The sequence below is a fragment of the Pinus tabuliformis genome, chromosome 6, assembly GCF_031772625.1.
Source record: "Pinus tabuliformis cultivar Carrire ecotype Pingquan chromosome 6, CPIR1, whole genome shotgun sequence".
In the NCBI taxonomy this organism is placed as follows: Eukaryota; Viridiplantae; Streptophyta; class Pinopsida; order Pinales; family Pinaceae; genus Pinus; species Pinus tabuliformis.
Genome location: NC_142292.1, coordinates 484,007,670 through 484,079,758, shown reverse-complemented (window position 1 = coordinate 484,079,758; position 72,089 = coordinate 484,007,670).

Sequence of the window (72,089 nt, the reverse complement as noted above, 5' to 3'; positions counted from 1 at the left end):
ACAGCGAAATCAATCGAAAATAAATTTTTTTTTTCAATCAAATGAACGATAGTCGGTCAACTGTTCGAACAGAAAAATCAAAATAAAAACAAAATGTGATGTTCAATCAATTGAACGGCAGGCGTTCAATGGTCGAAACAATGAAAAACAATAAGGAAATGATGTTGTTCAATCAATTGAACGACAATCGTTCAATTGTTTAGGTAGCAAAAATAAATAAGAAAAAAATGCAATGTTCAATCAATTGAATTACAGTCATTCAATAGTTTGAATAGTGAAAACAAATAAGAAAAATTGCACTATTCACTCAATTGAACGGTAATCGTTCAATAGTTTAAACAATGAAAACAAATAAGAAAATTTTCACTGTTCAGTCAATTGAAAAACAGTCGTTGAATAGTTTGAACAATGAAAAACAAATGAAAGGAAAATGTGTTGTTCAATCAATTGAACGACAAATGTTCACTTGTTTGAACAACAAATAACAAAAAGGAACATGTGTTGTTCAATCAATTGAACGGAAAATGTTCAATTGTTTGAACAATGTAAAACAAAAAATGTGCTTGTTCAATCAATTGAATGGAAAATGTTCAATTGTTTGAACAACGAAAAACAACAAAGGAAAATGTGTTGTTCAATCAATTGAATGACAAACGTTCAATTGTTTGAACAACAAATTACAAAAAGAAAAATGTGTTGTTTAATCAATTGAACGACAAATGTTCAATTGTTTAAACAACGAAAAACAAAAAAGAAAAACAAAAATGTGTTGTTCAGTCAATGGAATGTCAAACATTCCATTGTCTGAACATCAGAATGCGACAAAACAAAACTACGTTGTTCAATCAATTGAACAAAAAACGTTCAATTGTTTGAACAACAAAAACAAAGAAGAAAAAAAATGAAATTTAAAAAAAAATTCATATTTACCTGGTAATGCCTACAAAGGTATGTACATTATTTACAATTTCTCAAGAAATTTCATTTTTTTCAAGAAAAAGTTGTTGGATTATCATTCCCTACAACTAAAATTTGCATGGAGGGTTCCTCGTTTACCTTCTCACAGAAAGACTCCTTGGTAAGTGTTGTTGATAGAGGTGCACCCGATGTCTATTTACCTTAAAGGAATGGCTGGATCTGTCTATGGTAGTCAAGGTAAGAGTACCATTGTTATGTACTTCTTGAATCTCATAAGGGCCGAGCCATCTTGTTTGCAACTTGCTCAGGAAGTCCTGGAATCTGGAATCGTATAGAAGTGCCCAATCCCCTTTTTGAAATGTTTTCTTCTTGATAAGGCTATCATGGCATTTTGCCCTTTGTTGCTGTATTATTGCAGTTCATTGCAAAGCAAGAAATTGAGCCTTGTCTAGTTTTTTAATCTGCTAAAGATGCTTGTCTTCAGATTCTGTTAAATCTAGACCCACTTCCTAGGCTGTCCTTAGAGTCTTTATTTCTAATTTGATTGGAAAAATTGGTTCTTTACCGAACACAAGCTGGTAGAAGGAGTATCCAGTAGTATTCCCCCAAGTCGTACTATAGGCCCACAAGGCTTCTGGAAGTCTAGCAGCCCAATCTCACCGGTGTGTTGATACTGTCTTGGTCAGAATTGCTTTTATAACCTTGTTGGTGCTTTTGACCTACCCGTTCACCTGCGGGTGATACAGAGAAGTGATCCTATGCGTGATATGATGGTTTCTGAGAGTGGCAGTAATTTTGTGCCTTGTGAATTGATTTTCTCCATCTGTGATCACCTCTCGTGGTAATCCATACCACACAAATAGCCCAAAAAGGAATTTAATCACTGCTTCCTCTGTGGCTCTTGGTAAATCTATTATTTCCACCCATTTTGTCATATAATCCGTGGCTACCAATATGTAGGCCTTTTGATTGGATGGCGGATGGAATGGACCTACAAAGTCTAATGCCCAATGTTCGAAGGGTTTTATGATAAATTGTGGTTGCAGAGGCATTTCATCAGATTGGCTAGGTCATCCCATCCTTTGGCAACTGTCATAGGCGTGGCCATATTTTTTAGCATCCTTAAAAATAGTGGGCCAATAATAGCCCATTTGTAATACCTTATGTCCTGTCCTTTAGTCAGCGAAATTTCCACCACAGGGTTTGTCATCACAAGCCTTCAAAATGTCGTGGATCTCATCCTCATAGACACATCTACGTATACACATGTCGGCCCCTGTATGAAAAAGAGATCTGCATATCTAAGAGAATCGCGCGCTGCGCTGAACAATCAATTTTATTTCTCTTGTCGTTAAATGTTTAGGTAGCTTCCCTACTACCAGATAATTTGCTACATCTACGTACCATGGCGCCTTAACTGCCACGACAAATAGGTGTTCATCTGAGAGTTGGTCATCTACCGCCACTGGATCATTAACCTTCAGGATTTGAGATAGAAAATCAGCAACTGGATTTTCCTTTCCTGGATGATCTTTGATAGTAATGTCAAACTCTTGCAAAAGCAATAGCTACCATGTTACTCGACCATTTGCGATTGGTTTAGTAGCTAGATATTGAATGGAAGAGTGATTAGTGTACACAAAGACTTGGTAGTCGGTTATATAGTGTCTAAATTTGTTTACTGCATAAATAAAAGCTAAGAATTATTTTTCTGTCACCGTGTAATTGAGTTTTGCAGGAGTGATATTTTTGCTAATATAATATATAGCATAATGTTTCTTATCCTCCTCTTGGTCAAGGACAATGCCTAAAGCTACATCTAATGCATCCGTGGAGATGTGGAAAGGCATCTCCCAGTTTGGTCCATGTAATATTGGTGTTGTTGAGACTAGTTTCTTTAAGCTTGCAAAAGCCATGTCACACTTGTCAGACCAATTGAAATCCACATTTACAGTTAGAGTGTATAAGGGTGCCGCAATATGTGAAAAATTCTTGATAAACCTGCGATAACAACATGCATATCCTAGGAAACTACGTACCTTCTTTTGGGTGTAGGGGGTAGGCAATAAAAGAATTACCTATATTTTTGTTGGATCTACCTATATTCCTGTTGTAGAGATGTAATGTCCCAAGATCACGCCCTCGGTCATCATCATGTGACACTTGACATTGCTTAAACGTAACCTGGTAGCGATGCATCATTCTAAGACCTTTTCTAGCGTTTGCAATGCTTGATCAAAATCATCCCCATATGGAGTAAAGTCATCCATATATACCTCTAGTACTTCATTTATTAGATCAGCAAAGATGCTTAGTATAGCTCTATGAAACATGGCTAGGGCATTGCACAAGCCAAATGGTAATACCATGTATGCGAATGTGCCCCAGGGACAGGTGAAGGTTGTTTTGTCTTAGTCTTCAGGGGCAATCTGAATTTGATTGTAACCACTAAAGCCATCTAAAAAGGAGAAGAACTACTTCCCTTCCAAGGATAATTTTAGGGGCGAATGTTCGCCCTTTGGCGAAATTAAGGGGTTTTAAATTTTTAGTGGGCGAATATTTTGTATCATAGTACATTTTTACAAATCACTTCAAATAGCCCACCTTATTTTAAGGGAGAGGGTAAAAAAGGTAAATTTAGCCCTTGAAATTAGGACTTACAACCTTCCATTCGCCCATTTTCAAGAATAGGTTTTATTTAAGTGAATCCATTCGCCCATTTTCAAGAATAGGTTTTATTTAAGTGAATTCAATGGGCCAAATACCATATTTATAAAAGAGGTATGGTAAATTAATAAAAATATAAATAAATAAAACATTTTTTATATTTACTCCATAAGTCACCTTATATACATGTAAGGGTAAACAAATAAAAATATAAGTAAAATGGAGGTATGGTAAATAAATAAAACGTCTTTTTATACTTACTCAAAAGGCATGGTAAATAAATAAAAATATAAATAAACTAGAGGTATCGTAAATAAATAAAACCTCTTTTTATATTTAGTCCATAACCCTCGTTCTATTTATGAAGGCTCAAGAAAGAGGTTTTATTTAAGTGAATCCTATGGGCCAAATACCATATTTGTAAAAGAGGTATGGTAAATTAATAAAAATATAAATTGTTAGGTAAACTTGACTTGAGATAGAGTCAAAGTTGACCAGGTTAAATAGTGATGGTTTTGGGGCACATGGTATTGTGCACCCATGGTATTCTGCCCGTGGTATTATATGTAATGGAGCTTATAAAAAGCTGGAAGGACTTCATTGTAAGGAAAGGCCTGGAGGTGAGTGGTGAAGGCTCACTTGGTCAGATTGGCCAGGGTTTTGGCCACTGCTAATGAGATCTTATTAGGTTGGGTTTTTCCCTGGATTTGGGGTTTTCCCACATGCGTGTTTATGTGTTTATGGTTGTTGCTGTTTTTTTCTTATATTTATTCCTCTCAGTAATTATTTATGTCATGCAGTAAATTTCTTAACAACTGGTATCGGACCCAGATATTGGCTTCAAAGGGATTCTTTGATGCCAGGGGTTTATAGTGGCTGATGAGATCAATGCAGCCATTTTATAGATCTAGGTCTAGAAAATAATGGTGGAACAATCGTATGCGGAAGAACCTCGAGGAGAATTTGCAATATTTACTGGTTTGGAACATGCTCACGAATTGTTCGGGCTTCATGCGGCTATTTAAGGAAGGTTGAGAAATACCTTTGGTAATATTAAAATTCAAGGCTGATTTTGTTGGGAGCTTTTTCGTAGAGAATCGATAAGGGATATTCCCTATGTGTTCTATGTTGTGTTGAAAGATGGAGTAGGCGTGGGCTGCATGCAGGTCATCAGAAGAAAATTGTTCACGCAACTTCGAAAATTGTTCGTTTTCTGCTACATGAGGCGCCACCAGTGCTGGAATCTATGAGGTTCTCCCAGTTGGAGTGGTTTGATAGAATTTTTTGAGCAAATCAAATTGAAAGAGGATGGATCGCAGCATCAATAAACAAAAAAAAAAAAAAATTAATGAAGTCAAAATTATTGCATGTAAATGGGCATACTAATGTAAGACCTGATAAGGCATGTGTACCCCTCGGTGATCACCGGTAAAGTCTAGGTTAAACCTAGGTGATAGAGGGTATGTCGAGTTAACAATACCCCAGGTAAAAACTCTGAGGGGGGTAAGAGCTAGAGTGAGCGGGATTGTCTCACTTAGCAGGTTTGGCTGGAGTTATTCAAGGAACCCCAAGTCAAGTTTAAGAGGGGAATATTGTTAGGTAAACTTGACTCAGGATAGAGTCAAAGTTGATCAGGTTAAACAGTGATGGTTTTGGGGCACATGGTATTGTGCACCCATGGAGTTAGTCAAGGAACCCCAAGTCAAGTTTAAGGGGGGAATATTGTTAGGTAAACTTGACTCAGGATAGAGTCAAAGTTGACCAAGTTAAACAGTGATGGTTTTGGGGCACATGGTATTGTGCACCCATGGTATTTTGCCCATGATATTATATGTAATGGAGCTTATAAAAGGCTGGAAGGACTTCATTGTAATGCAAGACCTGGAGGTGAGTGGTGTAGGTTCGTTTTGGCCAATGCTAATGAAATCTTATTAGGTTGGATTTTACCCCGGATTTGGGGTTTTCCTGGATAAACATGTGTATTTATGTGTTTATGGTTATTGCTGGTTAATTTTATATTTATTCCTCTCAATATTTATTTATGTTATGCAGTAAATTTCTTAAGGTAAACAAATAAAACATTTTTTTATATTTACTCCATAAGTCACCTTATATTTACGAACACTCAAAAAATGGGTTATATTGAGGTGAAACCTATGGCCAAAATACTATGGGACAAATACCATGGACTATCTTGTTATTAATACCATGCAAAAAACCATTATTAACCCTAATATTAGAATTAATAAAAATAAAAATGGCACATGGTATTGACCCATGGTATTCACCAAAATGGCACACGGTATTGACCCATGGTATTCACCTGGAATGTAGGCTATTTAAATGGGGGAATTAAACCAACATGTAGCCTATGCTAAGATTCACTAGGACTTTACAAAGTTTTATTATTTAGTGAAGGACTCGCCAAGATCTTAGAAGATTTTATAATGGAGTAAAATATTCGCCATGCCTGGTGAGAGATTCGCCAAAAAATTATATATACATATTATATTATTGATAAAATCGCCTTTCATTTTTCCTATATACCATGGAGATTCGCCCATTTATTATATTTATAAATTTAGGGGGGGTTCTTAAAATTTTCCCTGTTCCCTTCCAATGTATCGAGGACTTGATCAGTGAATGGGAGGGGGAAGTGATCTTGCTGTGTTGCCTTTTTTAGCTCTCGATAGTCTACAGAAATACACCACTTCCCATTTTTCTTAGGGACAACCACCAATGGAGAGACCCATTTAATGTCTGAGATAGGATAAATAAAGTTTACATCTAGTAGCTTCTACAATTACTCTTTCACAATATCCTTGAGGTGTTGGTTCAACCTTCTCTGAGGCTACCAAATGGGTTGCGCATCCTTCTCTATATAAATGTGGAGTGTACATAGTTGTGGGTATCCATTTCATATCAGGATAATCCCAGGCAAAAGCCCCTTTATTTTTCTGCAATACTTGGATAAGATTTTTCTGCTGTATGCTATCAAAATTAGCATTGATATTTAGAACTTTTCCTAGTTCCATCTCAACTAGTTTGTTGTTATGAACAACAGTCGTCTGAATGTGCTAATCATCTGTATCCTTCATGGGATCTTCCATGGCTTCATTATCAAGGATTGCTTTCAACATCTGACACTGTACATTACTCACATTAGCTAGCTGATTTATAAAATTGTTGATAACATCATCTTAAGTCTGATCTTTAAATTCCAATTCTTTCGCTACTATGAGTGGTGAACGGATGCTCTCTTCCAGGTACGCTGGTGGCCTCTTACATATTTTTAGAATGGGAAAAATTGGCCTAGCAGGAGGATATAACACCAGATTTTTTACAACATCTCCCTTTGTAATAGTCATGTTGCCTCCTCGACAGACAATATATGCATAAGCTATTGCTAACCAAGGTCGACCTAGAATCAAAGGATGCCCATCCAACCTACTCGGGTTTATAACTAGGAAATCTACTGGATATTCCCATAAGTCAACAGAAATTGTGATATCTTGTAAGGTCCCTTATGGTCTTACCACCGATCGGTTAACATGTTCTAATAAAGTGGTGGTTTGTTCTAAGGCTATAAGACCAAGTGCTTGACAAGTTTTCGTTGTTAATATGTTACTGGCAACTCATAAGTCAACTAGTGTATTTGGAAAAGAGCGGCCATATATCTGATATGTTACTATGGGGTTTCGAGGATCTTCGTACTTTATTGGAGTTTCCTCTCCCAAGAGTAGATAGGATAAGGTTCCTACAACATGGATAGTGGGTGAGGTTTTTACCTTCCTCATAGGCTTCCTTACACACAATTCTTTGATTGTTTTGGCATAGATGGGAATGTCTTGAATAGCCTGGAGGAGAGGAATCTTAATACACAAAGTTTTTAGTTCCCCTGTAAGGTTTGAATTAGGGTACGCAATTGGTTTAGGTATCGTTAGCCTTTCGAGGAATGGAGGAGAAGTGACTATAAGTTTTTTAGGGTCATCACGCTGATCTATTTCTTCCCCTTGCTTTGATTTAGTATTATTTACAAGTGGTGGAACATGTACAGGTGGAGTTACATTTTCAATTGAAGGTTGGTCCCTATTTTCCTTAGGGGTAATGACACGTCCTGACCTCAATCTGAGCTCATTACATTCTTTCTACTCAATCTCATACTCTCGGTTTTCAATAATATGTACTAACTACACTGTTCTGTTATTAGGATTCGGGTTTGGTTGAGATGGTAACTGTGGTCACAGAAGAGGTTGAGAAATCTGTTGTAATGTATAAGGAGCTAATAGTGTGGGTTGAGGCTGAGAGCCTATCCCCATAGGTACATTAGATATCTCCAGAGGTTTCTACTAGTTTGTAGACCAATTCGGATTTTGAGAGGTGGAGGCAGGCCACTAGGATTGATAGGGATTGCCTTGCCAAACGAGAGTAAAAGGTGAATTCGGCCAGCCATTTCATAAAAAAGATTGTACTGGCCAGGATGTCATAAGGAATGGTAGGATTTTCCAATTTGGGGAGGGTGATTGGCCTTGCCAGGGTGCCCCAAGGTTCTACTGTTCATTAAACTATGAGGAAGGAAAGAATTGGGATGTGTCTTGTAACATACTTGTAGGTTTATCTTAGCATTGTCGACACGGGTTCATTAAATATACCGGTTTTGTTTCTTCCTCTGCTTCTTTGAATATTGATTTCAGCCCGGGTAATGAAGGACATCATTTAGTGTCGTGGTCTTTAGTACAGATGGTGCATGTTTGAACCATGTCTAATGAGCATTCTCATTGGCTATGCTTCTTTCAACAACGCAGGCAGAAGATGGCCAAATTTTGTTCTGCTAATGCCTATTTTTGTTTAGCCTGTAGGATGTCCAGCTGTGTTGTAAGAGTGCCCAGGATGTTCATCTCAAAATCTTCCAGGAGGTTGTCGATCTCCATCCACGTTACACCTCCACTATGTGGTTTACTTCCTCTTCTCATTGGATCTCGACTAGCTGCTCCTGTACGTGTGATTCGCTGCAAACACTTGATACACAAACAAATAATTTCATCATAATATTCTTGAGAAATATCTCCTTTTCCCATTAAGTTTAGAGTTTCTACCCATTCCTCTTTCATTCCTTTAATCAAGATAGCTCTTAGGACTTCTTTTGGTAGGGCAGTGTGTGGAGACCTCTACAAATTATAATTAAATCATTCTACATATTCTTCTAGTGTTTCATTATCTTTTGCAGTCATCTTAAAAATCTCATCTTTCAGTTCCCTAGTTTTACAAAAGTCTTGGTATCTTTTAAGGAAGGAGGTTTTCATTTCATCCCAAGAATTGATGGTTCACCCACATAGACCCATAAAACAACTCAAAGCTGCCCCTTTCAGAGTGGAAGGGAACAATTTCAACTTTTGGGGGTTGGTGGTATAGTCATACCCTTTACAGAGGACAACAAACTCAAACAGGAAAGCATCAGGATCCTCTGTGATCATCCCATGGAAGGTTGGGATGCTCTGCAAAGGAATAGCCTTCATAGGGGCATTGGCCACCTAGTCGACTACAGGGTACTCTAATGTTGAGGTTTGACCTTGGGGTGGCTAATATGCCATTTGATCGAAGATATTCCAATGGTGCTTCTGGAGTAAGCGGAGAGTTAGCAACCTGTGCTGGCTTTACATCACTTCATGGGTTTGGAATCTCAAGAGATCCTTGTTCAGATAGATGTGGTTCTTCTTTAGCATCCCCACTAGTTTCTCCTTTTCCTTCTCTTAAGTTATAGGATTTTTCCTCTTATGGAGGATCAGAGTGTAAGCTTATTGTAGCTTGAAAACTTTGTTCCGATCCTCCTACTTGGCATTGAATCTCAACATGAGTTACAGATGGTGAGCTTGTTGCTTGAGGGATAGTAGTATAACTTTTTTCAGTTATAGCCTAGAATCATACTTATGCTTGAGACTCTACTCTTTTTATGATTTCGTTTATAAAGGTCGTTCTCCCAAGGTTCACCAATCCTTTGGGTTTTGTGGGTTTTGGTGGAGGATTCTGCTCTTTTTCTACCCTTTTATTTCTAGTCATTCATAAAAACAAATTCCTATTTAACCTCTAAGGTTTTCCTATAAAGCGGGAAGGTAAGCAAGCTGTTGGGTCCCTATAATACTAGTGATTACCCCATTAATATTGTAGTTATACCCCTTATTTATATTGATGTACCCATGTAGTGCCCATATTGTTACTATTGTGCCACATAGAAGCCCACTATTGTTATTGTTGTGCCCTACAATATTATTGTTATGTAGGCTTTGATTGTATTGGGACCACTTAGACTCCTATATATAGAAAGGAGGTATTTTCATTTGTATCATCCAAGAATTGTTCATTTATGTAATGTAAAGGAGGTTGCCCCCTCGAAGAGGCTGAATTCTAAGGCGTGGATCTCTCTTTTCTATCTTTTTGTGAGCTGGTTTCATAACATTTGGTATCAGAGCTTTGGATTCTAGGCTTTCGCTGCTCCAAACAGGTCATCGTGGAATTTTCACTATAAAATTTTTTCTGTGACGTTTCAGAAGTCCCAAAAAAAACCCATTTGAGAAGAATTGGCGCTGAACCTTGAGTCCAAATTTCAGATCTTTTCGCACAACCTTTTCGGAGATATGATCTGCGGAAGTTGGTCTTTTTGCAGACTCCTGAATTACACTCAAAACAGGTGACCTGGGGAAAATCGTCATAACTTTCTTTCTGAGCATCGGATTGAAATTTCGTAAGAAGTTACAGAAAGAGGAAAAATTTTAGTTTTCGTTTATATATTTTTTAGAGTCAAGGGTTGAAACAGTGACACTTGGCGCTTCATACAAGTTCGCTCTACTGAAACAGTCTATAATCAGGTCACTGCGGGAGATTGTGCATAACTCTTTCTTGGAGAATCCAATTTGGTTCAGACTAGTGGCATTGGAAAGAGGACACAGAAAGATACTACAGATCACAATTTCAGAATTGGATGATTCGAAATTACAGAGGTACATCAGATTCAATATCAGGCTTCTACAAAGTAAAAAAAACGGTGTGTAGTTTTTATTTTTTATTTTTGCATAAGCTTGGTTTGAAGGAATTCAAAGGGCCTAGTAAAGCATTATTATCGGTAACTGATGCCCCGAGGAAAGAAAATGCAAACGCCTAGTAAGGAACCTGAAAGCTCTAGCATGACTCATGAAGAAGAGGAAGAAATGCTACATGATATATCAAAATTACAAGAACAAGTGCAACCAATGTCACGCTCACAAAAGCTAACAGATGCTAAGATAAAGGGCATGGAAGCTAAGATGGATGATTTGAAGACTGATTTGAAGACAGATTTGAAGAAAGACATGGCAAGTTTGAAGACAGATTTGAAGACAGACATGGCAGATTTGAAGACAGATTTGACAAATTTTCTACAAGAGATACTTACTAATGGTGAAAAGGTTGTAAAGGAAACTCATGATGTGAACAAAAGTAATGTTAATCATGATTCCATGGATTCTAATGTTGGATCGAAGACCCACCATATTCCAAAAATCGATATGAGGAAGTTTGATGGGAAGGATCCCGCCACATGAATATTACAGATGGAGCAGTTCTTTGATCTCAATAATGTGCAAAACACACAAAAGGTACGTATGGCAACTTTATATTTGGAACCAAATCAATTTGTATGGTATCAATGGCTTTGCTCTCGTAAACAATTTATCACTTGGGCAATTTTTACGGAAGAATTGATAGCACATTATGAGGATACAAAAAACAACACTTTTTTTAGCCAATTGATAAGTCTCAAACAAAAGGGTTCAATAATGGAGCACATTGAAGAGTTCCAAAAATTGAACATAAGGGTAAAAGATATTCCAGAGCAGCATAGGATTGATGTGTTCATAGGGTCTTTAAAGGATAATATCCAACATGATTTTCACCTTTGGGAACCTGATTCATTAGAGAAGGCATTCAGGTTAGCAAGAAAAATGGAAAGCAAAATTATGGCAACTAGGAAGCATACCATTCACAACTATAAAGATGGAGGTGTTGTTGCCCATAGTCTTCCACAACCTACAAGGTTGACACCACAACAATTGGAAGAAAAAAGAGCAAAAGGGCTTTGTTACAATTGTGATAGCAAATACACAAAAGGTCATAAGTGTGGTGAGAAGAAATTATTCTACATAGATTGTGAAGAGGAAGAAGAAAAGGAGCAAGAAAGGTCAAAAGAAGAAGATATACTCCAGGAACAAAGCCTAGATGAAGAACAAATAAATCCAACCATATCTTGTAATGCATTGGCGGGAATTACCACTCCTCAAACCATCAAGATAGAAGGACAAATCAAGAAAAAAAGGTGATAGTGTTGATTGATTCAGGAAGCACCCACAATTTTATTCATTGTAGGGTAGCAAAAGAATTGAATTGCTTCCTATATCCAGCACCAGAGTGTCAAGTGATGATTGCAAATGGAGGAACAATAAATTGCTCTGGAAAGTGCCATAATATCAAGCTATCCATGGGAGAATATGTATTGACTAGCCCAATGCTTTCCATTCCAATGGGAGGTGCTGATGTTGTACTAGGAGTCCAATGGCTACAATCCTTGGGTACAATAGCTTTTAATTTTCAAGAACTTTTCATGAAATTTTCTGTGGAAGGAAAGGAAGTTGAATTAAGGGGTATTGCAGGGAAACCAGGAAAGATAATCAGCTCTAATGGTATGACAAAGCTTCTAAAAAAGGAGCAAAGGGGTGTAATTGCACAATTATGTTCGCTAGATGTTTCCACATTAGAATCATCTATTTCTCCAGATCTCCAAAAAGTCCTGGACAATCATTCCAAGGTATTTGAGACTCCCAAAGGTCTCCCACCTATGCGTGATCATGATCATGCTATTCATCTGATTCCAGGAAGTGTTCCTCCAAACATCAGGCCGTACAGATATCCCTATGTCCAAAAAAGTGAAATTGAACGTATGGTTGCAGAAATGCTAGAGGCGGGTATAATTCAACCGAGTCAAAGTTCTTTCTCTGCTCCAGTAGTATTGGTGCACAAGAAGGATGGATCATGGCGCATGTGTCCGGATTATAGGGAGCTCAACAAGCTCACTATTAAAGATAAGTTCCCCATTCCTATCATTGATGAATTACTGGATGAATTGCATGGATCAATTTACTTCACCAAGTTGGATCTTCGTTCAGGATATCATCAAATCAGAATGAAGATTGAAGACATTTCGAAAACAGCATTTAGAACTCATGAGGGTCATTATGAATTTTTGGTCATGCCTTTTGGCCTTACCAATGCACCTTCAACATTTCAAGGTTTGATGAATTCAATTTTCAAACCATTCCTTAGAAAATTTGTGTTAGTATTTTTTGATGATATACTTATCTACAGCAAGTCTTGGAAGGATCATGTTGAACATGTTGACAGGGTGCTACAACTATTGGAAGAGAAACAATTATATGCCAAAAGATCCAAATGTTTCTTTGGAGTCCAGGAGGTGGAATATTTGGGTCATATTGTATCTCATGAAGGAGTTAAGGTAGACCCTAGCAAAATTAAAGCCATTAAGGAATGGGAAATCCCCACATCCATAAAGCATTTGCGAGGATTTCTTGGGTTGACAGGGTATTATCGCAAGTTTGTTAAGAATTATGGGAGAATAGCAGCACCTCTAACAACATTATTGAAGAAAGATGCATTTTCATGGACTCTGGAAGCAACAAAGGCCTTTGAACATCTTAAAGAGGCAATGTGCCAAGCACCGGTCTTAGCTACACCGGACTTCACAAAAACCTTTATTGTGGAATGTGATGCTTCAGGAAATGGAATTGGTGCTGTTCTAATGCAAGATGAAAGACCCATTGCTTTTGAAAGTCGTCCAATCAAGGGAAAGTTTCTAAGCAAAGCTATTTATGAGAAGGAAATGTTGGCAATACTCCATGCACTTAAGAAATGGCGACCCTACCTAATGGGAAGACACTTCAAGGTAAAAACAGATCATGATAGCCTTAAATACTTTTTAGAACAAAGATTATCCTCTGAAGAGCAACAAAAGTGGGTCACAAAGATGTTGGGTTATGACTTTGAAATCATCTACAAAAAAGGGAAGCAAAATGTGGTGGCAGATGCACTCTCAAGGAAGGATGAGGATGTGGAAGCATTGTTGTGCGCTATTTCTATCATCCAACCAGATTGGATAAATGAAGCAAGGGAGGAATGGAAGAATGACGAAGAAGTGTGGGCACTTATTCGAAAGCTACAACAAGATTCCAGTACGTCTGATACATTTAGCTGGAAAAATGATTCGTTATGGTACAAAGATCGCTTATACCTCTGTAAGAATTCCCAGCTAAAACAAAAGATTCTTATGGAATTGCACACTTCTCCCTTAGGAGGGCACTCAGGATTTTTAAAAACTTACCACAGGGTTAAGAAGGAATTTTTTTGGGATGGCCTTAAATCAGATATTCAAAAGTTTGTGGCAGAATGTTTGGTTTGCCAACAAAATAAAGTTGAAACAATTAAGACACCGGGTCTATTACAACCTTTATCCATTCCAAGCCAACGTTGGGAGGAGGTATCAATGGATTTTATCACAGGTTTACCCAAGTCTGAGGGAAAGAGTGTCATCATGGTGGTAGTTGACAGACTTACCAAGTATGCACACTTTTGTGCATTATCACATCCATTTAAAGCCAGTACAGTTTCTACTGCATTTATGGAAACAATTCAAAAGCTACATGGAAACCCAAAGATTATTGTAAGTGACAGAGATCCCATTTTCACTGGAAATTTTTGGACAGAATTATTTTCTTGTCTTGGTACTCAGTTAGCTCATAGCTCATCTTATCATCCTCAATCTGATGGGCAAACTGAGATAGTAAACAAATGTTTGGAAGGATATCTTCGTTGCTTTGTATCTGATAAACAGACACAATGGGTCAAATGGTTGCCTCTGGCTGAATGGTGGTATAACACTTCCTTTCATACAGCAACAAAAATGACCCCATTTATGGCACTTTATGGGTATCAACCACCATCCATCACATCATATTTAAGAGAAAATTCTAAGGTTCAGGCAGTGGAACATCACATCGAACATCAACAACAAGTCCAACTCTTAAAGGATAACCTTGTGTTGGCACAGAATAGAATGAAACAACAGGCAGATCAACATCGTAGTGAAAGAAGTTTTGATGTAGGTGATTGGGTATTCCTACGGCTACAACCATATAAGCAAATGTCCCTCAAGCAAGCTAAGAAGGATAATAAATTATCACCAAAGTATTATGGTCCGTACAAGGTGTTGCAAAAGATTGGTACTATGGCATACAAATTGGAGCTTCCTGCAGCTTCTCGATTGCACCCAGTTTTCCATGTTTCATGTTTAAAGAAGGTTATAGGCGACAAGCTCCCAGTTCAAACAATATTGCCAGAACTTGACGAAGAAGGAAAAATTATATTGGAACCGGAAGCAGTTATAGAAACAAGAACTCGACAGCTACGAAATCGATCAATTTCAGAGTACCTTATCAAGTGGAAGAACTTATCCGCTGAAGATTCCACATGGGAGGATGAGAATTTTATGCAGAAGTATCCTGAACTACTCAAGCGTTGAGGACAACACTTTTTTGAAGGAGAGGGGCATGTTGGGTCCCTATAATACTAGTGATTACCCCATTACTATTGTAGTTATACCCCTTATTTATATTGATGTACCCATGTAGTGCCCATATTGTTACTATTGTGCCACATAGAAGCCCACTATTGTTATTGTTGTGCCCTACAATATTATTGTTATGTAGGCTTTGATTGTATTGGGACCACTTAGACTCCTATATATAGAAAGAAGGTATTTTCATTTGTATCATCCAAGAATTGTTCATTTATGTAATGTAAAGGAGGTTGCCCCCTCGAAGAGGCTGAATTCTAAGGCGTGGATCTCTCTTTTCTATCTTTTTGTGAGCTGGTTTCATAACACAAGCGCTTTACCTAATAGGTACGCAGGTTCTTACCTTCCATTTTTAAAACCCAATTCTCCTCCAGCAAAGAAATAAAAGCAATCACTTGAAGCACTCTCCCTGGAAATGAAGCCAAAATATTGGCTCACTAAGATGTCTTTTTACAGACAATCTTAATCCCTACATTAGTTGTCAACTCAAGGTAAGTCTTTTTATCTCAAGAGTGCCAACACAGTATGTGCAATGAATCTATAGGTTATCTAATGACGAATAGTTGCAATCACTAAAGGCTAGTTCTTCAATTCAATTCACACAATTTTGAAAAGAACTATTTATGGAAGAAATACTCTCAACACACTCTGCAATTCTTGCAACTTGTTTTGAAATCAATTGAAACTGAATGAAAATAAGAATTACACTTAGAAACGTTCAAATAAGCTTAAGACTAATTGCACTTAATCAAGTAAAGGAACTATAACCACTGAAAAACACTACCAATCTATAACAACCCAAATCAATCTGCGTTACTCAATTGAACAACAACAGTAAGTGAACAACAATAAAAAATCGGTAATTGAACAACAAATAGCGATAAAAGATTCCTAAATGGAAAATGTTCTATATTACAATTTGTATAATTTAATCAGTCTTGTCTTTCAAGATCTATGATAACATCTATTCAAATGAACAGAAATATGTTATCAACATGAATTCACTTATTCTAATCAAAGTGCTACTCAAGTATATCTCACGACTTCCCTCTGAATCTAATTGAATAACAATATAAATCAATATCACAAATCTTCATGATAAATGAAATAACTGAACATTAAATCGATTGCAAACACTGAATATACAACTATAACACAAAGGAGCAATGGAACTTCTTGTGACTAGGCCCAAAGTCGCCAGAAGCCTCTGCTTAATAAAAACTCAGAATAGGAAGATGTATCAAACGCAACCTTCTTTCATTAACTTCAAGTAGTAGTTGATAGAGTCACTTATATAACATCGTATATGTTTCAAAAATAATAATTACAAATTAAAAGTCTGAACTGTATCTAATTTCCTTTCAGCCCTATATATAACATAAAAGAGAAACTTGGATAAAAGCGAATCCTCGGGATCAGGGGATCCTGAGGATTTTGCAATATAAAATGTGATCATGTGATAAAATAGGAATGTTCAAACTGATCTTCTGCTTCCTTGTCTGCCCAAGACACCATGGAGTTTCCCTTTTATGGCCTCGTGTTGTTCTGCTAGTTGAACAACTTTTTCCCAATCCACATCTCTGCATACAAAGATAGCAAAGAATCAATTTTTCGTACTAGATTTGCATATTCTATCACCAAATAGTTTCATCTGACTTTAGCTGATATTTTCCTCATTTTGATTTATAATGGAGATAATCGTATAAGGATGAATGATAAATGAAGCAGTTTATGAAGAGAAATCATACCTTTTTCCTGTCCCAACACTTACCTCCACCAAAGATAGTAAGATAGCTTCGCACTATGGAAAAATATGCTCAGATTATCAAATTTTATCAAAGGATATGCTCAGATTACTGTGCCTATGGAAAAATTATTGAAGAGAGATCTCACTTTTCAATGGGATGAGGAATGTCAAAAGAGCCTTGACATATTGAAGGAAAAGATGGTAGTTACTCCTATACTAGTATTACCTGATTGGAATAAAGAATTTCATGTACATGTGGATGCTTCTTGTATAGCTTTGGGAGTGGTACTGGCACAACATGGTACTAGAGAAATTGATTATCATATAGCTTTTACAAGAAGGAAACTATCTAAAGTTGAGAAAAACTAAAAAAATACAAAAAGAGAAGGATTGTAAATGGTATATGCCTTGTAGAAATTTAGAATTATTTTCTAGGATTACATTTCAAGATGTTTACAGATCATTCTGCATTAAAGTATTCAGTTAATAAGGTTGTTTTAGGAGGGAAGATTTGCAGATGGTTATTGTTGTTCCAAGAATATGACTTTGAAAATTTTGTTAAGCCAAGAAGACTGGATGCAAGACCTGATCATTTGTCAAGATTGGAAACAGGTGAAGAACTAACTAGTATAAAATATTATCTCCCTAATGCGCAATTATTTGTAATCAGAATTGCAGATGATCATTTTGCAGACATTATTTAGTTTTTGAACAAAGGAATGGCTCCTTCAGAATATAATACGAAGCAAAAGGAGGAATTAGTGGCGAAGGCAGCTGATTTTTCATTGATAGCAGGACACTTATATAAGATGGGACTAGACGAGATATTGCATAGATATGTTCCTAAACATGAAAGGAAAATCATTCTAACAGAGAATCATGAGAGCACAACTGGTGGACATTATGCAAGAAAATCTATTGCGCAGAATATTTTGAGAGCAGGATTGTGGTGGCCTACACTACATAGAGATGCAAAGGAGTATAGTAGAGCTTGTGATATATGCCAAAGAATAGGAAAAACTTTAAGAAGGGATGGGATGCCATTGGTACCATAAGTTACATTAAAATATTTTGATAAATGGACTATTGATTTTGTTGGACCTATCAACCCATGTAGGAAGAGGATTGGTGCGAGGTACATAATTACTACAACTGATAATTTGACAATATGGGATGAAGCACAACTAGTAAGAGATTGCAACGCAAAGACTATTGCAAAGTTCATTTTTGAGTACATACTATCTAGATTTGGGTGTCCAAAGATGTTGATGAGTGACCAAGGTTCACATTTCCTGAACAAAACTATTGAAGAATTGACTGAGGAATTTCAAGTTTATCATAAAAAAAGCACTCCTTATCGCCCTTAGGCCAGTTGGCCTATGGAATCATTCAATAATATTTTGGAGAATGCACTAAGTAAGGTATGCAATGTAAACTGAGATGATTGGGACCTTAGGATTCCAACAGTATCACGGGCTTATAGAACTACATATAAGAAGTTGACAAGTCAGACACCCTTCAGATTAGTTTATGGGAAAGAAGTTGTGATTCCCATGGAATAAATTGTCCCTAGGTTAAGGATTCTAGCCTTTATGAATATGAGAAACCCTGACATAATGGATGAAAGAATGTCACAGTTGATTGCTTTAGAAGAAGACAAATTTATAGCAGGATTCAATCAGCAAGTACAAAAGGCAAGGGAAAAGGTCTGACATCATAGGCATGTTAAACAAAAGAAGTTCTAGGTAGGAGACCTTGTTCTCCTCTATGAAAATAAGTTTGTGAAGTTCCCAGGAAAATTCAAAATGCATTGGTTAGGCCCATATGTTATCAAGTATATTATTGATGGAGGCACAGTTCAGTTTGCTAAGTTAAATGGAGAAGTGATCCAGAGAAAAGTAAATGGAAACAGGTTCAAGTTGTATAGGGATAGTCTTGCCCCTACAACTTCGCTTTGAGGAAGAAAGGAGAAAAGTCTTAGTGCCACATGCAGTTGAAAATGGGCACTGGACTCTAAACTACGTTGCAGAGAGCTTCGATGTAGGAAGTTACTTCACTACAGTCCGGAGTATGTTGAAGTCTGCGGAAGATGAGATAGAAGATGGGATGTGCGCTACAGTGTGGAATGCGTCGAAGTTCACCGAAAAATAGAAATATGACCGTTAAAAGGGAAAAATTCATGGAAAGTTACATTTATATGGATAGATTGGCAAAATATAAGGATAGATATGAAAATAATGAGTAAAGCTAAACACAATCTAGACAAAATAAAATCTAATGATGGGGTTCAAAGTCAAAATTTTTATAAATAAGATTCCTCCCACCCAAATTAAGAAATTTTCTGAATTAAGAGCTTGAGTGTTCATAGTGCAAAGAAATTACAAATAATTTCCTCATGAATGTTCTGTCAACTAAAGAATTTGTGCATATATTTTATGAACGAGGCATAGAAGGAGTCATTGGAATCAGTTTCCAAAACAACTGTTAGTATGCATGCATCATCAACTCATATGCTTGCAGTAGCATCACCATCACTGCAGAAACAGAGGAGATCCCTGAGAAATAATTTGACTAGGGAAGTGAGAAGAAAGAAGAAACAAGATAAGAAACACATTAAACCTTACCAAAAAACTAAGCCAGTCAAAGAGAGTGACGAAGAAGTGGAGGAGATATAAGTGAGGGAAGGTGGCACAATATTTTTATCACCCCTACCACCCTACATCCCGCTAGAAAACCAAATTACAAACTTATAAAGGAATCAAAGGATGCAAAGTATGGCACATTTACACCCTTGTTGCCAGAAGAAATACCCATCAAAGGTGAAGTTTTAGGAAAAATTTTGTAGCTTGGGTTCACGAATTATGATTTTAATGACATGATGAAGTACCCTCAGTTCGCACTAGACTAATATTTCAAATAGGTGCCCTACCCGTACAATAGAGTGACAAGGTGAAAGCCACAACAATGGGCGAACAAATTGGTGCAGTTAGGACAGCTAAAAATGTTGAACATGCCCCACTTCGGTAGAAGTATGGCGAGCACAGCGTGTGTGAGGAAATTTCTTGTGCTAGTGCATGATGGAAAATTATGGTTGGGGAATAAGATCCCCATAGACCCTATGTTGATCTGGAGGATCATCAGATTTCCATACCAAGGATGGAACCCTGCGAAGGAGTTCTTTGGAAAGGACCAAGACCATGCTATAGCAGAAAATATGAAGAAAAATTCCAGGCTCGTCAAAGGAAAGAGGGCCTATGAAATAAATTCGATCAGTCACCAAGCAGTTCACTTCGCGGTGCACATATTGGCTGGCATATTATAAGGAAATGTTGCACGAATGAAGTTCCTGCATCACTGGTGTCATTAGCCACATAGTGTTCTAATATGGATCAATATAACTGGGCCTAATACCTATGCAAGGAGTTCCTGAACGACTACCATGAGGTCATGGAAAAAGGTACAACTTTCGACTATGCTTGGTTGATTTTGATTATTACTATGTTGGCGTGGAAAGAACCAGGGGAGGCACAATTCCCTCAAGTGTCTATAGATACTTGTGAAGTTTGGAGGTATGATTCAATGTGGTTTACCACCAAAAAGTCACACACAGAAGAGAACCGAATATTTTTTATAATGTACCACATGGATTTACACATGTTAGTAAACCAGCACCCCCGACTCTCGCCGAGCTTATACAAGCAATATAGCTCTGTGGTGAAGTTCAAAGAATATTTTCACAAGGTGTACATACAAGCATGCAGGGATGCAAAGAAGAAATGGAATTCCTTTCCATATATGGTAATTGAAGACGACCTTGCAACATAGATACAGGAATGGCCTAAAGAATGGATGACCCCATTGGAGGTAACAAGAGACAGTGAAACAGAAGGAGAAGAGGTGGACACTTCATAGCATGGTGAAGCCAGTGGAAAAGATAAGGAGCAGGATGAACATGAGTCATAGGAGGAAGAGAAACATGATGAAGGTCAACAGGATCCTCTTGAGGGAGATGAGAAGACCAAGGAGATAGAAAAGGGAGAAACACAAGAAATTAGCGAAGAGAAAAGGAAGGCAGAGAGAAAAGCTGCCTCAAAGAAAAGGAAGAATCATAAGGCTGATAAGATAGAGGATCTCATGGTCCTTACTAAAGAATAATTAGATCAAATCAAGGGAAGGATACAAGAAGAAAAAAAAAATTCTGGAATAGAGTCAAATATCACTACAGTGCACTTCTGACCACTGTTGCGGAACGCATCATAGAATTGAAGATATTGGCATAGACGGTTAGACAACCACACAGATAGAGGAAAGGGTTGAAGCAGAAAGGCAGATAGAGCCTATGCTTGTAGCGAGGCTAGCAAAGATACTTGTAGGAGCCTTACAGTTTGAATATGCCGAATTGTAACAACAGGCTAAAGAATGGAAGCACGTCGACATGAACATTGCAGCACTGACATTGCCAAGACTACACAAGCTGTACATAGGGATAATTGAATAAATGAAGCTACCAGAACAACATGCATTGCAACTGAATATACAGGTGGAAAAAGTGTGAGTTGCACTATGGTAGAAACTTAAGCAGGTGATGCAAGAAAAGGATCAAATAGTAGAGGAACGCCAGAAGATCAAGGAGGTGGTCGAAGCCACATGTAAAGAGATTACAAACCTTGATGTCCGAGAGGAAGAGCCAGGAGAAGAAAAGGTTGTTGAGTTCGACCTTGCAGTGAAGGGGTATAAGGAAAAAATTATCGAACTGCAATGCAAGTATGAAATGCAGATTAGTGAGTTGCAAATGAAGTTGTAGCCAACTACAACATAGGAAGTAAGGGATCAAAGGGGGATTGACCTAAATATTGTAATGGCGATCATCTCCACAGCATCGGAAGATTATGGTAAGTTTCTAGATGAAAGTTTGCAAGTTTGGAATTCACTGCAAGAAGATCCAAATGTACAGAAACTACAAGAAGAAATGCAGTAGAAGCAGCAACAGTTAGAAGAGATTCAGGCATCTGCGAAGACCTTACCAATATCATAGAGGCTCGTGAAAATTAATTAGATTAAGTCCCTCCAGAAGAAAATTGAGGAACTAAAGAAGGAGGAGCGTATTTTGATAGAGAGGGCTCAACCTTGGCAGGATGAGGCCCTCCATTTATCATAGGAAATGGATGAGAAGCTTTAGGAGCTTGAACAAAGGGAAAAAATGTTGGTTCAAAAAGTTGCAAAACATGTGATAGTGGCACTATCGAAGGAAGTATTTAGTGAGGACAAGAAGGTGACAGAAGCTATGAAATAGTTCAATCAGGCCTACAATAGCATTGCAACAAAAGTCATAGGAAAAGTAGCTGAGTGATTGGGGATGAGTCACATGTGAGTGTTGGGGGCTTGTTGGGCAGAACCCAACTTGGTTTAGATTTTGATGAAGACTCCACATTTTTTGGAGTGGAGTGCGAAGTAAAGGATGAAATGGAGCATGAAGTGGACCATGCAGTTGAGCACCAAAGTGAACCTCACAGTAGATATACTGCGTGGTATATGGGCTTCAAAGCAGGTTGAAACTCCTCCCTTTCTGTAAAAGAATACTATTTTGTATATGATGAATGTTTTTTGGACAATATTAGCTTGCATTAGGAGTGTCCATTGTATATAGACTGTGGTATTGCGATGATATATCCCCCGATGTAATAGTATATATAGGGATGAATAATAAAGACGAATACAACCTAGTCTTGAAGAATCCCATCATGTGTTGAATGGTTGTATCTTTTTGAATTGTGGTTTTGGGCAAGAAGGCGAGGCTCTATAGCTGAGTGTGCAAGCCAAGAACTATTTTTTTGTAAAAATTCTCTATTACAAGCAACAGCTCTTGTAGATGTAATCCCTCATTGGGATGAACCATGGTAAAATGTTTGTCTTCATGTGTATCTTTACTTATTATCTATTATAGCATAATAGTTTTATTATAGTTGCAGTTTATTATAGCACAGTGACGATTAAGGCTTTATATGATATTTTTAAGTAATAAATGAATATGGAAAAGTAATATATGAATGTGAAGTAATATATGCATGTTAAGTATAAGAAAATATAAGTATACCACATCGCATCATCCCTCAAGGCTGTAGAAACCTAGTTCTACATCCTCCCATAGTAACTTTAGGTGAGACTTTGATTTGCTTGCAGGTCGTTGCCAAAAGGGAAAGTGATTGGGGATTTTGTTGGTTCACAATAAAAGAATCGAACCTGGGTCAACCCAACCTAAAAAAAACATCTACATGATCTAAACCACTTTTATAAGTCGAAAATTTAAAATTTGAAATGGAAAGTGTTGACTCTCCAGACTCACAGTGCATTAGGCAGTTTCACAACAAAATGAAATATCTTCCATGCTCTGTATGCTTCTAGCCCCATTATGTCAAAATGAAGCAAATGGGTATGCTTCAAGTACTCTTGTGATGATGTTTAACCTCCTAAATAATATTCAAAATGGTTTCATACCTCCCTTTGACATGTTCCCCACTTCCACAACAACATTGTCTACTTTCGTAGTGCCTCCAAAAACCGAACATATAGTGAATCATTTTTAATATAAAGTGCTTGAGCCATCAAAGCAGATGTTGTAACCTTCATATAAATCTCACATCACAAAAAAACTTCCAACTTCACTATCCCAGCATTATCAAAATTTATATAAAAAGCGCAGCAAGTCTCTTGCTGCATTTTAGCAAGTTTCATCAAAATTTACCTTTTTTAAATCTCTTGAGTCAAAAACAAAGTTCTAGAGTTGAGTTGAGGTTTCCTAATAAATATTCACCTTTTTACTAGCCTCTACAAGTATGTCCAACCTACCCCTTTCCTCTTCCTTCCAACTTCCTTGACTTTAGTGAGCTTCCTCTTCACCAACCTAAGTCTTCTCTTTAGGACCAAGTCTTGTGTATATAGATTTTCTTCTTGCCTATGTAGAGTCAGGGTCCACTTCAATTTGTATTTTTCCTTGTCAAGGATAGGCTCAATAGCTTCCAACTACCTAAACACATACAATTTGTCCCTGTGATCCTTTTCTGCAATTTGATCCAACTGTTGTTGTTCTCCTTCAAGCTATTCTAGTAGCTTCTCAAATTCTTTCTGCTCATAAAAAAATTATTGTTTTTAGGTTCAAAAATATCCACTACTTTCATTTGTACCTTGGTGGTAGACCTATTTCTATGTCTCCTTTAATTCTCTACTGCCTTGTTCAACTCTTCCACATCAATAACCATTTTTCCTTTTCCTTTGTCAACATTTGCCACTGTTTACTTTGATGGCTCTTCTTCTCTAGGTTGAACAGTTTCTTGTGACACTTTATGCATAAGATCCCTATTTTGTTACTGTAAGTATGGTATTATCACATGGGCCTTGTCCAACTGATCTTGTAACTCTCCAATTTTGTGGTCCCTTTCATTAATTTCAACTTCCTTCTGTGTGCTATTTGATTCCATAACTTGAATGGGTGAAGATGGAGGACCCATAGGTCATATCTTGGTTGCAACTCTTGTTCTTTGCACCCTTACCACCTTTTTTACCTCAAGGGAGAAATGTAGCTTCTTAGCAATTTTATTATCAGCCAATTTTCTTTTAGTCAAAGGCTTCTTAACTGAGTTTGTTTCTACAGGTGAACCTTCTTTAATCAAAATTGAAGGAGTGCCTTTCTTAGTCTTCTGATTGTTTGAATATTGTGTTTCCCATCCTAAAGAAACCAAAACTCTTGCCATGACCACCCCTTTTTATTTATCCCCTTCATTACCAACAATTTATTTAATGAAAATTTGAACAAACTGGCTTCAACTTGACTTCTGTTGGTATGAACTCAGTCAACCATCTTACATAGACTCTTAAATATATACTAAGGAATATTCAAACATTTCTTACCAGTAAAATTCATTAAGAGTAATGTGATAGTGATAGACCTTACTAAATCTCCCTTCACATGTGAAGTATCTTTGGATGACCTCCAACATTTTTCTATGATGATCTTGTAAATAATTCCTTGGAACAAATAAACCGTACTCTTTCGAGTTTTTGGCTTGAGAAATTCCTTGAAATCAACCAAATAAAAATCGATTTGTTTGAACAATTCGTCACCCCCCAAGGTGATCTAAGTGAACTCAACTATTGATTGAGCTAAGGCTGGAAAATTCAAACTTCCCACCAATGCTTGCATACCATCAAAACTCCTAGCAAATTCCTTTGTCAACTGAAAATGATACCTTGAATTTTCTCACAGAATCTCATACACCCTACTTGTTCAAAATCCATTCTGATGGCTGGATCTGTATTGACGGCTATGATGTCCTGTGGTTCAAAATGTACAATAACTCCCCCTTTGTGTTTTTGGTCTTCTGGACTTGACATAGTTTCAGTTTTGTAACAATGAATAGTTTATGGTTATGAACAACTCGTTTGGGAAATAATGGAGGTGTTATGGTATTTGAATCATGTCACAATGACTTAAGATATACTCACAACAATTACATAAAAAATTACAAATGCAGGCTTTCTCAGCAAAGACCTATAGAACTTATAATTTTGTAACCATTGACAAGAAATTGAATTAGGGATAGTCATAATCCACAAGCCAAAAATGAAGCGCTAAAGAAATTTGACCTATAAAACACCTTTGGGCATAAATTTTAAGGGAAAAAGCCTTTTTAAAGTCTTAGGACCAAGGAACCAATTGCATGCAAGGTCTCACACATCAAAAAGGAAAATTTTCAGCAAGAAAAGAAGGAATGACCCACTGTGTGCAAGCGCAATGGGTTGGGATAAGAACGCAATGCAGAGGAAGAAAGACATAGAAAATTCGTGAAAAACAATGATGAAAATTTATTCTTTTTGCAGGATTTAAATGTTTTGTGCTAGATTCTAAATGCAATTTCAGAGTTCTTTCAAAGCTGAAGGATAAATATAAAACTAATTTTTTTCCTATGAGGTAATTTTGACCGTCGACATGCAAGAATTTGAACATTGTGTGAACTTGCAGTGCCCCTGCCTCCCTTTCGCAATGAATTTAACGAACAACCCAAGATATTTGATGCAGATGATGAAGAGCGGAGTGATAAGGGATAAAGAGGCAAGTTGAAATGATCATTTGGAATGGCCTAGAGTAGGAGTGAAAGTGTTGATCGTGATTTGGAAAGAACATCATCAATGCGCAGGAGTTTTCTAGAAACACAACACATTGTGAAAATAAAGGATTGTCCTTCTGACCGTTATTCTCTACTAAAATTATGAGTTTTCCTTTTGAAGTGACATTCAAACTGATACCAAAGAACCTCCAAATCTATGCCAAGATCATTTCATGATTTATTTTGATGCCGATTTAGAGGATGTTGGGTTGTGTTATATTGTTTCCACGACTAGCCCACGTAGTTAATCAGGGGTTAGAGGGGCCAAGGGGGGGGGGGGGGGGGGGGGGGGGGGGGTGGATCGTAGGGGTTTGAGGCATACCTGTACCCCACTTTATGGGGTCCGAGGTAGCGCCCCAGAAAATTTTGGTTTTGGACCCTATGTTAGGATGGGTGGACCCACCTATGGTTTTGTGCATGATTTTCGCACATGTTTTTGGACGTGGTGGTTTTCGGTCCATGGTATTGGATGCGATGGTTTTCGGTCCATGGTATTGGATGCTTTGGCATGTATAAATATGTATTATAACATTGAAAGGAATATAATGAAAAATCAAGTTGGTAGTCCCGGTTTTGGGAGTGTTATGCTCTCGAATTGTTTATTTTTCAGTGTTTTAGAATTTGTATGGAGGTAATTTCTGTACGGGGTTAAAACCTACAGATGACCTACTAACAATGACTTATATGGTAATTATCTTGCAATAACCAAGGATATGCATAATCATGATTTTGTAATGTTACCAAAGACTTTCCATGATTTCCATTTGTAAGTAAAAACATGATTTTTGACATTGGACTCTTAACAAAATAAAAATATTTACATGGTACTCAATCTAGACCTAGACCTCTTTGAATAATAATAACCAGGTGATTATGACTAATATTTACAACTTTGACCTTAGATACATAGTGAGACTAACAATACCAATATCCCTAGAAATATGACACTAACACACTAGAATTACAATGGTTAGCCCTAGCCTAGTACATGACATTGGGAGAACCAGTGTCCAACCTTACTCCCTCTTAACCTGAGAGGATAAATTCATGCTCATTCCCTCCCAAACAAGGAGAGTTCATCAACAACCCTTAGCTTGTGTTAGAAGTACTCATACTAAGCCAGTTCAAGGGTTACTAGGCTAGTGGCTTTACCGTGATCCACAGTCCAGTTCAGGGACCACTAGGCCATGTGTTTTTCAGTTTGGAGATCCACCCCACTCAGCTTCAAATCCATCCGTCCATCCCACATTACCCAAATATGAGAAACGTGTCTCATCAAAGCTATCATGAAATGGAAAGGCTAGGCTAAAGAACACTATCACATCTAGAAAAACCCATGCCATGATATAAACGAATCACATGAAATCCCATGCATGCTAGATCTAGGAAGTAAAATACACATTCAAGTTGATACCTACAATGAAGCCTATTGTAGCTGTTTGATCCTGCCTTTCCTTGCTTGATCCTTTCTTCCTCTTGCCTTATTTGCCTTTCTTTCTCCAGTGCCGAAGTGCTCCAAGTAACTCTAAGTGTCCAAGAGAGAGAGGTAGAGAGAGAATATAAGAGAGATAAAAAATGAATTGATCAAGCTTACCAATTGATCCTCAAAAGCCTTTTTATAAATGAGGCCTCTATTTTATTCAATTTCCATTATTTTCCTTCATTCTCCTCCTCACATCTAACCTGTGACCTTTCACCTTCCTTTACTCCCAATTTCCATTATTTTCATAAATAAATGTGCCAAAAATGCCATTTTTCCTTTCCAAAGATTTATCTGTTGCCTTTTCCAATATCCTTAGCCATAAACAACCAAATGAACACCCATACTAGGATATCTTTCCTACCATTCAGCTTGGAACACGTGTACCATCAACCGCGGTCTTATATATTTTTACATGGAATTTTCACCATGGCTATTACAGTTTATCACTTCACTTTCCTTAGGGATATTTTTTCATAAATATAATCATACAATAGTGAACAAACTCTATTATTCATTATACAAAGAGATTCTTCAAGTCTTCCTTTGAGGCTACATCATCCAACCCTATCTAAGGCTTCTTTGTACTTGGAAAGAAAAGATGAAAACCCTCACTGTTGAGCTAATTTATTGACTAAATTAACACAATTATTTACTATCAATCCGGGTTGTTTTATTCTTGGAGGCAAACCACTATTTGTGAAGATCTAATATAATCAATGCTTGAAAGATAAATGATTAAAAACTAAGAAGAAATATATATTAAAACTCTTGATTCAATCAGCTCAAAAGAGGGAACATTGGAAGAGTTCTTGACTCAAGAAATCTACTTCCACCTCAAGTATTACTTCAATGAATTAGAGATTATAATTAAAGACTCAAGATGCATAAATCATACATGAAAAAGGCTCTTAACTTAAGAGACACTCAAAGCTTTCCATAGTAACTCATTCATCTCAAGATATAAATCTAAATGAAAACAAACCACTTGCATGTAAATGAAAGAGACTAATTCTAATTCACCATTTCATAGAGAGAATGCCCAACTTGAACATTTGTTTCCCAACTCAATTAGATGATGAATAAAACATTAACAAATGAAATCAATCACTATTCATAACCATGATACAATCTGAAATAAGACTTTGAAAAACTAAAGCTATCATCAACCAGAATTGCAATGAAATAAAACTAGTCTAACTTGGAAGTGTACTTAGCTTGGAGTGGGGGCCCTCCACCCTTGCCTTGCACACTTATGATGAAGATATCAGAAGCTTTAGATCAGCAAAACATCCATATATTGATCAGCAAAATGAAAGTAACATAAGTCTCCAACTCAAGTTTTCACACGAAAAATATTACAGCATAAAAGTATCATATGTCAAGTGTGTTGAGCCATCAAAGTGTGGCTCTTAAATAAGGAATTCATGAAACCAACTGATCTAAAATCACTCTAACAAACATATCTACTCTAAGCCACCTATTCAAGTCGAATCCACCTTCCTCATCCCAAGAAATATGACTAATATCTTGGAATCCCAAAACAGCCCTATTTAGATGGGATTTCTGGATGACTAGTCATGATTGACTAGCTCCAAAAAGGCATAAGAAAACTCGTTCTGTTGGAACCAAGCATAGGTGGCTTGGTCCTAGTTCCCAAGCTTCCTATTCATGCATCCCATTCGTGCTGAAGTGGCCTGCATCCATATCCAACATGAAGTGATTACGAGAATTTCTGAAATTGCCAAAATTGCACTTAAAATCAAACTTTAATAAAAACTTTAGAAATTGATAAATTAAAGCTAAATACCTGATTAGACATCAAATATTCATTAAAATGAGATGGATGAAGTGAAAATGAGGGATAAATGGATAACTAGATAAGTTTATCAAAGCAAAATGAGATCAAAACTGAAGCCCAACATCTCTCCCATGCTTATGATCAAGCATGTCCCCATGCTTGCTTGCTCCTCTTGGACCTTCTGCCCTCTGAAGTAGATGTTGTACCTGTATCTGCACCTCTGTTCACACAATCAAAATCTGTTCCCTGCTCAACCTTTAACATTGCTGTTTTTACCTTCTGTTTTTCATACTTGGCTTTCCACATGTTTTTGTCCTTCAACCAATTAAATGTCTGTTTGGAAAGTAGCTCATTCCTTCTTTTTAACCTGCTTATCTCTTCCTGCAATTTTTCATTGGTTTTTTTACCAGCTGAGCATTATCCTTTTTGTGTGCTTTATTTTCTGTTTTCAATTGTTTTTCCACAATTTTACTTATCTCTAGCTGCTCAGTCAAGTCTTTGATTTTAGCCAAGTCAATTTCTTTCTCCATATCTTGTGTGGTTTTTATTGCATTGAAAGGTTGGTTCTACCCGATTTGTCATTATGTCTGTGAACCAATCAATGTAATCTTCTGTGGTTACTAACTTCATTTTGAACAAAAATTATGATTATTGTTTTCAAATGAAAGCTTAGTAGCGACGGGGCTTACCTTCCTTCTCTGACCACTTTACCCTGTTTTGATGCTGACCTCCTTAACCTCTGTTGTCTTTCCTCTGCCCAAACTCTGTTTTAGATTCCCTGTGTAAGGCAAACAATCAGCTGAATATGCTTTACTAACACATTATCCTCTGTTTTGTTTTTGAAGAAAATATATATATCTTAAGTAATAATCATGTTTCCTTGAATCAATTAACATGTATTACAAAAAATTTTGCTCTCTGCCTCTCAACAAATCTTCAAAAACATATCTCTGCTCTCTGCCCCTCAACAAATCTGCAAAAACATATGGACAAATGACTGTATATAATATACAAATTTCTCTCGGCCTCTCATGAAAATTTGATTATATCACAGCAAAGTGTTCTGGCCTCTCACTGATTCCTCAAAAAATAATGACTGTATGCAAGCAAATAGCTCTCGGCCTCACCAAATTCTCAAAATGATGACTGTATAAAAACAAACAAATAGCTCTCGGCCTTGTAAATTCTTCAAAAACGATGACTGTATACACAATATACTCTCGGCCTCAAACGAATTCTCAAAATAATGATGACTATATAAACAACTAATTGTTCTCGGCCTTGTGAATTTCCATCGTTTTTGTCAAACAAGATCACTGTGTAAACAAAAATGCTTGCGGCCTCAAATAAATTTTCATCGTTTTTTTCATATACTTTGACTGTGTAAATAAAATGCTTGCGGCCTCAACAAATTCTCATTGTTTTTCAAACAAATTTACTGTGTAAATGCAAGGTTATAACCTAGAGGTCTCATCACAATCGCTCACCTCTTTTCCTCACTGTTTATACCACACAAATTCTCAAACAAATAAAACACAGAGTCCATAAATCCTCGGTCTCAAGTGACAAACAATGCAAAGTCGGCTTTTAACTAGGATTTGCAGTCAATACAACACGTTTGCAGACAATCCTGGCATTTCAATGGCACAAATATATGTATATATAGGCGCACAATGAAGCATGAATGCGTTTGACTCGTTTACATCCACCCTACAGCATTCCTCTGTTCTTTTTGACAGTCCTCACGGCATATACCAATGCGCACTCTGTTTATAACTCACACATATAAACAACAGTTCTTCCAGTCTAATACAATGCATTCACAACACTTTTTCTGAGCAACCATGCATATATTCGTGTGCGCATATATGACAACCATGACCTCGGCGTTTTCTGTGACTGCCACTATGATCTATGCATACCAAACAATTGCATTTATGCCGACGGCTAAAACCTAGCGCGCAGGTCGACAAGTGTAAATGCAACGAGTGCAAATGGCGGTTTCAACTAGCAACGGGTATGGCACTCTTTATTGCACTCGGCGTTCAACAACCTCCGCACTATATGCATCGAATCACTGGACTGCCACCGTGTTATGCATGCATATTAACCTTTTTAAATGCCGGTGATTTTTACCATAAATTCACACCATAATCTACGCATTACAAACTGGTCAATCCATCCATACACGCAGTAGACTTGGGGTTATCCCGGATTTAGAGTTACCTGGCTGTCACTGGCCGCGTGGGATGCAAACAAACACTCAAATCCCTCCTTCCTCGGTCAGTCGAACTGGTGTGATTCCAAAACTCGGCTTCCTCTGCTCATTTGACTCAGATTTCTTCTTTAAAATCGCCTCAATACACTTTTTTTCCTTTGGCTATGCTGCGGCTTCAAACACGATTTTCTGAGCTATGGCAATGAGGATTTGTGATTTGAACAGCGCATGGAAGGTTGATTTATGACCGTTTCCTTATTGTACCTGCGTTTCATTTGTTGGTATGAGTGGAGTTTATGGTTTCTCATTTGTTCTTTGCGGCAACGTCTGTTGATTATGGCCTCCGTCGTGCCCTTCATTGCAATGATATTTGATTATTATCATTTCCTTACCTGGCCGTAGCACTGCTGTGTGGTTATTATCATATGGCTGGTGTAATAATGTGCCAAAACTATTCCATACGATTTTACGTTCAAAGCTTATGGTTTTGAATTCATAACCTTTGCATTTGAAACGTTATACCATAGTTTGGTGCGTTTGAAATAGATATGCCATATACCTTTCTCTCACCATCGTATTTAAATATGCTTTCGGTTTGGTGATTTTGAAATATATATATGCCATAACTTTGTTTTAAACATCATTCTCTCTCACCATCGAATGAATGCTTACGGCCTCCACTTGTATCATTCCATTGCCCTTTATAACTATGTTATATGCACTTTTTGATTTGTGTATATAAGCATTTCCATATGGCTAAAGTATTTTTTTTTGGAAAATAACTTTAGCGTTCATATATAAACTTTATAAGCATTTCCATAAACTTATGTTTAATGCTTTTTTTTTTTTTTTACTTATATAACACATACTTACGGCCTCCACTAAATTATGTTTAATGATCTTTCTTTGTTCCTTTTGACTTATATAGCGCATTCCTTCTATAACATAGCTTTATAATTTTAAAATGACCATTTGGGTCATGTTTTAAAATTATAACCATTCTAATGCTCTGAGTTCATGTGCAGGGGAGAAAAATGGTCCCAGTTTGATCTTTTTGCATTTAAGGAAAATATCTAGGGAAATTTTTATGTGAATGAAATGAAATGGAATATGAATAGGGAATGTAGGGTATATACTGGGAATGAATATCAATGAATATTTGCAGATACTAACTTCAATTAAATCAAAACTAGAAGTTTCTAAAAAAAAATTGAATTTCAAGCACAAAATGGCTATGAATATACTCCCTTCAATGCTGTTTGTACAGGTGGAATGTTGAATGCTGTTTGTTCAGGTGGAATGGAATCCAAAATGTTGTGGATAGTAGATTTTATTACTGCTCCTTGTTCACTATGCTCTGCTTCTTGAATTGTTCAGGTCCCTTTGAATAATGTTTTCATTTCGGGTCCCTCTGCAATGCTTCTGGTATATTGTGTCGGTTCTGTTCTAGTTCTGCTGCAACAAGTTTGCTTCAGGTCCCACTGCAATATTATTTTATCTCAGGTCCCTCTGCAAATGCTTCTGGAATAATTTGATCTGCTGCAACTAAGTTTGCTTCAGGTCCCACTGAATAATGTTTCAACTCAGGTCCCTTCAGGTTCTGCTGCAACAAATTTGCTTCAGGTCCAAAGTGATCAACATAATACCTTAGCTGTGATAGCTAAAAGCTTGTTACAAGACTCTCCCTTGATGAATGTTTGACTTGTCCTCAAGTCAATTGTGGGAAGGTCCTGTACTGAAATTATGTGAGAATAGTAAAACAAGAATATTGAATTCATAGAGTCCAGGTTTCCCTGGTTTTCCCCTATGAATTCGAGTTTGCATGGTGGCAGTTGCCTGGTTTTCACCAGCAAACCAATTATTTTTTATGTTTTTTTTTTCATATATGTTTTTCTCCTTTTTTTTTATGTTTTTTTTTTTTTTTTATATTTTTTTTATTTTTCCGAACTGGAAGATGGCAGAGCCATAATTTCCAGTCCTAATTCTTCTACCAGTTGTTTCATGAATGTTTCTTTGCTAATAGGTTGATGATAAACTTTCAGCCTATGACCATTTACAACAAATGAGGTGGGGTGTAATGGAGTTGGGAAGTATGAAAAGCTTATGGAAATAGGTTATATTGAAGTCATGATGTAGTAGTAAAGTTGGACTTCAACATGCTTGGTCATGGAGCTTAACATACAATATGGATGATGAACAAATCATGAACAATATGAATTCAATATGAAAGGCTTCTTGGAGATTGATGTGACTTGACATGGTACTAAACTTGACTGCTTCTTCTAATGATTGTCTTCATGTCTTTTTGCTTTGATCTCGATCATGTTGTAGGGTTTATTGATGTTGTTGGTCAACATTGAAGAGCAAGCTTCAAGATTTTGAGTTTTATTGAATGAACTCAACATCAGGTGAATTTTCACTTTGCTTTGACTTGAACATTTGTATTCATATTCTGGAATATGAATTTGACTTTGAAAATTACTTCATCCATGGAGTTCACTCCTTCATTCTTCCTATGACCTGCAAAACATAGCACTTGCCTGCAATTCAACATTAGATGATGGAGGAAGAGAGGTGTACAGTCTCTCTTCTTCCAATAAACATGTAAATCATTACAAGCATTGCTTAGAAAACAAGTCCAAATATGATAGACAAACATAATGCATTTATTTACCCCTTTGAGGAATGGTGGCCAGCCTAGACCTCCTAGTGGTATTTTGTTTACAAAATATTCGTTTGATATCCTATTAGAGTGATTCCAAAGCCAAGCTGAAGTGAATTCATATGGCTACCTCCTGTATAAACAGGTTTTCAAAATGATATAAAATGATATGGTAAAAAATTATAAGGAGTGCCATGTTTGATAGGGCTGCTTGTGAATTTGTAACTAGACCAACAGTCACTATTTGAAGCGTAACTTCTTTGATAAAGATCAGATCAATGTGATTCCACTTGGATATTAAAGTAGATTCATTTTTTTATTTCCAGTAGAAACAGGTTTTAAAAATTCTTAGGCTTGATATCAAAAAATTGGTGATGAACAGGCCTAGGAGGCAGAGTTTTACTATGCTGGTTTGAAGACATGCAGTCACTAAATGTGGCATAACTTTTTCATTTCACCTCCAAATGGGATGATTCAAATTGTGTCTTAAACTAGACTTGAAGATATATCTCCCATGTAAACAGGTTTTGAAAAGAAGATGATTTGGTATGTCAAATATGCCAATGAACAGTCAAGACCTAGAATTGTCACCATGCAGATTTTTCGACAAACAGTTAGTAGTTCAAGAATAACTTTTTCATATGATGCCTAATTGAAGTGATTCAAATTGATTTTGAAACTAGATTCAAAGGGCTATCTTCCCTATGAATTCCAAATAAAAATGTTTCCATTAGACACTTCAAATATAGGCTGTACTAACTCTGTTTTCAACATTTCACTTGAGACCTAGTTTTGATTTTGATCACATTTTTATTTGTGATATGAATTGAGAACTTCAAAATGGATTTCAAAACTAGATTTCAAGATATATGTAAAATAAACCATGATTTCAAAATGATCCTATATGGTTACCCAAAATAGGCTTGGTCTTACTGCATTTTACCATGTAGTCCTTTCAAATGAATATTGATCAATGATTTGAAGAAATTGTTTGAAACAAATTTATTATGGAAGTTTTATTGTGAATTCATTCTACTTGTTTATTTATTCTATTCTATCCTATTCTATTTTAGAAAACTAATTCATTCTCTCAAGTATAAGAGAATTTCCAGTGCATCCATTTTCGTAACAAGATCATAAGTAAACTCATATCCAAATTTGAAAAATATACTTCAATGAAATTTTGGACATGAAAATTTATTTGATCATAAAGATTTGATGAGAAAGAATGTTCAAGAATGGAGTAGTGTTGTAACCTATTCTTTAACATCATCTTTTAGATCTTGTTGTTGAAAATGGATTTTGTAGTTTTGTTTTTTTTGTTTTTTTTTTTTTTTGATTTTATGTTTTTGTTGGGGGGTTTTGTTTTGGAAACCTAATTCTAGGATCTCTATTTCTAGGCCTAAAGAAACATAATTAAAGAAATGAAATGTAACTAATGTTTTTGTGTATTTTGGATTTTATCTTTCTAATGACTATGTCGATATTTGCCTCCCCGGCAACGGCGCCAAAATGTTGAGCTAATTTATTGACTAAATTAACACAATTATTTACTATCAATCCGGGTTGTTTTATTCTTGGAGGCAAACCACTATTTGTGAAGATCTAATATAATCAATGCTTGAAAGATAAATGATTAAAAACTAAGAAGAAATATATATTAAAACTCTTGATTCAATTAGCTCAAAAGAGGGAACATTGGAAGAGTTCTTGACTCAAGAAATCTACTTCCACCTCAAGTATTACTTCAATGAATTAGAGATTATAATTAAAGACTCAAGATGCATAAATCATACATGAAAAAGGCTCTTAACTTAAGAGACACTCAAAGCTTTCCATAGTAACTCATTCATCTCAAGATATAAATCTAAATGAAAACAAACCACTTGCATGTAAATGAAAGAGACTAATTCTAATTCACCATTTCATAGAGAGAATGCCCAACTTGAACATTTGTTTCCCAACTCAATTAGATGATGAATAAACCATTAACAAATGAAATCAATCACTATTCATAACCATGATACAATCTGAAATAAGACTTTGAAAAACTAAAGCTATCATCAACTAGAATTGCAATGAAATAAAACTAGTCTAACTTGGAAGTGTACTTAGCTTGGAGTGGGGGCCCTCCACCCTTGCCTTGCACACTTATGATGAAGATATCAGAAGCTTTAGATCAGAAAAACATCCATATATTGATCAGCAAAATGAAAGTAACATAAGTCTCCAACTCAAGTCTTCACACCAAAAATATTACAGCATAAAAGTATCATATGTCAAGTGTGTTGAGCCATCAAAGTGTGGCTCTTAAATAAGGAATTCATGAAACCAACTGATCTAAAATCACTCTAACAAACATATCTACTCTAAGCCACCTATTCAAGTCGAATCCACCTTCCTCATCCCAAGAAATATGACTAATATCTTGGAATCCCAAAACAGCCCTATTTAGATGGGATTTCTGGATGACTAGTCATGATTGACTAGCTCCAAAAAGGCATAAGAAAACTCGTTCTGTTGGAACCAAGCATAGGTGGCTTGGTCCTAGTTCCCAAGCTTCCTATTCATGCATCCCATTCGTGCTGAAGTGGCCTGCATCCATATCCAACATGAAGTGATTACGGGAATTTCTGAAATTGCCAAAATTGCACTTAAAATCAAACTTTAATAAAAACTTTAGAAATTGATAAATTAAAGCTAAATACCTGATTAGACATCAAATATTCATTAAAATGAGATGGATGAAGTGAAAATGAGGGATAAATGGATAACTAGATAAGTTTATCAAAGCAAAATGAGATCAAAACTGAAGCCCAACACTCACCAAGGACCTTCTTCCTGGTTATTTTAAATAGAGAGATGTAACATAGTTTTGGAAAGCCTACTAGATAACTTGTCCTCCAAAACATGCCCTTATTTCAAACTCAAATTACATGGAAGTTTTGTATCTTCTATACTTTGAAAATGTTCTTTCCAACCTTCCATACCTTGGCCGAATGTCACTCAAATATTAGTCACTGAAGCTCAGATCACAACCTCTCCTAGCAGATCTGTAGTCCTTCACAACTATACAATTAGGGATCCTTTGAACACATACATTCTACACTTTAACAACCTCAAGATGTCCAACAAAACTTCCCTAAAATAGGACAAAACATCCACTCACAAAACATCAGTTTAAAAAAGGGTAAAAATACCTTGTTTATACAACTAATACTCCTCCTCTTGTCGTCAGGCTTTGTGTAAATCTGAGCTTTGCTTAGGGCACAACACTAACCTAAAATTTTCTCTAAAACTTCCCTTAAGAACTTTGTTCTCCCTAAATCATCATCATTGTCCTTGACTTAGTTTGTAGCCTATATTAAGCCTCTTCCTAGGCTTCTCGGCCCTTCCAAAAGGAAAGTTGTCCACTTGCAATCTACTCAAAGGTCCACGACCCAAAATAGAGGAAGATAATAACTTAATCATTGCACAAGATTGCCCAAATTTCTTCTCCAATTCATTGGGTCTCCTCCTTTTGAAACTCAGTCTTAAAATTGGTCTCAAGAAGACATAGAACAATGCTATGTCCTTCCTTGGCTAGAGTCCTTCAGATATGCAACTCATTCAGAGAAGTATCTTTGATTTTATTTTACTTTGGATGGATCAGATGACGGTTTCCATAACAACCCATATTGACTTTCAAAATTAGTCTTTACATGGACTACATCTGAACCTTAGAAATAATTTGTGTTACCTATATCACTGAAGGTGAACCACATGCTCTAATTTAGAGTGAAATTCAGATCTCATTGTAACTTGAGTAGCATTGTATCATATGCATTTTATTTGAAAAATGCAACAAATATTACTATTGAAACTTTGCATTAGATCTCAAGAGAATGTTTGCACTAGCCTCAACAAACCAAATAGATTAATATAGAGCAAACCATAAGAGTATAATGCATGTAATAGAACTAGTGTAGTCTTAGTTGCAGGCCATAGATAGAAAGATGATATTTGAATGCCACAAAGTATGAATCACATATAATTTCCTTCTTGTAACTCCACATTTTTCATCACAAAATTTGAAATATTGCATCATTGTTTTAGAATTGAATCATATCTTGGAATTTGCATTGGATCAGACCTTCACATCAAAAGAGGATTCACATAGTAGTCATCAAATCAATTCTTCCATTAGATTTGAATTCTTGGATAAATATTTTAGATTGTTTTTTAGATCAACTTGACTTCATTTTAGAGATAACTAAAATTATTTGTTATTCCCAAAACTTAATAATAGAGACTTTTATATTAGTCCATAGTCAAACTTGCATCAGATTTCAGATTATTCTTGTAGTAGAATTTCTTATAATGTCAACAAATTATGATCTTTAGCTTCCTTGTACCAACCTTAGCTATGATACCATATTGGAAAATCAAGATATTGGTAGATTAATGTTGATTATCCTTACCTGATAATTACTTGTGATACGAGCTGGACTTTATTATTATTTTTTTTTACTTCTTCGTCAACAATTATCAAAACATGAATATCACAAAGCACAAATAACATAAGATATAAATTCCATGCCAGGGAAACACCCCACAACTGGAGAAAACCCAAACAATCCTCTTCTTATAGAATTAGATCAAAATGACACCTCTAACACCCAAAGGCAAAATCCAAGACCTTCTCAAGCCCCAAGTTAGCTCTCCAAATAATCTCCTCCAAATAAGACAAGGTCTCCCGAAGTCAACAAAGGTTAACCTCTTGAAAGTTTGTTCCACCTGACCATAGATTGGCTGAGCCAAGTCTCTCTTAAGCCAATCACCCCCATGAAATATTCTAAGCATGAATGTGCATCTCATAGAACATACCAAAAAAAACACCAACATGCATGGATGCCACCAGAGTTCTCTGCCTACATTGTCAATAATTTGAGTGCCTCCTAGTCTCTCAGGATTTACCTCAATCCACAGTCCAATATAGGGATAACTAGGCCCTACACCGAGACCTACTCTCTAGGATTTACCGTACATGCCATCTTCGGACTACTAGGCCCAACGGAGAGAAATCCACCTCTTGGCTTTACCGTATATCCTGTCATTCACCAACAAGGATTCATAGGCCCACTGAGGCACATAATCTTGGCTTTACCACAACCCACAATCTCGTTCAAGGGTTACTAGGCCAGTGGCTTTACCATGATCCATAATTTGGTTCAGGGACCATTAGTCCATGTGTTTGTTAGTTCGGAGATCCACCCCACTCAGCTTCGAATCCATCCAACCATCCCACATTAACCGAATATGAGAAACCCATCTCATCAAAACTATCATGAAATGGAAAGGGTAGGGTGAAGAACACTATCTTACCTAGAAAAACCCATGCCATGACAGAAATGAACCACATGCAATCCCATGCATGCTAGATATAGTAAGGAAAATATACATGCAAGTCAATACCTGTAATGAAGCCGTTGTAGCTGCTTTATCTTGCCTTTCCCCACTTGATCTTTGCTTCCTCTTTCCATATTTTCCTTTCTTGCTCCAATGCCAAAGTGCTCCAAGAAACTCTAAGTGTCCAAGAGAGAGAGAGAGATAATAGAAGAGAGCTCCAAACTAAACTAATCAAGCTTTCTTACTAGTCCTTAGAAGCCTTTTTATCAATAAGGCCTCTATTTTCTCCATTTTCCATTATTTTCCTTCATTTGCCTCCTCACATGCAACCTGTGACCTTTCACCTTCCTTTTCTCCTAATTTCCATTATTTTCATAAATAAATGTGCCAAAAATGCCATTTTCCTTTCAAAAGCCTTAGCCATTGTCTTTGCCAATTTCCTTAGCCATAAACAACCAAATGAATACCCACACTAGGATGTCTTTGCTACCATTCAGATTGGAATATGTGCCCCATCAACTGTGGTCTTATATATTTTTACATAGAATTTTCACCATGGTTGTTATGGAACCCCCCCCCTTGGGGGATGCCGTCCTTAGTGTTAAATAACACCTATAACCAACAAGACTGCTGAAAATAAAACATACTACCCATGGACCTTTATATCACAACCCAATGCAATATTTACAATGAATGACTTGCTCAAAATAAAAACATCATGAAAACATGACCAAATAACAACCATACTGCATATTGGATCTTTATAACACATCTGATTACAATATTTACAATAACCACATACACATATGCACATTTGCTAAACCAACAAATAAAAGGATATGATGCTCATATCAATCAACAAGGGAACCAAGAGGATAAAAACTCCACCCTCAAAGTGAGAAAAAGATTCACCTCCTTCTGAAGAATCCTAAAATCCATTGCAAAATCAAATCTCCATCTAGTGTCCAACACTATAATCCCAAGCCACTTGTCCTCGTAGTGAACAGTTACCGACTCATTGTTCCAGGGCACACTCCCAATGTGCATATGATTCCATCTGGCAATTCTAATGACCAATACAAATATATCCCTGACCTTCCCTTCTTTGCCACACAGTCCCTCAAGCAATCTGATCACCCCTTCCATGTAGTCAATCACCTTCCAAGTTTTGATGGAATCCCCTATCTTGGGAAATCCATCTTTTTTCAAGGCTTCCTCTCATTGGAAGGTCAAACAACCACAAAATATACCTCCCTCAAAACCATCATACCGGTCATAACAAGCTCATGGAATTCAATGGACACTACTGGGTACCAGTGTCCCATAATGGACCTCCTCCTGAATTTTTTACTAGCATACTGCTGTATTTTCCAACTCCTTTGGCTATTGCAATTTTCTTGTAGTCGATTTCAGCCACTCAACCGAGCATGTTCATGCATTCCTGTTTCAAGCACATAATTTCCATTAGATTCAAATAAATTGAAAAAACCTGAAATCATAACTCATTGGTAGTTCTTCAATAAGGTACACTTGCGATCTTGTTTGCTTCCTATCACAACAAGTCAAACTAGCATCTTTGACCAAATCATCATGCATAAACATATCACACTAGGTTAGCTCAAACACAACCATCATAGATCAACATCATAAATCACATGCATAATAAAACTAAATAAAATGTTGATACTTATATGTTCATCAATCCTTATCTTTTTCCTTTGTCTTTATTTTGTATGCACTCCGGAACGGTTGCCACACTAGACAAAAACCCAGTGCCTTCTCCTAAAGCATGTGCACATACACATAGTGTGCATGTTAGCTTAGTGGGGCCTGACCTAGGTTCAGAAGTGATTTAAACAAGCAAATCCTTATACTACTGGCCCTTTCGGCAACAATCAGCGGAGCGTGGACTGAGGTCTCACCCAAGGTAGTATGGGAGGGTGTTAGAACTAGGTTTCCACACCTTGGGGATGTTTGATATGAGGTGATTGGCATGCAGCCCAACCTTTGTGCTTACTATGCTACGCGCACCAGCGGGCACCCCACGCCCTGTGATATTGCCTTCACGCAATCCTAACCATAGCGTGACCTGTGTTATTTACCCAAGTCCTCCTTAATTAGGCTCTGTTAGCTAATTACTTAGAATATTTTCATATATAAGCATTCATACAAGTATTTATTAATTGTGTGTAGTAAATAAACAGAGTAAAAGCAATGTATAACACCAAAATACCAATCGAAGAATAGATGCATAGAGTAAACTTCTCTTTATTAAATTTCAATCCTATTTACAAACCTAACTTCACTTAGCACACTCAGCTGTGGACTCTACTAGGCCTCTGTGCACTTAGCTGCAGAGCCTCCTACTACTACTATGACCCAGTACACTTCAGATCCAACTCTATGCTCTAACCATGCCTTCACATCTCTATCTATTCTTACCTCCCTTTACACTTAGAGCCTTGCTCTATTTATACAATCCCATGATCTGCGGACCATGGGTAGGCTGTCACAACTTTACATTAAATTACAATATTTTAGGGCGGACAACCCTACGACTCATCCTAGACTTCACGCTCCACGCCCGCAATTCATGGAATCTTACAATATACTTGACCAAAACTTGGGCTTTGAGCCCCAAAAACATGCCGCGGGGGATCCCATGCCCAACAGGCCCCCAACACAATCATCATGACTCGTCCCGAGTCACTCTCCTGGTACGGCGATCTTGGCATGGAGCCCGTCCAATTGTGCCTGTGTTGCACGAAGGTCCACACGGCACTGTTCTGTCGTCTACTGGATCTGCTTTGCTCTTTCGGTCGAATGCTCGCTATCAAGGGCAAATCCCTATCTTAAGCATGCATCACCTTCATTTGTCCGAGATTTCCTTCGATGTCTGCAGTGATGAGGAAGGCCTCATAAATCCAAGGCTGGACGCACGCTTTAAGCACTGCCTCTTTCTGGCACGCGACATCCACCTATTCCTTCAACGCCTTCGCCTGTTGTAGCTTCGCCAGCTGTTGGGTCAGGACATCTTTCTTCGTCGTTCCATGCACACTGTCATACTGCTCTTGAGGCTTCGACGCCTCTCTTTCTAGGTGCTGTATGGTGGGGTCATCTTGTAAGGAAGTGAGGACCACGAAGGATTCTTCCAACATAGTAGTACAGGTCAGCATTGTCTATCCTATTTCCTCCAGTCCTTTTTGGATAACACCAAAACACTGTTCCCTAACTTTCAGGGGCATGGATGACTGCGCCTTTAATCGTAGTTCGGAAATCTGAAGGTTGAGGTCCAACTGGATCCTCATTTCTTCCTCCTTTGCCTCGTGGAATCCACTGGCCAATTTGTGAATTCGCACTTCTACTGGTAGATCTGTTGGGATAGCCAATTTCGGGACAGTTCTATAAGCATCGTCCACCACCAGTGCCACTCCTTGAGTCTACGCAATGAGTTCATCACACTGCTAGCTAAGCTATTCCATATTGATTTTCAGTTTGCTCAATACCTGTAGCGCACGACCTTCTCTGGCGCAGAGCTCGGCTATGACCGCATCCTGTAACTGGTACATGGTTTCTCGTAGAAGGGCAGCCAAGTTTAAGCCCAACTCCTTAATCTTGCCGACCATAGTTCGGTCAACTTCGTTTGCTTCTGCTAACGCGCTCTCGGGGAACATAAAAGTGTTGGTCATTCGGGCATGTAACATCTGTTTCGCCTCTGATGTACTTGCTGCGACATATGGGGCCATTGTTCCTGTTTGTGGAGTTTGCACCTGTAGTCCCTGTAACTACATTCGTAGTGCCCCCAACACAGTGTTCTACTCCATCATCACTTCTTGGAGTGCGTCCTTAGTGACATTGCGAACTATTTCTCCAATGTCAAAAGGATCACCTTCTATAAGCGTGATTGGGTCTTTGGCTGCCTTAACTTTCCCTTTCCATGGAGGGATGTACCTAGGTAACCTTGCTGTGGAAGGCATTGGTGGGACCTCCTCCTCCTCATTGTCTTGTGCCTCGATTTGATCAATTAGAGCCTGTATGTCTTCCTCCTCCTCATCTGATTCAATGGTGACGACTTTGCCTTTTTCTTCTAAGTCATTAACGCCTTCTTGGCGATAGATCGTCCCAAATCTAGCTCTTAATTTGTGTCTTAATTTCCCACCACCCGCTCCTCTTTGTCTTAAATTGAAAATCTTGTCATGAATAGTGACACTAACGGTCACTTCCTAGCCTACCTACATGGTAACACAACCCCCTATGCGCTGGTGCGACCCCTATGACATGTTGATCCTGTGCACAACCTTGTTATCGTGCAATCCCCACACAAAGTATTTTATAGTCTCACACTCTCTTTCAACTACTTGGAGTGCTGAGACTGTGCTCTGTATGGCTAGTCAGGTGACTGCACCACCTATGCAAGACTTCAATTCACTGTCCAACCTAGTCCGTGGGTACTCCTCAATTACTCTTGCGACTGTCAGCATCGCACATTCTTCCTTATGCGGTGTGCTCCCCTGGTTACTTTGTTTGGTAAGGTGCGGTTGCAGCCATGGTAGCAGAGTCACAAATTCTCGACGACAATCTTCTATTGTAGTACTATGGCTATTCGTATCTTATCTTGTCATTCTTAGTTTATCAACGAGACATGCTCACGCAATTTCATTTTCCAGTTTTTTGATCTCCACATTCATTAACATGCGTTTCTTCCTTAGTTGTACCTAATCTTCTTCGAGTTCGCAAAGTTTAAGGTTCCCTCGCCGAATGGCTTCCTAAATCTGCATATATTCGTCCTCGTGTAGTTACATAATTCCTTCGTCCTGATCCTCGCGTACTATCCCAACTATGTGAGCGATTGCATGAGGATTCGTTTCCTCCGATACTATGGTCTCGACTCTACTCCTCAGCTTTTGAATCATCTTCGTGCTCAAGTTTTTGCACATGGCCTTATAGGCCCATCTAACCATTGGCACACGTAGGTCCCAATCATTTCATCTCGCCTGGTGAAGCCTGTTTAGGACTCCGCACACCTTATTGAATGCCTCCACATGGAATGTTTATGGTGCGCGTCACCTTTCCTGTTGTTGTGTCCTATTCTGATTTTGGATCCTGAGTTTGGGGTGTGCTTGTGCGCGCTGTACAGCCCATGTCTGTACCCATCAAGACCTGTGGGTGTGCAAGTTTCTCCATCCTTGCTGACCATCTTTCATTTGAATCTGGGGGCTTCCAAACCGTAGGCACATCATCCTTCTAAATCCACACCAGTTCTCCAACTTTCCTTGATGTGTACCCCACCATTGTGCGGGTGTTGCACGCAATGCCCACTTCAACGCATCGAACCGCTATTATTCAGGTACTGTGCTTTCAAAATTGCTCAAGAATTTGTCCACCGCTATCAATCCATCATATGTCAGTTGCTCTTTTTCCTCTATGGTCAAGAAACACAGTGATCTAATCATCATGTTGCAATTTAGCGTTGTCACTTCGTGCAACCGATTCTGCCATCGCTCTACTTCTTCATCTGAATCCGAAGTGCAGGAGCTTTCGCGCTCCCATGAGATTCTCCCATTTGCAGTCGAATTCACCCAATCCTAGTCTCATGCAGTTATCTTGTAAATACAATCAAGATCATCATCGCTATCATTGTCGCGCACTGCTTCAGTGTAGCACGCTCCTTCGGCTAGGTCTAGCGGAACTACTACACATAGTGACTTTTTCTTGAATATCATTTTACGCTTCTTCAGGTTGATGACTCCATTCATATCAGTGGCGCAGTCTATTCCTAACAGTGCGGGATAGGGATTGTTGTCATCGACAATCTCTATTGCCTCAAAATCTTCCTGCACGCTCGCGCCTTCAATATCAACTATTAACCCTTGCAACCTCCCCATGGGAAAAATCTTCTGTTGGTTTGCCATTCGTAATTGAATAGGGGACAATTGTAATGTGGGCTTGCCCATGTATTCCCATGTTTGCTTTAGTAATACAGTCGCGTCTGAACCTAGATCTAGGATTACCTGATCCATTTCATACTTACCAATCTGTGCAGTCAACCTCATTTCCCTTCCAGTGCGTAATGCATGCTTCCCCATTTTTCGGACTACACGTGGTTCTCCTGACCCCGTGCACCTGGTGATTAGCTCCTGTAGTCCTTTAATTGCCTTGCTGTCACACAACAGTTTCATGCATGTCCCCAGAAAGGTAGTGAGCATTGAAGGATCCATTTCTGGTTGATCATTACTACCTGAAGTGGAGGCCTCTGTGAAGCTCTTCTTAGCTTCCATGAATGTTTCCTTTACACGTTCTAAGTCAAACTCAGGTTCCCATACTGAGTGCACAGACCCCTACAACTTCCCATACTGCTCTTACCATGAACCAAAATTGGTCCATATCTTCATTCCCTACCCCTCTGAATACTGGTAGTTTGATCACGCTCGCCATACTGAACTGTGGAGGTGGTGGAGGTGGAGTGGGTGGAGATGGAGGTGAGGGGGCGAAATGGGTGGCGGTGTGGGTGGAGGTGGTAGCTGTGGAATGCAATGCCTTATCAAACTGACCGTGCTTCTCAGAGAGACCATAGCGAACTCTTCCTCACTCTCTCGCGAGGGTGAAATTAAGGGGCTGTTTTCTAATTCTTCACTACTTTCCATTCTGCATAGTCCCAAACATTACTGTTTTCGCATGACCCTTTTTTCACACAATAGCATCTTAATCCAAGTAATCAAAGTCTTAATATACTTACCTCGTGGTCCTTTGAGAAAGCACTGTTCTACCTCGTTGTAGCTCACGATCATTTCTACTGCAAAATTAGTGATAAATAACCCTATTATCCAGTCGAGTCAATGGTCCACAGTTCGCGCGATCTTGTCCTTTGATGCTTCTAGTCTATGCAGTAATTCCGGAGTCCACACTATTGATTTGTCAAGCCTACACCTTCCTTGGCTGTCGGCTAACCTCACAATCCACTCATACAACTCAGAAGGAAAGGATGCAAAGAAAATCTCATGGATTTCCGCATACATGTAGCACTCCAACCACTTTTCTTTAGATACTTGCAGAGTTCTATTTTCCTGTGTCACGAACTAGTTAATATTCTCGTCCAACCACTCTTCAATTTCATTCTTTGTTGGATTCTAGTGGCACGACATCAGACATCCCTTATGCAGATCCCGGTCCTAGCAATGTAACCATTTGTTGGCTTAGTGGGGCCTGACCCAGGTTCAAAAGTAATTTAGCCAAGCAAATCCCAGTACTACTAGCCCTTTTGGGAACAGTTCGCAGAGCGTGGACTGAGGTCTCACTCGAAGTAGTATGGGAGGGTGCTAGAACCAGGTTTCCACACCCTAGGGATGTCTGATATGAGGTGATTGGCACGCGGTCCAACCTTCACGCTTACTATGCTATGCACACCAGCGGGCACCCCGCGCCCTATGATACTGTCTTTGCACAGTCCTAGCCGCATCGCAACCCATGTTATTTTACCCAAGTCCTCCTTAATTAGGCTCTGTTATCTGATTACTTAGAATATTTTCATATATAAGCATTCATACAAGTATTTATTCATTGCGCGTAGTAAATAAATAGAGTAAAAGCAATGTATAACACCGAATTAAGGATCCAAGAATAGATGCACAGAGTAAAATTCTCTTTATTAATTTTCAATCCCAATTACAGACCTGACTTCGCCCTGCACACTTAGCTGCAGGGGTCCGCGCACTCAAATGTAGACTCTACTAGGCCTCTGCGCACTTAGCTGCAGAGCCTCCTACTACTACTATGACCCAATACACTTCAGATCCAACTCTATGCTCTAACCATGCCTTTGCATCTCTATCTATTCTTACCTCCCTTAACACTTAGAGCCTCGCTCTATTTATACAATCGGACCATGGGTAGGCCGACACAACTTTACTTTAAAATACAATATTTTAAGGCAGACAACCCTATGACTCATCCTAGACTGCGCGCTCTGCACCCGCAATTCATAGAGTCTTACAATATACTTGACCAAAACTTGGGCTTTGAGCCCCAAAAACATGTTGTGGGCTATCCCATGCCTAACAGTGCATCACACACATACAATCACACATTGCATACAACACCATGCAATACATGCATCTACACTCGGTGTACAACACAACACAAATATGTATATAGAGTGTAACGAAATGAATGCATATGTCAGGATACTATGACTATACAATGCACATACAGAGTACCACATGTCCACAACCCAACATGTATGATATGCACTCAATCCCACATGTGCACCAATACCACATGTACAAAGAACCACCTGCACAACGTCTGCACAATGTCTACAAGTACACAACATCACATGTACACGGCACCACCTACACAACGTATACATAATCCCACATGTACACTACATCACTCTACAACGTGTGCACAATACCACATGTACGCAATACCACACACACAACATTTATGGAACACCACATGTACACAACGCCACATGCATGACATGTACACAACACCATCTGCACACAATGCCACTTGTACAACATGTACACAACACCACATGCACACAACACCATATGTACATAGCACCACATGTACAACATGCATGCAATACCACCTATACATAGCACTAAATATCCAACATGTACATAGTATCATCTGTACACAACACTACATATCCAACATGTGCACAACACCATATGAAATATTCACACAACACTATATGTACCATCCTGTACATAACATTGCATAAAAAACATGTACACACACTATATATATACACAACACCAAATGTGCACACATCATAGATGAAACATGTACAACATATACAACATATGCACAATAGTAGTACCACACATCCAAAACTACATAGCCCTTACCAAGAAACCTTGCTTCTAGTGTCTTATCCATGCTTATCCTAGCATATCGCAGACCACAGTACTTTCATTTTGTTGATGTATCCCTCAGTATAACCTGTCCATAAGATAATCATAAGAATAATACAATAATACAAAATAAATTCATATTCACATAATACTAACCTCATATATTTGTCATGACTACTCTTCCCACTTGATTCCTCACAGCCAGGAACTTCTTCATGCCATTCGCCTGCATAAGAAATCATTCTGCCACAAGAACGATCCTTGATGATATGTTTAATAGTGACATAGATATATGGATACATACATACATATATGTAAACATTAGCATAAACAATCATGATCTTGTGAGACAACGATATGCATACATACATATATATACAGACATATATGTTAGCATTAATAATCATGATCCATGATGACCCTGTCAAACATGACATACCTACACAGCTACATGTATACATCTATAATCATCAACATAATCATGATCATAACATAATTACTAGATATAAAGATAAGGGTTTAAGAGAAATTTCTTTATTCATGCAACACATGCACAACATTAAGAATAGTTGTTCCCAACATAGCCAAGGAATATGATGCCTTAGATCCATTTACTTACCTTTATGGTTACCTTTCTCATGACTTTACTACCACTATCAATTTACCACAATGGACCTAGCCAGTCCAACCGACTATCATAGTCTTACCTTTTGTTGTGCTTACTCATGCACTGAGCTTCATTTGTGTCTTACACTACCTATTAGGTACCACACAACTCTCCTTGAGCTCCATTAACTTTCCTCTTTCCCAACCAATTCCAAAGACTTAAAACAATAAAAGGCAAGAATAGAAACAACAACAAGAAGATCATGGAAACCAAAATCAATACGACACCGCAACAAAGTGGCATAGCTATGCACTAGACACAATCAAAATTGCAAATCAAGCACAAATATTGAAAAATACAAAAAGCACAAGACTAACAATAGACATCATGACTCAATCCCCATGGTTCCCAAGGAAAATTCAACTTGAGCCTTCTTCGAGATTTCATGGCAACCTCTCTTTCCATGTGTTATCACTCTGAAATTTCTTTTGAAGTTGTTGAAGAAAGAAATGTTCAAAGGTAACCACAAACCAACTTTTAACATTAGGACCTAGCCTTCCTAATTCTTAGAGAGGGCTCTCTCTTTATGATTTAACTTTGTTATAGTTAAAATGATTTTAGGCTAGTTATTGCTGCACTGGGTTTTGATTTGTGTTTGAGTGGTGGGATCACTTACTTAAATGAACAGAGGTTTGCTTTTATCATTGGGCTATGGGGTTGAATGTCAGATAAAATGGACTAGATCAAGCTTTAAAAATAGTGTCTACAGGGCAAGATAGGTGAGTTATTACAGATCTTAAAGGCTGGATGGTGAAATGGTTTCTAATCGGATCCAGGGAGCAATTAAGGGTTCCTTAGGCTATATTATGAAGAGAATGAAAGAGGTCAACCGGGATGGGAGAGAAATTAAGGGTTCTCAAATCCGGATATCAGAAGAAAACATATAAATGACTAACTATGCAAAACAAAGTGTACTTAAACAAGTTCTGAGAGATATTTCCAGTTAATTCATTCAAATTTGAATAACATTTAAGTTTATGAAACACATACGAAAGTAACAAAATCAGAAAAAGAAGATACTTCATTGCAAATAGCTCATCTCATGAATCCTATGATGTAATGATTTTATTACTTACTCCAGCCTGTTGACTTGAAAATTGGTACAATCACCCTTAGGTTTAAGATCAAAATAACTCTACAAAAGTATCATAATCCACCCTCAATACTTCAAATTATGAAGCATTTATACAAAAAGAATTTACAAAATATCTCAAACTGCATTGAGAACTAATCTAGGAAAAGGAAATATCTTCATGCAAGAAGATAGAGACAACTATTGAATTGCTTTTTGATGTCCCCGTTATTTAGGTTTTGTTGTCTTTTCGTCTTTGATATTTTGCCCTTTAAGCTGTTTGGCTGTTTCGTATTCATGCTAGATTCCATATTTACTTATGACCTTTCATCTGATACTCTTTGACGTTGTTGTCATGTCAATACCCTTTTACTGTGCTTTTTTACTTTTTACTGTGTATTTCCTACAGTAAATCATTCAATTTTTCCCATGTCTCATCATCTGGTAATTGGATATTGAGCATCTTTCTGTATATTTCATCTGCCTCTGTATATTTGGCAAAAGTAGGCTTATTGAAAAAATGGTGTTTTACCTCATGCTGGAGGTAAAACAAGTTCTCAAATGTTTGATACAATACTTTTCCTGTTGGTATGCCCTTCATGGATGAAGTGTTTACCTGATCTCTGGCCACTTCCATGATCTTCTTATTGTAATCCTCCTGTGTCATTAGCTTATCATTTTTAACTAAGGGATTTGGTAATCCTTTTTCCTTAAAAGTTCGAACTTAACCATGAACCTGTCAATGGCCAATTGCATGGTTTGACACTTATCCTCCAAGTTCAACATCAAATTCCTCTTAGTGAGGAATCTTTTGACTTCCAAAATTGTACTTGTCCTATCAGGTATCTCTAATTCTTGTGGCTCATACTTGTTCTTGGAGTTGAGGAAATAAATGATCCTTATTGCTTCTTGGCATATCTCCAAGTTCTTCTTTGAATCTCTGAATGGCTTCTGTAGCCTGCTTTATGAAATCAATTTTTTCAAAAATGACTTGGATGGATGGCCAAATATCATTGACAGAGTCAATGATATTGGCCCATAGTTTCTCCTTAGCCTGACCTAGAGGCTCACTTAGTGTCAGTTCCTTTTCTAGGCTTTTGATTCTTTCAGTCATCCTTGTGGAATTTCGTTGTTCTTCTCTGTGCATGATTTGGGCCAATTTGTAATTTGTTTCTAGGCTGGTGACTTTCTCCTTAAGTCTATTCATCTCAGTGGTCTGAATGGACATTTCTCCCATTGCTTTGACCAGCATGTTTGCTTCATCACCTGTGGAGCCTGTTGTTGTCGATCCTATTGCTAATGTAGTTGGTGTAGATGCCGGTAGTGTAGTGGCCATCAGAGCAGTGGGAGCTAAGGATTTTTCCAAAGTAGAAGGTACAACAGTGGTAACTGTTGGGATGACAGTTGCAGGAGCATCATCCAAACTATCTTGTTTAAGCCGCACCAAGCTTTCCAACTCTTTCTCCATCTCCTTTAACTGATCATTCAGTTCTAGCACTAGGTCCATCATCTCTTCATGATTGTTTTGACTTTCCAGGACCTCCTTTATCTGTGGGTGTTGTAAATGAGGCAGCTTCAACTGTTTCTTGAGGGCTGCTATGTCCTCATTCTTCTTTTTTATTAATTTCTATGTGGCCTTAATATCACTTGGATCATGGCCTAGTTCAATGACCAAGTCATCCAAGGACTTTATTATGTTGTCTTTGGCCTGTGAGGAGGCCTTCTCCAATTTGTATTGGGTTGTCACATTATCCAATGAATCTTGCAGCTTATGGGCAGCCATGGCCTTTCCTGTGAGGGTGGAGTAAATCATTTCTCCAGCCTGCTTATGGAACTCTATCTGATCAATGGGATGAACATCCCTAGCCAACACCTCAAAATTAGTTTTCTTGTAGTTTGTCAAGGTCTTTGGTTTCTGTACAGTGGGCTGCAAAAATGACACTTGCATTTTTCTTTCTTTAATGTCAAAGGTTGACATCAATCTGCTCTGGTTTGGTGGAGTATGCTTGAAGTATTGGGTATATGTCTCTTCCTTCAACTTCTCATTCCTCATCTTTATATCTTTGAATCTGTCTTTGGTATCATTTTCCTTATTAGCTGATATGACAAAGGAAGAAACCTCAAAACTCTGTTGTCTCTCTATCATTTGTGTTTTGGAGGTTGATGGCTGTTGTATTTCACCTGATGTAGCTACTTCTTTACTTCTCTGCACCATTTTCTTAGTGTTAGTTATTTCCTCTAATGCAATGTTCTCCTCCTGTTCAGACACATGATTCAACTTGGGCCTCTTTCTTAGCTCAAACAACTCATATGTAGTGTCCATGGCAAAGGTGGATGCCTCCTCCCTGTTCCTCTTAGGATTCTTCTCCTCATTGGCTGGGGTCTGAAGGATAGGAGGAATGTTCATTGGTTCCTCTAGTTCTGGAACCTGCAGGAAAGAGTTCTGGTCAAATTGATTTTCTAAATCAATTAGGGTGTTCTCAACATCCACAACTGTGTTGTCCATATCAATCAATGTATTCTACACCCACTTAGATTGGTTAGAAAATTGTTCAATGTTAGGCCTTGGGTGGTGGATGTATGGTCCCAACTTGATCCTGAGTCTAAGTTTAGTTATAACCCCTTGAGGGTCATACTGCCATATGAAGCTGGTTCTGAATTTCATCTGTTATAGTAACCTGTCGGCCTCTGGTCCAGCATCTCTATTATTGCAAATGAATGGGCCCAATTGGTTTTTCACCTTGAACTGGGTTTTATTCCAAGTAGATAGGAAGTGGACCTCATCAGAATTGATGATTTGTCTAAAATATTCATGGGAAAATATCCTCATAGGGAGGTATTTTGGTAATCTATAAGGGGCTAACTGGCAACCATAAACTATGATCTTAGTGTGGTCCTGGTATAGGTACCAGTGTCCCACCTTGCTATTCTTTTCCAATTGTAGGACTCTCTCGATGTCTTGGCTAACTCTAGGCTGAGTATTAGAAGTCAGCATGTTCATGACAGGATATACAAAGGAATCTATGAAGTCCTTGTAGGTGAATGCTATGGAAAACTTCTAGACCAAGGGTGTCCAGTAGACCATTGATCTCTCGTTTCCCTTGGTGTCCAACTTCTGGATGCTCACAAGAAACTTATCTGTCTGTTAATACAAAAACATATAAACAACACTGAAGAGTATTTGAAAACTCTTTCAGTGGCCAGTCTGGTGAATTGGTCATGCATTCTGTTTGCAATGAACTGAGCATAATCATACATGATAGCAGGAGGCTTTCCTAGAGTGAAAATGGATAGGAAGGCCAAGATGACCTCATCCACATGATCATCTGATGTGTATCCTAGGATGCATGAGAGCATGGTGATTATGTGTCTGCCAGTTTATGAGAAAATGATGGCAACATAGGTGGGGTATCTGTAGGAGTATGGTGGTCTTCAATGATGAAATTTTGGAAGATTTACTTGATTTTCACTTGGTTTAATGTGATGTATAAGTCCAATTGGTTTCCAATGGATAGAAGGGTCTGATTAGGGCTAGATTGGATTTGTAGCATTTGGTTGATTGACTCAGGTGTAATGGTGAATAACAACTCATGGTTTGGGGCAACGATAGCCCTTTGGCTTGGGAGATAACAAGCACGGAAAAAATGTACAATATCTTGGAATGGATGAACTTCTGGGAATATGTATTTGGGTAAATTGGATTCCCAAAGGTGTATGCCATCTACATGGTTTAGAAACCTAGCCTTACTCCAACAGTGGAGCTTAAGAAGGTGGGCTAGAGTTGTAGTGTCTCTTATTTGGAAATCCCTGTTTGCCAGGGCCAAATGGTCAATGTCCAGGTGAGGGACTGACATAGGTCTGACATCTAGAGATGTCTGGGAAACCATCTTTAGGATAAAATGTGGGAATTAGGCTTATACAGGTTGTGGAAGTGAAGCTTTGACAACTTTGGTGGAGTGAAAGGTTAGTTTGCAGGTCGAAAAAGAGGGGTTTGGCTATTCAAGGGGGAAATACTGTTAATTTGAGGGAAAGATTAATTAAATTAAATTAATTAATGCTTGAATTGACTGTACGCTTTCAAATTGAGATGGTCGTTATGGTTTTTTGCAAAAACACCTGGAAATGGTGGTATAGACTGAAACTGGTTTCAGTGGTAGCTGCAAAGGGTACTATGGCTTCAGCTGTGCACTGGATGGTTGAATTGGGCATCCGGAGTGTGTTCGGGAGGTAGTTGGTGGTGAAATTTGGTTGCAGAGGCTCAGGGTGGTGCAGTAAGGATTAGGAAAGCTTTCACGGAGCGAATGAGTGAAAAGGGTGAAAATGACCGTCTTTGGCCTTTTAACTAGCAACGGTTAGAGTTTGGCGCGGAATTCATAATGAACAGTGGGTGGTTTCGGCTTTTGGCAGGGAGGCAGTTTTGAGGGCCATCACACTGCTTTTGGTAGCAGGGTAGTATTTCCCCGAGAGCACGAGAGTTCGCCTGTTGTTGCCACATAGCTGAAGAGGATCGGAGCAAAACCGTGAACCTCACGTGCTCTCGGGTGGGTAAAGTTCGTCAAGGGAATTAGAGCGATATAGATGCACGCCATTAGATCTGGGGGTGGAAGATTGGACGGCTATAGCGTGGTGGACCTGCACAGAGGGAATAGGGGCAAATATTTGTGGGGCCTATGGGATTAATTATAACTAAATGTAATTAATTAATGCACAAATGGGGATTAAAATATAATGAACAGGTTTATGGAGTGGGACCAAGGTTAAATGCGGTGGGGTTTGTTAACCACATCAGGATGGTGGGTTAAAAGGTTTTTATGTTGGGGAAATATGGTATAGCGGAGCTAATTAAATAATGCAGGGGGGAGACAAAACTTAGGATGAAGGGGTTTTATCAGTTTTCTAGGTGAAATATGGAAATTAATAAGGGGGAAGGTCATCTTTTCCATGGGGAAAGGGTTTCACATTAGGGAAAAGGGGTTTTGGGTATGGGAATGACCTTTGAAGGGTAATTTTCTAGGGAAATGTGTGAAAACAAGGGCTAAGGGTCAAAATGAAGGGAAAAGGGTATTTTAATAGGAAATGATGGGATAATGGGGAAATTAGTAAGCATGTAATGGGGGGTGAAATGAAATGAGGGGAAGTTAATTAAATCAGCTTGTGAACATCCTTTCAATTTCATAATTGCTCCTGCACACTGAAACATATGATTAGGCATGATAAGTGTGCTTATGATTTAACAACCTTATACTTCTGCAACCTTTCTTCTACCTACCCTTTACTTATCCTAATATTTTTTCTTCACTTTATTGGGTGCATTTAAGCTAGCAGACCCTTTCTTTCCTTTTTCTTTTGTGAACCAAACTATCTAATTCTAACCTTATATCTTCTAATGGCTAAGATTAAGTTGTTGAGCACATTTTATTTCTCTACCTAACTACTGATCTGCCAAGATTAAACAGTTTGGCTAGATCTTGTATTCTCTAACTATAAACATGAAATTTAAAGCATGAACTAGTTAAGATTAAACTATTTGATTATCATGGGTTGTGGCATTTATGATAAGATGAACACAACCATTATTTTGCACAGTAAAGTAAAAAGTAGTGGCACTTGGACTTGCACACTTTCATGATGTGTTTTTGTTTGGGGTTCATATTTTTTCATTTTTTGATCTTTTCTTATTCTTTTTGTCCTTTGATATTTCTTTTAGGAAATACCCTCTTTACATTTTTTTAATTTTTAATATGGAGAATATTTTGTAGAAAGCAAAAGTATGTACAATATTACAAGACCAACCACAACCAATTCAAAACTATGAATCCTATTATTATAGGACCCTAACACCATGCGACTCCCTGTATGATGATGTGATTAACAGATAACTATTAATGCATAAATGAGCATAAAAATATACCAGTTACCTCATATTGTTGTGCCAAGCACATTTCTTGCAACTAAACACATCCATGCCATCTTTCAAGGGACTCCAACCCTTTGAAAGACCCACCTCTAATTAAAGATTGGATAATATATTTGTCAAGTACATGTTCATGAATATAGCATGTATGCACATAATGTCAGACAAGATTAAGGTTAAGAAGAATTCTTATATGCAAATCTCTCATTCATTTGGAATTATGCTTTACAAACATAGCCAAAGGAATTCTTACCCAATTCCTTTGTTTTACCTTTACCCTATTGCAATTGAGTCTTACAATGTACTATCACATCACCCAACTATTAGTTATATAAACACATCAATTATTACCTCATCACGCTAATACCAAGCACATTCCCTACAATTGCTCACACATGTCAACCACATGTTCCAAATATCAAGACAATCATATCTATCATTTTGAAGTCAAACTTTACCAAGACTAACAATCATGTCATAATCCATAGTCAACTCATGGTCATTAGACATAATTCTATAACTATCACCTACTACACTTGAGTACATATCAACTGTCTCAACACATATGTTAGTACAATCATCTTGAAACAAGATCATTTGAACACATACTCATATTATGCAATAAATCAAACATTCAACAAACTTGCAAACATTCCATATTAACGCAATTAACTAGATGACCTAATCAAACAAACATAAGCAAACTCATACCTTAATGTATCTCAGGGAAGGCTATCTTGTTTGCACAATCAATCTAGGTTAGAACGATACAACTTAACAACATATCAACTCAAACATAAATCATGATATCCATAACAATAAATAACTAGCATTTTCACACCATAAGCTCATAAACATTTGTCGTTTATGCATAACAATCACATATGTATGATCAATCTAGATTAGTACAACACCATATCACAAATATGTCATCTCATACCTGAATATCGCAACCATAACCATCTTCATAGGTCAAACCATGTTAACACAATACATATAACATCAAGATCTTCAATGCAATGAACATAACCATCATGCATATGACCAATCTAAATTATGACATCAAGATCTCAATGAAATAACCCTAATCATCAAGTTAATAGAATATAACAACACTAAGCTATATATCATTCTCATCAACAACATATAACCTAATCATCAATTTATCTAACATAAAACAATAATAACAATGCATACAACCATACGATACCATCATTCTTGACTCTCTAACACATGTGCATATGACTATACTAATCAATTAACATCTATCATTTATGTAACCATAAAATCAAAAGACATGTACATAAACCTAATGTGTATAACCCTAAAGCATATAACAATCCTTAACCTACACACCTGCATGCCCAACATACAAACATGTATGACAACATGTTCTTGCCTCAAGGTCCCATGCTGCAACTTCACTTTTATGATCAACATCTCCTATTCTATCTTAGCCAACACATTAGCATCATAACATACCAATATCACCCTGATGACCTAAATTGCATACACTGACTTCACAAGGAATGTTTGACATACTATTCATGAATAACTATATGTCAGGCCAGGGTAACTCCAGAATGAGCGGAAGAAAAACTGATCTGTAATTTCATTAGAGAACTATTGATTATATACGAAAAGGAGACGGAACAGTTCATCTTCTTGATGACTGTTCACGTTCCAGTTCACCCATCCGTTGAGGATTAGGTGTCAACATTCCCCCCTTAATCTGAAGGGATGTTGGTGAGTCCAAGCATCGTTCTGAATCTTTCAAGCTTTTCTCTTCCAAGCGCTTTGGTGAAGATGTCTGCAATTTGCTCGTTTGTGGAACAATGACGGAGATGGATTGTTTTGGCCTCAACATGATGTCGGATCAGATGATATTTAGTATTGATGTGCTTAGTACGATCATGGAACTTTGGGTTCTTGGCCAACTTTATTGCAGAGGTGTTATCAATCATGAGTGGAGTTGATTGTATTTGTTTTACCTGCAAATCTTCAAGAATTTTCCTGAGCCACACAATTTCTTTCGTTGCTTCAGCTGCTGCCACGTATTCTGCTTCTGTTGTGGAATCTGCTGGTACTGATTGTTTGCGTGATCTCCAGGAGACAGCTCCTGATCCAAGACTCATAGCATATCCTGAAGTAGATACCCCAGTTTTTTTGTCTCCATCGAAGTCTGAATCAGAGTATCCAATCAAGTTGAAGTCGTCCACCTGTGTATACTTGATTCCAAGGTCTTGAGTTCCCTTCAAGTACCTTAGAACTCTTTTTGCAGCAGACCAATGTCCCTCACAAGGCTTTTTCATAAACCTGGAGAGGATTCCAACAGCAAATGAAATGTCTGGTCTGGTAGTAGTGAGGTAGATGAGACTTCCTACAAGCTGTTTATACTTTGTTGCATCCTCAAATTCCTTTCCTTCAATAGATGTGAGCTTCAAGTTTTGTTCCATTGGAGTAGAAAGAGGATTGCACTCTGTCATGCCAAATCTGTTTAACAAATCTCCAATGTATTTCTTTTGAGAAAGAAATATGGATTTTGGATGTTGGGTTACTTCAATGCCAAGATAGTAATGAACATAGCCCAAATCAGTCATTTCAAAACTTTTTCCTAATTCTTTCTTTATGGATGCAATATAGCTTTCATTGTTCCCTGTCATTAAAATATCATCTACATATACCACAAGATATACAACTGTTTTGCCAACTTTCTTGACAAATAAAGTTGCATCATCAAGATCAAAATGTTTGAAGTTGAGTTTCAGAAGATGCTCAGTTAGTTTTTCATACCAGGCTCGTGGTGCTTGTTTGAGGCCATACAAGGACTTCACAAGTTTGCATACTTTGTGTTCATGTCCTTTCACAACAAATACTTTAGGCTGGGACATAAAAACATTCTCTTTTAGATCTCCATTCAAGAATGCAGTTTTTACATCCATTTGATGGACTTTCCAACCGTTCTGGGCAGCTAGTGCAAAGAGTGTCCGGATGGTGGCCCATTTTGCTGTGGGGGCAAAAGTTTCCTCATAATCGACCCCTTCCTTCTGTGCAAAACCTTTTGCCACAAGCCTAGCTTTGTGCTTGTCAAGTGAGCCATCAGCTTTGTACTTGTTCTTGTAGACCCACTTGCAGCCAATTGGTTTGGTTCCAAATGGAGGATCAACCAGCTTCCAAGTGCCATTCTTTATGAGGGCATCATACTCCTTCTGCATCGCTTCTTTCCATTCATCATGAGAAGTAGCTTCTTTGAAGGAAGTTGCTTCAAAATCTGTAGACAAGTTCAATTCACAATCATAAGTAACATCCATATCAATAGGTGAATTAGAGTCATCTACATCACCTCCATCTTGTCAGTTTGTATTTCTGGTTCCTGTTTTTCCAATTTCATCAGGATGAACACTTTCAAGTGTCTTTGTCAGCCACTTTGGGGGACCTTTCTGAGATGTTCCAGGCTACTCTGTTGATTGAGTTGGGATTGAATCAAGATTGAGTCTCCCAATTCTATCAATTACATCACTTAAAGGATCATCCGGTGTTGGAGTTTCATGCAAGGGAGATTGTTCATCAGAAGAAGATTCCACATGTTGATCTAGTATAGGAATCCCCCCTTCAAGATGTCGAATCTGATTATCAAACTCTTGAAATGATTTCGTTTTTGTGAATCTATCCAAGCGATCAAGTTGCCGCTCAACAACATTGTCAGATTTGGATGATTCAAGAAAAATGACATCTCTAGATACAACAAACTTTTTATTTACTTCATCATAGAGACAGTATGCTTTAGAGGTGTTTGAATACCCCAGGAAGATACACTTACGACTTCTAGCACCAAGTTTGTTTCTATGTACCTTTGGTATTAAAGCGTAACAGGTGGAACCAAAAATCCTGAGATGTTTTACCGAAGGAACATGTCCATACCACAATTCATAAGGAGTCTTGTTTCTTATAGCACTAGATGGACATCTATTCTTTATATATGTAGCACATAGAACAACATCAGCCCAAAACATTATCTTTACATTTTTGAAGAAAAGCATGGATCGTACCATATTCAAGATTGTTCTATTCATTCTTTCTGCTACACCATTCTGTTGGGGATTATAAGGAACAATTGTTTGATGTTTGATCCCATGTTGGCGAAGATAGTGTTCAAATTCATTTGATGTATATTCTTTTCCATTATCAGTGCGTATAGACCCAATATGAGATTGTGCATCATTTTCAATCCACTTATGAAAATTCTTGAATGTTTGAAAAGCATCAGATTTGTTCTTCAATAAATAAACCCAACACATTCTAGTGTAATCATCAATAAATGTCATGATATATTTATTTCCATTTGCAGAAGGAACAGGCATTGGACCATATAAATCTGAATGAATGAGTTCAAGCTTCCTATGTGCTCTTGAATGTGAATCATGAAAAGATTGTTTGCTATGCTTTCCTAGAATGCAAGCATCACATTGCTTATGTTTTCTAGGAATGGTAGGCAAACCAGCAACACCATTTTTCTTCAACAAGCGGATACTATCATAGTTTAAATGTCCAAATCTAGCATGCCATAATAAAATTGACGGAAGTGTACCTTCTTCATGATGAGAAATATATGAGAAATGTTGTGCATGAGCAGAGGTTCCTTGCAGTTTAAGAAGTCTTTCTTCTTCTATACCCCTCATGACAAGTGAGTGGTCAGATGCCTTTCTTACCTCAAGCTTTCCATCAAACATATGAATGGAGTGACCTTGCTGGCAGATGTGGACCAGGGACAACAAGTTTCTCTTGAGCTGTGGGAGATATAGAACATGATCCAGAAGAAAGTCTGGAAGAGCAGGCAGTTTAAGCCTGATTGTGCCAAGCCCTGATGGCTTGATTTTTGACTGATCTGCAAAGTATACTGCTCCATCAACATTGCCAGTGAAATCTTCAAAAAAATCTTTCCTATGAGTCATATGACAGGTTGCTCCTGAATCAAGCAACCAATCATTTTTCGAAGAAGCAAGTGAAGCATTAAACAAATCTTCATTTACTCCAATGTTACATTGTGCCTCAATATAGTGAGCGGATTCAGGTGCTTTACCTTTGTCTGTGTCATCAGTTTTACCTTTCTGCTGATTTCTTCTCTGCTCAATCTTGTCCCATGGTAGCTTGCATCTAGAAGCATCATGTGATCCATTTCGTTTGCAGCGAATGCAATGCAGATCTGCCTTTTCTACTTGAGAATGTCTGCCCCCCCTGCCTCTGAAGTATCTTCCTCTTCCTCTTCGTCCACCTCTTCCTCTTGTAGAATCTTGAGCAGGATGCTTTTCTTTATGCGCAAGGCAAATAGTCTCTTCAAAAGATTCAGGGACTGTTTTCTTTCCAAAGGCTTTCTCTCTTTTAGCAAACTTTTTCACAAGAGACTCAAAGGTTATGTCTTTAAGATTTCCATTTGCTTGTAAAGACTCAAGATAATTGGAGTAGGTAGGATAGAGTGCTTTGAGAAAGGCAATAAGAGAGATATCTAACTTAACCTTAGTGGATTTAATATCATGCATTATAGACTTTATTTCAGATGCAAGAGCAAGAGGATCATTATTTTTCAGTTCAAGAGTGAAGAGTTTAATCATGAGCTGAACAACTTCAAGTGCAGAATGTGAATCATAGAGTTCTTTCAGCTTTTGTAAAGCTTCAAACGCAGTGGAATAGGATGAAATATGATGACTTACTTCTTCATTTACAGATGCTGCGATCAATGCATAGGCTTTGCTGTTCTTGTTTTCCCAAATGACAAGTTCTTTATCTGATGTAGGCTGCACAGGGTCTTTGTCTTCTTCTCCGACACACACTCCTTTCCACAACTCATTGTAGATGAGGGTGTGTTTTACCATCCAAGACCATTCAGAATAGTTCTCCTTGCCAGTGAGAACTATTCCGACCATAGAGATGATTGAATGCATTCTGTAAAAAATATCTCTGCTGATAAAAAAAAACTTTTCTTACGTTACAGCCTTCAAATCCCTCTAATGTTTGCTAGAAGCATCAGCATTGAAATGATAACTTTTCAATGCAGCATTATCATTCAAAAGAAAACTGTGTAATAAATTGCGTAATATCAAACACTTTGATTGATATATATAAATACTTTGAAGAACAACGCAATACTCAGAATGATAAATAAACCCTTTGAAAACTGCTTACATAAGCCCTTTGAAAACTGCTTACAACGCAATACTCAAAACTGCCATCATAAATATATATTGAAAAATCAACAGCACAACATTATACCAGAACCGCCATTAAAATCATCTCTCTTGTCATATATCGGCATTCTCAATGGCATGAGAAAGAATACATCTCCCTATTGAAATGAATCTCCCTGGTTTGAATGAATTCTAATTGGAAACTGACGTGAAGATATGAATCGATCTTCCTTTCACTAACTAGTGAATACAAGTTTTTGAAAAAGAATACCTCCCCTTGATGATATATTTAGAGCCATCCTGCCACGATACGACGAGGAATTTCACCTCATGCTGAAAGATCCGCACCAGCCTCTTGACAGAGATAGGCTGGAGTGTGTAGCTAGGGAGAGAATAGCAGAACGGTTTATTCCAAATCGTAGGAACGACCGCCCTCTCGCCACACAGAGTCCACCTTCATTGCCCTGCGGCTGCTGCTATTCGATGTGGCACAACAAACCTATTGGGAAGGCCGCCTATGGAATTGTTTACGCAGTGGGACACCAGATCCGTGGGCAGAGGTCTATAGGAATTGTTTGCTCGGCCAGATTCATCTTCGTTATTTTAGAGTACCCATATCACATATTTTTGCAATAAAATGGAAGCGGAGGACGTTCGAAAGGACGGAAATGGCAGTGTAAATCCCTCAAACCCTAAAATTATTGAAAGAAAATCTCACTTTGAAGGCGGCACCAAAATGCAAGTAAACACTTCAAAGCCGAACAATTCTGGAAAAAAATCACACGGTTTAAACGCCTTGGACTCAAAATTTAGCGGAGAAAATATCTAAAACCCTTCAGAAAAAGCCGAAGAAGATGAAGATTACGTAGAGTATATCCCCGTCAAGAAGCGAAGAATGATGGAAGCTCAAAAAATTTTGCAGAGAAAGGGTAACGACTCTCTGTCTGAAGATGCAGAACGTGCCAAGGAAGCCGAGTCAAAACCTAGTTTGTGTCAGGCCAGAAACGCAGAGACCAACGAGAAAATTGCCACTGAGAAGATCATCAATGCATTCGAGAACCAGACCGATGCAGAAGGAGAACGCTCAGGGAAATCAAGCTTCTCAGGCTGTCGAGAATTGAACGGTAATCGAGAGGCGGTAAAACGGATGCGCAGAGAATCATGAGGCGCAGTCAATCAATGATGCGCAGAGAATCAATAATACTCTGGACGGATGCAGCGCTCAGAACTGAGCAGCGCTCAGGACAGAGGAGCGCTCAGAACAGAGATGGGAGTTACAAGGAATCTGGGACCTGCGCTCTGATACCATGTCAGGCCAGGGTAACTCCAGAATGAGTGGAAGAAAAACTGATCTGTAATTTCATTAGAGAACTATTGATTATATACAAAAAGGAGACAGAACAGTTCATCTTCTTGATGACTGTTCACGTTCCAGTTCACCCATCCATTGAGGATTAGGTGTCAACACTATAACCAAGACCATACATTCATAACAACTGCCTATAGACATATAGCACATGAGTATGAAACCTTATACACATCATTCAAGATAGGGTCTAGTCATGAGTACATGACCATATCAACTACACAAACCATGGCCTCATGCATGAAAACAACCATTATTCCATTGTACACATTTCCACATGCAACCATCAACATGTATAAGCATTACCTAATCAACTACACATATGCATGAACACATGTAGTGGATCATAAGCGATCAATTCTTGTAACCAACCTACAAGAATGATACCTGTAATCAAACATAAAAGAATGCAACCTAACACACAAGGATGTAATCAATCAGCATACAACAACATGTAAGTGACATATAAAAATATGTAACCAGTCATATAAGCATGACGATGCATTCCACAAAATCAACATTAAGTTACTCATGACAACCTTACTACAACTGTGATTAACATTATGCAATGGAACAAGCACATGGAATGCACATGTAAGAGACACACATGCATGCATGAAAAACATCCAGTTTGAGGGGTGAACCATGCTCTGATACCACTCTGTAACACCCTCCTCCCACATCTACCCAAGTAACTGGACAATCGGGGTAAACATGCGACGAGAGTCTACTATGACTGGATTTGACCTCATATGTGAACTTAAGGAAGTGGAATCGATAGAAAAATCACACAAAGTCATCCAACATAAACTTCAGGACCCACATAAACTAATTCAACACTTCAGACATCTTGCCCTTAAGTCCTACTAAAGTTTTGATGATCTTAGGCCTTATTCATTCTCATGTTATCTTCATCATAGCGTCCAAAAACCCAAATTTTCTCTCACAGGCTTATGTGCCAGCGTTTAGGGACCTAATTTTCCAATTCTGTGCTATCAATCCCTTGATTAAGCCACTTTTTTCAGCCATAGAGATGAGGTCACTGCCTAGAATGGAGTGATAACTTAAGATCATTAAAACAACAAGAAAACAATGATACCAAAGCAATAAGTTGAAAAAGACCTTAACCAGACTCCTACTAGCCATGACAGGAATTTCATCAAACATATCATCAACATGTAACCTACAGGTGTAAACAACAAAAATAAGTGTAGGGTTCTCATACTTATCTAAGAGTTTCTATGAACCATTGTTTCCTCATGTCATTTTATGCATTATCATCTATTACGCCATAGATGCATTATCCATTCATTTACAAGTAAAAACATGCTGAGAGCCATACATAGTTGTTGTCATAAAACATACATATAACCAACATAACAGGGATAGAAATATCATAAACATTTCAACAATAAAATCCACATATAAATCAATACATTTACACATGAAAATCAAGGGAATGAATTTCTCATTAACGAATGCAATAAACCAACTAGAGATGGGACTACCACGTTCCACCTGATCATAGATTAACTGAGCCAAGTCTCTCTTCAGACAATCACCCCAACAACATATTCCAGGAATGAATGTGGTACTCATAGAACACACAAAAAAAACACCAACAAGCATGGATGCCACAAGAGTTCTCTGCCTACACCATCAGGAATTTGAGTGCCTCCTAGTCTCTTAGGATTTACCGCAATTCACAGCATGATCCAGGGATCACTAGGCTCTACACCGAGACATAATCTCTAGGCTTTTCCATACATCCCATCTCGTGACTACTGGGCCCAATGGAGAGAAATCCACCTCTTGGTTTTACCATATGTCCTGTCATTCACCAACAAGGATTCCTAGGCCCACCAAGGCACACAATCCTGGATTTACTGCAACCCAAAGTTTGATTTAGGGGTTACTAGGCCAGTGGCTTTACCATGATCCATAGTCCGGTTTAGGGACCACTAGGCGATGTGTTTATTAGTTCAGAGATCCAACCCACTTAGCTTTGAATCCATCCGGCCATCCCACATTAACTGAATATGAGAAACCCATCTCATCAAAGCTATCATGAAATGGCAAGGCTAGGTTGAAGAACAATGTGAGACTTGGAAAAACCAATGCCATGATATAAAAGAGTCACATGCAATCCCATGCATGCTACATCTAGCAAGGAAAATACACATGCAAGTTGATATCTCCAATGAAGCCTATTGTAGCTACTTGATCCTTCCTTTCGTCACTTGATATTTGCTTCCTCTTTCCTTATTTTCCTTTCTTTCTCCAATGCCAAAGTTCTACAAGAAACTCTACGTGTGAAAGAGAGAGAGAGAGAGAGAGAGAGAGAGAGAGAGAGAGAGAGAGAGAGTAGAAAAGAGCTCCAAATTGAACTAATCAACCTTGCGAACTGATCCTTGTAAGACTTTTTATCAATGAGGCCTCTATTTTCTTCATTTTCCATTATTTTCCTTCATTTTTCTCCTCACATGCAACATGTGACCTTTCACCTTCCTTTACTCCTAATTTCCATTATTTTCATAAATAAATGTGCCAAAAATGCCATTTTTCCTTTCCAAATCCTTAGCCATTGCCTTTGCTAATTTCCTTAGCCATAAATAACCAAATGAAAATCCATAATAGGATGCCTTTCCCACCATTCAGCTTGGAATATGTGTCCCATCAACCATAGTCTTATATATTTTTACGTGGAATTTTCACTTTGGCTTATTACTATTTACCACTTCACTGTCCTTAGGGCCATGTTTTCATAACTATGATCATACAACAATGAACATACCCTTTTATTCATTATACAAAGCTTCTTCAAGTCTGGCTTTGAGGCTACATCATTCAACCCTGTCTATGGCTTCTTTGTAATTGCAAAGAAAAGTAGAAAACCCTCACCAAAGACCTTCTTCCTGGGTAGTTTCAATAGAGAGATGTAATGTAGTTTTGGAAATCCTACTAGATAACTTGTCCTCCAAAACATGCCCTACTTTCACACTGAAATTACATGGAAGTTTTGTACATTATATGCTTTGAGAATCTTCTTTCTAGCCTTCCATACCTTGGCCAAATTTACTTCAAATATTAGTCACTAAAGCTCAGATCCCAACGTCTCCTAGAAGACCTATAGTCCTTCACAAGTCTACAATTAGGGCTCCTTTGAACACCTACATGCTACCCTTTAACAACCTCAAGATTTCCAACGAAAAATTCCCTAAACTAGGACAAACCATCCACTAACAAAACATCAATTTAAAAAAGGGTAAAAATACCTTGTTTCTACAACTAATACTACTCCTCTTGTTGTCAGGTTCTGTGTAAATTTGAGCTCTGGTTAGGGAAAAATGCTAGCCTAAAATCTGCTCCAAAACTTCCCTTAAGAACTTCGTTCTTCTCAAATCATCTTTGTTGTCCTTGACATAGTTTGTAGCCCATATTAAGCCTCTTCCTAGGATTCTCGACCCTTCCAGAAGGTAAGTTGTCCACTTGCAATCTACTCAAAGGTCTGCGGCTTAAAATAGAGGAAGATAGTACCTTAAGCATTGCACAAGATTGCCCATATTTCTTCTCCAAATATTCGTTCTGCTCCTTTTCAAACTCAGTCTTAAAATTGGTCTCAAGAAGACATAAAACAATGCTCTGTCTTTCCTTAGCTAGAGTCCTTCAGATATGCGACCAATTCAGAGAAGTATCTTTAATGTTGTTTTGCTTTAGATGGATCAGATGAAGGTTTCCTTAACAACCCATATTGACTTTCAAAATTAGTCTTTACATGGAATACATCTCAACCTTAGAAATAATTTGTGTTACCTCTATCATTGAAGGTGACCCACATGCTCTAATTTAGAGAGAAAAATTCAGATCTCATTGTAATTGAGTAGCGTCGTGTCATATGCATTGTCTTTGAAAAATGCAACAAATATTACTATTTTAACTTTGCATTAGATCTCAGGGAATGTTTTCATCAGCCTAAACGAACCACATAGATGAATATAGAGCGAACCATAAGAGTATAATGCAAGTAAGAAAACCATTGCAGTCCTAGTTTCAGGCCATCGATAGAGAGATGATCTTTGAATGCCACAAAGTATGAATCACATATAATTTCGTTCTTATAAGTCCACGTTTTTCATCACAAAATTTGAACTATTGCATCATTTTTTTAGACTTGAATCATATCTTGGAATTTTCACTGGATCAGACCTTCACATCAAAAGAGGATTCACATAGTAGTCATTAAATCAATTCTTCCATTAGGCTTGGATGTTTGGATAAATATTTCATATTGTATCTTAGATCAACTTGACTTCATTTTAAAGAGAACTCAGATTACTTATTATGCCCAAAACTTAAGAATAGAGACTTTTATATTAGTCCATAGTCAAACTTGCATCAGATTTTAGATTGTTCTTGTAGTAGAATTTCTTATAATGTCAACAACATATGATCTTCATATTCCTCGTACCAACCTTAGCTATGATACCATATTGGAAAATCAAGATATTGGTAGATTAATGTTGATTATTCTTACTTGATCATTACTTGTGATACTAGTTGGAATTTATTATTATTATTTTTTACTTCCTCGCCAAGCAATTATCAAAACATGAAGATCACAAAGCAAAAATAACATAAGATATAAGATCCATGACAGTGAAAAACCCCACAAATGGGGAAAACCCAAACAATCCTATTCTTATAGAATCATATCAAAATGAGACCTCTAAGACCCAAAGACCAAGTCCAAGACCTTCTCAAGTCGCAAGCTAGCCCTCCAAATAATCTCCTCCAAACAAGACAAGGTCTCCCAAAGTCAAGAAAGGTCAACCTCTTCAAAGTTTGCTCCAACCAAAGCTTCGACCTTTACTTCAGGTTTGCAACCTCGGCCTACAACTCTCAGTCCCGCTATTAGCCCAAAAACCCTAGATTTTCACAAGTGTGGACATAAATAGGTCAATTTTCAGTCGCCTTCCCTCTCTTGGTCTTTTGTCCTTGTCTTCTTGTTATTCACTCTTGTTTTCCCTTCTTCTCTTATTCTAGATCAAACTTGTGCTTCTTCATAACCAAATGAGTTGAAGTCTTTGTCTTTTTATACCCTTTCAAGGGTCGAATAGCCTCTTCTAGGACGAATTTCACTTGCGGGGATGACTTGGTCTTGAGAGTCCAAATTGACTTTATAAATTTAAAAAATAATGTTTATTTCTTGATACAAATTTCCCAAAAGGGTCTTTTACATATGACAATAATTATTTTGACTCATGACAAACCCTAGGAGGATGAAATGCATGCTTGACCTAGATGACCATTAAATGGAGCATGAAACCCATGCTTGAAAAACAATATTTTCTTTCTTCTTTTGCTTGATACATAAAATATACATAATGACATAAGTACAAACACAGTTATGAAGACCGAACCTAGTTAATTTTCCAACACATTTACTAACACCTACAGGTTTTGGTGTCACAACAATCATGATTCTAACATAATTAATTTATTTTTAATATTAAATTAATATGTGGCAAATTAAAAATATTATTAATAATAAAACAATTAAGGTAGGTAATAGATAAATTATTTCAATATAAGGTTCAATAATATTGTGTATATTTTAAAATATATTAAAAGAACATTTTCATGTAAATAATATGGTTAATAAACAGATATTTTGATGACCATGTTAAATAAAATATTTCAATGTCAATTATATCTTGTTTTAAAGATAAAATTATGTATATATTATAATTACAGGTTCAAAACTAGAGGGGGTAGAGTATGTATGGCTTCGTAGACTTTAGTAGTCAAATCGTTGTGCAGAAATGGGTCCCTTGTCCCACAAACCAAGGGGTCTCATACACCAATTTAATGTATGGCTTGGCTGCGACCTTATGATTAGATATCATATCATATTAAAAAACTAAAAAAAAAGCGCTTCAAAATATTTAATCCTTCTGAACCCTTACTAAATCCATTCTCAAAATGAATTCTCTAACCTTGTTAAATCCATGATGAAAACAAAATTATAAAAATGGAAGTATAAAAATCGGTGGGCAAATTCCTATTAGAGTGTACAAATAAATCTATATACCCTTAAATGATTATGGTCGACCAAAATCATGTTTATACATGAGATGAAAATCTAATAACCTTCCTCGCATTTTTTTATTCCATTCCATGTAATGATGAATAAAATATACCTCAAAAACTAATAATTAGAATCCTCTAGAATCTTTTGACTTCACGAGGTCAAGTGAGTTTCCATTATCACTACCTCCTTAACATAGTTAAATAACATGGAAAAATCAGTAGAAAAACCAAATTAAACATGTGAGCATAGTTGATTTTTTACACACTTTAGGCACACTAGAATATAATATATATAAGTTGTTTTGAGATAAATAACTGTTTGGTTTATTTTTTAATAACTAAAGCTTGTCTTCATTATCAATTAAATAATATTAATGAAAGATTTATGTAACACTAAAGTTTTTGTTTATAATGAGGGAGTCCCGTTTCTAATAAAACGCACGTTAAATACATTTGCCAAGTTAGACACATGGAGACCATATTATATAACGCAGCATTAAAAAAAAAATTAATAAATTCATTCATTAGGGTGTATATTAATTATATTAGAGTGGCTTTTTATATAGGTTACAAACAAACATATTATATGCTGTTAAATGATTTACATGTGAAATACATATTTTACGTGATTGTCATTATAAAGGCGGAGTTTAATTATGAAGATGCCAGGTGAATCGCACGTTTCCCAAAATAAATTTTTAACTTAAACATTAATAGTGTGTTAAATCACATATTTATAGCATGTAAAAATATTGGTTTTAATTGTTAGTTATTTGTTATATCGATTTTATTTTTTATAATACAGTTTCAGTTGGTTTAATGGTTAAGAGGGTATGTTTCTTTTTAAAAGGTCATATGGTCAAAACCAGAAAGGTAGAAAGGTAGAGTATGTATGTTTTTGTAGACTTGGTAATGATTTTGTCGACTTGGTAGTGATTCAATCAATATTACAAGTGTATATTGTTTTTATTACGTGGTCATATAAATTATATATATATATAGTTTCAAGAAACCATGATTGTTTTTTAATTATAACTTCGTTTTAAATTATTACTATTATTTTTAAACAATAAAAACAATTAATATATAAGTTACATACATACATACATACACACACACAGATATATATATATATAATATGGAACAAGATTTTTAACTATAAAGATTTGCTCTCATTTTACAATGAAGATTTTTGATTTTTAAATTACTTTTGTTACAATACCATGAATAAGCTATGGTTAAGAATATGTCATTTATGGTTACAATACATACCCAAAAATTCATAATTCACTTCACTTGTTTAAATATATCATTTTTTTATTAATCAATTTAATTAAAAACTAAAAAAAAACATAATTACTTTGAACATAAATTTCAACTTTTGATATATATACTATAATTAGTATTTAAAAATATTTTATAGAAATTAAATATTTACTATATAATTAATAATTATTAATAATTAAATTAAAAATTTTAAAATTTTTATTTCAAAATCCAGAGACTTATTTACATAATTATTAATTAATTATTTAAAATAATGATTTTTTTAATAATTAAAAATAAAATAAATTAAATATATATTTTCATTTTTATAATATTGTTAGTTAACAGATTATAATAGGTTTTGGTCTCATAGAAGCTGAATTAGATTAACATAGAATATTGTTGAATTAGATTATACATAGAATATTATTATTTTTATCGCAAAAAGTTTTAAGAGATGTTGAAAGATAGATTATGGATAAATATTATTATTTTTATTGCAAGAAGTTTTAAGAGAGGTTGAAAGATAGATTGTGGATAAATAAGTTAAAGTAGGTTATTTTTCAGAATAAAAAATAGTTTGAAAAAAATAAGGATTCATTGTATTTTATTGCTTTGAGAGGCATTTTATAGCCTAGTGGGCGCAATGCTGTAATAATGTAAATGCTTGTATGTAAATATTTACAGTTAAAATTTAGGTTATTTTTTAGAGTAAGGAAAAGTTTGAGAAAAATAATGATTAATTATATTTTATTGTTTTAAGAGATATGTAAAAATGTAAATGTTTATTGGTAAATATTTATATGTTAGTTTAATTAAAAAATAGTAAAAAAATAAAATTGATATAAAATTTAGTATGGGGAGATGTTGTAACGTTGGTAAGCATTTAAATATTGACTCAATTAATAAAATATTGTTAAATGTGATAAAAATAATAAAATTCAATTTGTTATTTTGC